Source organism: Salvia splendens, chromosome 10, assembly GCF_004379255.2.
Source record: "Salvia splendens isolate huo1 chromosome 10, SspV2, whole genome shotgun sequence".
NCBI classification, from domain to species: domain Eukaryota; kingdom Viridiplantae; phylum Streptophyta; class Magnoliopsida; order Lamiales; family Lamiaceae; genus Salvia; species Salvia splendens.
In genome coordinates this window covers 12995293-13056240 of record NC_056041.1, presented here as the reverse complement: position 1 = coordinate 13056240, position 60948 = coordinate 12995293, and the positions used below count along the sequence as shown (strand labels likewise).

General features: G+C 38.0%; 6 protein-coding genes, 1 long non-coding RNA gene and 1 pseudogene across 19 annotated transcripts; 3 read left to right on the top strand and 5 right to left on the bottom strand.

The window, feature by feature from the left end:
- The first annotated feature begins 263 nt into the window (after positions 1-263).
- On the top strand, positions 264-4306 carry LOC121751972 (ATP-dependent Clp protease proteolytic subunit 6, chloroplastic-like). Its single transcript, XM_042146816.1, has 9 exons — positions 264-448; positions 577-641; positions 874-937; positions 1732-1933; positions 2041-2106; positions 2258-2398; positions 2982-3035; positions 3729-3821; positions 4113-4306. Exons 1-9 carry the CDS (start codon positions 360-362, stop codon positions 4158-4160), a joined length of 822 nt encoding a protein of 273 aa, XP_042002750.1. The 5' UTR covers positions 264-359; the 3' UTR covers positions 4161-4306.
- Positions 4307-4366: 60 nt separating this feature from the next.
- LOC121751970 (dehydrodolichyl diphosphate synthase complex subunit NUS1-like) lies at positions 4367-8658 on the bottom strand. 8 transcript variants are annotated; one of them, XM_042146811.1, is made up of 10 exons: positions 8463-8658; positions 8263-8323; positions 7215-7280; positions 6982-7033; positions 6202-6472; positions 6025-6086; positions 5567-5750; positions 5359-5455; positions 4936-5018; positions 4367-4562 (listed from the first exon to the last, which is right to left on the bottom strand). In XM_042146811.1, exons 3-10 carry the CDS (start codon positions 7259-7261, stop codon positions 4555-4557), a joined length of 804 nt encoding a protein of 267 aa, XP_042002745.1. In that variant the 5' UTR covers positions 7262-7280; positions 8263-8323; positions 8463-8658; the 3' UTR covers positions 4367-4554. The 8 variants fall into 8 exon arrangements, with proteins under 8 accessions (XP_042002745.1, XP_042002749.1, XP_042002742.1 ...); XM_042146815.1 differs by lacking the exon at positions 8263-8323; XM_042146808.1 differs by lacking the exons at positions 8263-8323; positions 8463-8658 and adding an exon at positions 7671-8234.
- An 875-nt stretch (positions 8659-9533) lies between these two features.
- On the bottom strand, positions 9534-13123 carry LOC121753054 (mediator of RNA polymerase II transcription subunit 32-like). 5 transcript variants are annotated; one of them, XM_042148204.1, is made up of 4 exons: positions 12777-13121; positions 12141-12210; positions 10414-10858; positions 9534-9915 (listed from the first exon to the last, which is right to left on the bottom strand). In XM_042148204.1, exon 3 carries the CDS (start codon positions 10849-10851, stop codon positions 10414-10416), a length of 438 nt encoding a protein of 145 aa, XP_042004138.1. In that variant the 5' UTR covers positions 10852-10858; positions 12141-12210; positions 12777-13121; the 3' UTR covers positions 9534-9915. The 5 variants fall into 5 exon arrangements, with proteins under 5 accessions (XP_042004138.1, XP_042004140.1, XP_042004139.1 ...); XM_042148206.1 differs by lacking the exons at positions 12141-12210; positions 12777-13121 and adding exons at positions 10954-11026; positions 11107-11463; XM_042148205.1 differs by lacking the exon at positions 12141-12210 and having other exon boundaries at positions 12777-13123.
- Positions 13124-23025: 9902 nt separating this feature from the next.
- Positions 23026-36352, top strand: LOC121750266 (phosphatidylinositol 4-kinase alpha 1-like). The gene is made up of 26 exons (XM_042144776.1): positions 23026-24168; positions 24299-24640; positions 24734-24895; positions 25081-25251; positions 25369-25527; positions 25626-25753; positions 25843-26149; positions 27165-27333; positions 27467-27684; positions 28001-28159; positions 28251-28433; positions 28545-29054; positions 29142-29501; positions 29731-29945; positions 30108-30288; positions 30396-30532; positions 30635-30785; positions 31118-31384; positions 31857-31934; positions 32017-32094; positions 32595-32767; positions 32848-33043; positions 33927-34067; positions 34924-35132; positions 35567-35728; positions 35815-36352. The coding sequence occupies exons 1-26, from the start codon at positions 23308-23310 to the stop codon at positions 36071-36073; spliced, it is 5976 nt and encodes a 1991-aa protein (XP_042000710.1). The 5' UTR covers positions 23026-23307; the 3' UTR covers positions 36074-36352.
- A 207-nt stretch (positions 36353-36559) lies between these two features.
- On the top strand, positions 36560-44342 carry LOC121750500 (ABC transporter I family member 10-like). Its single transcript, XM_042145040.1, has 5 exons — positions 36560-36890; positions 37164-37250; positions 37761-37886; positions 37969-38091; positions 44045-44342. Exons 1-5 carry the CDS (start codon positions 36621-36623, stop codon positions 44252-44254), a joined length of 816 nt encoding a protein of 271 aa, XP_042000974.1. The 5' UTR covers positions 36560-36620; the 3' UTR covers positions 44255-44342.
- A 105-nt stretch (positions 44343-44447) lies between these two features.
- Positions 44448-47816, bottom strand: LOC121750208 (oxidation resistance protein 1-like). 2 transcript variants are annotated; one of them, XM_042144697.1, is made up of 8 exons: positions 47473-47816; positions 46202-46666; positions 46034-46106; positions 45870-45950; positions 45693-45756; positions 45239-45326; positions 44840-44924; positions 44448-44713 (listed from the first exon to the last, which is right to left on the bottom strand). In XM_042144697.1, exons 2-8 carry the CDS (start codon positions 46630-46632, stop codon positions 44675-44677), a joined length of 861 nt encoding a protein of 286 aa, XP_042000631.1. In that variant the 5' UTR covers positions 46633-46666; positions 47473-47816; the 3' UTR covers positions 44448-44674. The 2 variants fall into 2 exon arrangements, with proteins under 2 accessions (XP_042000631.1, XP_042000630.1); XM_042144696.1 differs by having other exon boundaries at positions 46202-46671; positions 47473-47815.
- Positions 47817-52086: 4270 nt separating this feature from the next.
- Positions 52087-52653, bottom strand: LOC121751616. The gene is made up of 3 exons (XR_006040132.1): positions 52569-52653; positions 52363-52469; positions 52087-52264 (listed from the first exon to the last, which is right to left on the bottom strand). It is a non-coding gene; the product is annotated as an uncharacterized LOC121751616 (long non-coding RNA).
- Positions 52654-53899: 1246 nt separating this feature from the next.
- On the bottom strand, positions 53900-57273 carry LOC121751301 (annotated as a pseudogene).
- Positions 57274-60948: the final 3675 nt, after the last annotated feature.

Sequence of the window (60948 nt, the reverse complement as noted above, 5' to 3'; positions counted from 1 at the left end):
ATAATCGAATTCCAAACAAGTCATGCACTTTCCCTAAATTTCACAATCAGAGCTGTGCCTATCTTTTAATTCACAATATAAATAAGCCCCAACAAAAAATATTCACACACCAAAAAAATGTACTGTCTATTTTAATATCTTAAAACCCACAAGTTATGGAATAATAAATTTCCATATTTTTAAAATGACAAAAAATACTAGTATAACGAAATAAAGAAAAACAAATAGGTTTCCTGCAGAGAGTCGACTTCTTAAAACGCGACTTTAAAAGCTGAAGAGGAGAAGAGAAGGGTCGATACCCAAACCCCCAACACAAAACAGTATCCGTTTCTTCGCCATTTTCGTTTATCATCGGAAGGATGGTAACATCAGCAATGGCGACGCCGCTTAATATGTCGATTGCTTCTCCCCGTGGAAGATTCCCAACCTCTCACTTGTTCCAGCGCAGGTAATTTTTTTCGAAACACTGCTGTTCTTCTGTAATTACTCCGTGTTTTTTTAATCTACTGCATCGAGTGAACTAAATTTTCCCCCTTTTTTGTAACTGGTACCTTTTTTCTTGTTGTTTTTGAGCAGAAACTTCATTTTGAGACCTGTAGCATCAGCTCTTTCATGCTCCTACCGCGATTCTTCATCCATCGGTATGTTCTTTGCAGCCATAGTGTCATATGATAAAATTTTAAATCTGAGTTTAGTTATGATTTTAAACTACAATTGTGATTGCTTATCTTTTTTGGTTACTATACAATAGTAGTTTGGCGGGATAATTCATTTTTTTCTTTACTTTTTACTCCTCATTTACTGGGGATTCAGGGGAGTGAGTGTGGGGGATTGGAGAATGGGATGACTAAGAATGACATTTGATATTTCCAGGATTTTCGAGTAGACAAAACAAATTGCCTTTAAAGCTTGAACAGGGTGATTATTCTAACCTGAGGTTAGTTTTTCTATCTTTGAGATATTGTACATATATGTTTTAGATGGACTTTGAGGTGTGTTTGAGGAGTATTGATGATTCTGAAAATCTGCTCGCCGTGCTTAATCTGATTTTTTGGTCAAAAGTTGTGTGTTTAATACTCTTATTAATAATAAGCATGACTGAAGAGAGCAGTCTCCACCTCTTGTACTTGCATAACATGTAGAAAAGACATAGTAGAACAACAAAATTATTGATGCATCTGAAAATGACTAAACATGCAATTGCTTACTGAATCTTGGCTTTCCTGGGTCTTTGAAGTACATGTGTAAATTGTAATCACAAAGTGACGGAGTAGCTTAGTTTATACAACCAGGTTTGTGTAAATTTATTTGTGCGGACTGTGGAGACCTGAAAGCCAGAAGATACTGCCTCAGATCATAAATGTGATATTTATTGCAATGTTCAATGCTTTGTTCTTGTGTCCATACTAGCTTCATTCTGGTATAGCAGTGTTTTGCATAATTCTTCTCAGGGTTATATACCACTCTGATGCCTGAAGAAAATTCTGCTTTGATGTAGTGGAGATGGTTATATAGCTGTCAGGGGAAATTTTAGCTGGACGTAAATTTCTTCAAAACTTTTAGGCCATCTGTTCCTAGTGATTAGCTTTACTAGATTAAAATTTAATCACGTTGTTTATGATCCATCATTTCTAATTCAGTCCTATTTGTCTGATCTTATATTCACTTTCTATTTCTTCTTTCACTTGGTCTTTTACTTGGAAATTTTCGCCTAAATATTTCCCCTGTCAGTAATTCTGTTATAGAAGCCAAAAAGGGAAATCCGCCAGTTATGCCAGCCGTCATTACTCCAGGAGGGCCTCTGGATCTATCTACAGTTTTATTCAGAAACCGCATAATCTTCATTGGGCAGCCAATCAATTCCCAAGTAGCTCAGAGAGTGATATCTCAACTAGTGACTTTGGCAACAATTGATGAAGAATCGGATATTTTGGTACATATATAACCTTTAGATCTCACGCAGAATATATCTCAAGCATAACTACTGAGGCTTATCTGAATGAGCTGGTGATGTATATTAACTTTTTCTTCCTTTATTAGATGTATCTGAACTGCCCGGGTGGGAGTACCTACTCTGTCTTGGCAATATATGACTGCATGTCCTGGGTAAGATAGCTAATTAGATTTTGCAACTGGTTTTCCTATTTCCTCTCATGTTCAATGAATGTTGGAGTTGATGCATATCTCACCGTGCATATTTTGCCGTTGCTTTGAACTTTTGTAATGATAACTTTTTTGTATCTAACTATTTGTTCAGATAAAGCCCAAGGTTGGAACAGTATGTTTTGGAGTAGCTGCAAGCCAAGGTGCTCTTCTTCTTGCTGGTGGTGAAAAAGGAATGCGATATTCCATGCCAAATGCTCGTATTATGATACATCAACCCCAAAGTGGGTGCGGGGTATGAGCTTATCCTTTCATGTGTATTTATTTTGGAGAAATTTTAGGAATAGATCATCAATTGTGAGATTTGAAATTGGAATTTGGAGAGTGAAACATGAAGAGGACTAGATAACATAATATTTCCATCCCAAAATATTTGCATATATAAGCTCAAAAATTATGGCATCATATTTTTTTTTTTGCATAGAAAAGAGAATCAATAAAATGAAGCCGTATGCCCATATTTATGTTAGTGACTTACAAAGTATTATATTTAATCCACTAGTTTGGGCTACTCGTGATCATCAAATTTTAGTTGATGTTGACTTTAGGTTGATCTTGTGCTCTAGTTGGCATTAACACTTATCAGAGCATTCTGTCCAGTAACATGCCCTCTTTTAGACCACCCCTGGCCATAAAATAGGCAGCAGTGGATGCCCTGTGAATCATCAATCATGAGAAAAATTTTGAACTTAGTAACACTAGCATGATGGAAATTTTATGATTTTATATTGAGCTGTGTTCAATCCAGATAAATTTCTTCTTGATATTTTTATTTATTAATTTGTTAATTTGAGCTGACCTGCTAGTTCTGATTGTAGGGCCATGTGGAAGATGTAAGGCGCCAAGTAAATGAAGCAGTTCAATCTCGCCATGTAAGTACACTTTTGCCTCTTTCTAACATTTTTAATACTGAGTATGTTTCTAGATTATATACTACTCCCTCCGTCTCATAGAAATAGGCCATTTAGGATGAAATGGGTTTTAATGTGTAACTGTTAAAATAAGAGAGAATGAGAAAAAGTAGTTGAAATAATGTTGTGAATGGTGCGGCCCATAAATGATAAAGTAGTGAAAGAGAAGGAGAAAATGTTTCTATAAATGGATAAGGACTATTTTTCTATAGGACGGAGGGAGTATAATTTTACTGGATGTTGTGAAATCTACTTTTGCATTTGTTTCTAATGTATCATATTGCTGTAAGATCTGGTATGGTAGATGTTGGAATCTTTCCCTAAAGTGGCTAAAATGTACTGTAAAAAGGTTTGATGATACCTCTCCACTGACATGCTTCTATAACATCAACTTTCTTTAGAACCTTACCAAAATTTATGACTTTTCATGTCCTAGATGTACCAGGATAGTATTTTCTCTAGCTAGCATCAAAATAGTGCTAGGATAATTGTATGTCTCGAGGCCATTGCGTCTTAATTTAACACTATATCTTATGAGTTGAAATAATTTACCTGGATATTAGATGAATGTACTCAACAGTACGCAAATCACTACCTTCTGATTTAGCAGGCATTATATCAGTCTAACTTTATCCTCATGACTATCGAATGCAGAAAATTGACAAAATGTATGCTGCCTTCACTGGACAATCTCTTGAGAAAGTACAACAGTACACAGAAAGAGACCGATTCTTATCTGTGTCTGAGGTGATGTTTTGCTGGCTTTTGTATGAATACTCTGTTTTCTTGAAATTTAAAAAAGGTTAGTAAGAGTTAGGTTTTAGAGGTACCAACCACAAGTTGAGAGTGGGTGGGTTTTTGTGGATTAGAAATTAGAGGTAGCATATCAAGTAGTAAAAAATGTAGCTGATTAAAAACCGATCTATTGAAGCAATAAGTGACTCCATATTCCTTATGCTCCAGCCATTTCGCAAACTTGCTTTGAATTGTCGGTTTATTGTTCACTTTGGAGCACTTACCTCTCTTGCTTATTTGCAGGCCATGGAGTTTGGTCTTATTGATGGGGTTTTGGAAACAGAGTACTGAACTTCAGGCCATGTTCGAGTCACAATTAGATCATTTCAGGTTTTACATCAATTGTACCATTGTAAAACAAATACCGGTGGAATTGTGTAGCATAATCAACATTTCTCTCATTCGATAATGTAATGCAAGAAATTATTGTTCGTCCATTTGTTATTGGATTGTTCATCCTTGCTTTAGGTCAATAATGGTTGCAGCAGAAAATAGTGTTATAGGAGAGAGAAAGATAAGATATTTGATTTATAGCAGTAATACAGTTGATTGAGTAGCATTTATAGGTATCACACAATGCCAAAATAGCATACAATTCCGAGCATTGCTGCTTACGTATATGGTGCAACAAGTATCTTATTCTTCTAAATGGCTCTGGAGAAAATGTCACTTGAGATACACCAATTCATGTACCTGAGACGAGGGATGAAAAGTCAGAGAGGGGGAAACTGAACCTTATAGGAGTATAGTTTATTCCTACCATAAATTTATGTAATTTCCAAAATATTGAAATGTTATTTCAAATGACATTTTACTTGAGATACACCAGAGCACCAGTTAAGTTGGAGTACTTTTAAAATGTCATTTTGATCTTATTAAGTGTATGCATATTGGATAACATGAAAAAAAAAATAGCGGAATTGACTTCCAACAAATTATGGCCTCAATTTCAATGATCCCTCTTCAAATGAGCTTTGAAGAGTTGAACTGCAAAGATTTTTCTATTAAGTTTTATACTTGCAGATAGAACATATATATATCATCAGAAGTTGATGGTTATACATACCGTAGTTCTGACGCACCATAGTGTACCTACGAATGGCTTTTATTAAGGCGCCATATTTCATAGACTTGAGGGGTCCCATGTGCCTGCAATAAAAAGAAATGGATGAAAAGTTTATTGTTGAATTCAAAAACAGAGATAAAAAAAAAAACTGAAACTGCTTTTCCCTTTTTGGTTGAAATGCAATTATGCAATAGGAGATACTCCTATAATGCTATTGATTGGAATCACACTTCTAATACGGTAGGGTATATAAATTAGGGTGGTATATGCAAATCTGTTCCTTTTGTTGATGCAACTGAAGTTATGATAAGTTCTTTAATATAGGAAAATGCATTGCTGAAGAAGATTTCTCATTGTAATGATTCCAAAAAAGTGATAAAATTAACTGGGTGGATTTTCAAGAAGTGGAATGCAAACACTCACACAATCTCAGTATAACGAAGTCTCCATGCTGGGAAACCCAGGTGACATCTCACAGGTCCATAAATCAACATCAAGTCAGGTTCTGGTGCCGCATACCCTGTCTCACCAAAATTATCCCATCATAACCAGGGGGCATTATATCTATGTATATACATTTGTACAGAAAAGTAATTAAATAATAAACAAACAACATTAAGAGAAAACACACCTATTTCTGCAAGAGCATCTGCCATATCAGACTCTGTCAACTCAGGAACCTCAGCATCAGCATTTAGATGATGTTTTTTTAGAAGAAAATTTGCTGCTTTTGCAACTGCATGTTTCCCATCAGTAAAAGAAATAACTTCCAAGCTCAGGTATTTCTGCTTAACAAGTGCATCCCCGTTAGCTCCCTGCACAAAAAAACATTGATTTTCGTATTAGAGGCCACCATTCATAATGCCATTTCCATTACCCGTGTAACACCCATGAAACTTAAAGTATATCACTTGCTAACAAGATATATAACATGAAATTGTAAGAGGACGACAAATTATAAGATCTTAATGGACATCGAGTTCAAGTGAACCAATTGGTCCATTTATTGATATGGGCATCTTAGTTGATGGCCAACTGCAGAATGAGTTAGCGACCTAGAATTTAGAAAACGTAGATCGAGATCAATACATTTGGCATTACTTCACTTCTCAACCATAGAGATAGGGCATCTTTGGATCTCTTCAGCACTCCTACAGCGCAAAGAAACAGTCAATCACCATTATGCCCAGAAAGATGTAAACACAAATATTTAACATGGATCACCAATTCACGATCAGGATTTTTACAGTATCTTAGCCCCTGTACCTTCTGGATCATAGAGGCACACATTTCTCAATCCCATAGCCGTGAGCCACCTCAGTAGCTCAAGAACTTTCATAGTGTCAAGAGCTTCTTCGCTGTCCAGAACAACAGCCAGGTACCTAACTTTACTGATGTCAAGATCTTTATACTGCTTCATGAAACCACTGGAGATAAGGTAGCTCTCAAGCGAGTTCACCAAATCCACAGCAAAGTACCATATGCTAACAATCAGATGCATGATAAGCCAAAGTAAGTAAAGGCCAAGGTCGCCACTCTGCAATATGTTCAGACAAAATAACACCTAAAGTTTGAGAATATATTGCCACAAAGCAAATACATGTAGATACTAAGCACAAAGGCCCAAAGCAAAGAATTTCCCAGCATCACGTGATGGCTGTTTGTTAACTTCCCCAGCCAAACCTGGGAAATGAGCAAAAGTGTCTTGTCTTTCTTTTGAAGGTTAAATTGGTTTGACAAGAACGACTGAGTGAAAACAAAATGAATCCTCTGTCAATTCTGGGAACCGTACAGCACTATGCTGACCAAATTTGTGTTTTCAAATTTTCAGTAGTTTGGCGCAATTTTATTGCTAGTAAAGAACAAACCTGTTACGGAAAATCCAAATTGAACTAAACCAGAAAGACGATTCGCTAACATAATCTCACACCTATACTCTATGACATGTGAAGTACTCTGAGTTGCATCCACATTACAATAACACGAAAATATACTAGGAGTAGTATAACTTCAACAATTAATTAGCAGAAGACTGCACTCACTTACCGACCATATCCTTTTGTAACCCTTCTGCATCCGATCCCCCAAATCCAAAGCTCTGCAAACATCCAAACTCAAAAATTAATCTACACCAAATTCCTCTAATAACAAAAGTACGAAAACAAAAACATGGAACCCTATTACTACAAGCACAAGGATCACTAAACAATAGAAACAACAATTTACAAAAATCAAACAAATTCAATTTGAGAAACTACAAAATAAAAAGAGGTGCTAACTTTGATTCGATCCTGCGAAGGAAGGTGGCCAGATGAACGAAATCCATGTCCAGCTTATTGGAACGCCTAGAATAAAATGGAGACAACAAAAGTCTACTTAATTAATAATGCATCATATTGCGAAAATTAGAGAGAAAATAGTGAAAATTGAATCAAGGAAAGCGAAAAAGTACAAAATAAGTAGAAAGAGAGAGTTAGGGTTGGGGAGAAAAAACAGGAAGAAAACAATAGGAAATGAAGTCACACGTAAATTGTGCCTGCTTCAGCAACACCTGCTCTGCATGAGTAAGATACATGGGAGAGAGATGTAGAGAGGCCTGTTTTACCTTAAATCGCAATGCCTATGTTCTTATTAAGGATTCGTTCGCTAAGACAGTTTGGGCTGGGCAGAATTAAAACAAACACAGACTTGATAAGGCCTGACCCACTTGCACTAGAGTATACACTGGTGTTCACCTTTTCAGATATGGGTTGTGTTTTGAATGTAACATTAATTCTGCATTATTTAATTGGGCGTCCATTCACCCCGAATTTCCCATATTAACCCTAAGCGCATTCTGAATTTTCAACTCCGCGCGCATTCTGAACAACACACGGTTTGCCTGTTGGGTGGATTCATTTTTTTCATAGCAATGAGTCGTCCTCCCATTCGAAATCACACACCGCACGCAGTAGACTGGAGCTTCAACTCGGGGTAATCTCTCCCCACCCCATTCGATTTTGGGTAAAATCATCACCAAAGTGCAATTGCGTGCTCCGTCGTATCGTATCACATCGAACACGTCTCACATTTGATGGGGTTCAATACATGGACTTTTTTTGCAGGTGTAATGGGTGAGGCACAACACGGTTCCGACGCTCATTGATGAAAGGCCTCCAATAGCACCGCGAGTAATGTGTATGTATCAAGCAACTCGGGCAACAATGGCGGTGTAGATATTCAAAGCACCCCACGTATTGAAGTTAGCACAGCAAAGCACGCAGATTTCATTACAAATGCAAGCTCAATTGCAAACCGAAGATGCTCACCCCGACGGGGCAGATGTACCTTTGTAAGTGATCTGTTTATTGCTAGGTCGTAGATGTAGCTATGTTGGTTTTCCAACAACCTATAAAAACCCCAAATTCCCTTGTCACTTGATAGTCCGAAAAATATCGACGGTGAATCGCGGGGTACTAGAGATTGGTACCCGAATTCAACCAAACACAGAATCAAAGCTTGGAAACGGGATAAGAGCTTCCGATTACCTTGTGTTGACGGCGTGAATAAATCTTGGAAACGGGATGAGAGATTCGACGCCACCGCTGGCTAGGGTTAGGGATTTACACAAATCTGGAATGTTCAAAAATGAGTGACGGGAAAGGGGGGAAAATTAGCTGAGAGGGGTAATTTGGGAATGGACACTTCTCATTTTTTGGTTTAATTCTTGTTCAAAAAATAGAGAACACGCCTGTTGTGTAGACTTTGGTAATGTCATTTAAGAGACATACAGTGCAGGCATCATCATTTATGTGAGGCCATACGAAAGAAACAACACACAACGAATAACATAATTGGCCAGAAATAAATCAATTTCTGGTGACTTCAGCCACACCGAACGCGTCCTAATTTTATTGCTGAATTTGGGTAACAATGCGGGCCGGGCCGGGCCGGACCCTATTACATTGATTTATTTTATTTTACTACTAGATAGTTTGATTCAATTATTTCTATAAAGTACTATTGACATTAATTTCACAACAAATTCCGTAAATTTTATTACTGTACTATTTTGTACTAATAAACATGTCGAACTCGTAATTTGCCAATTTTACATAATTACATCACCGTAGATTATCTCACTTGCAAAAGAAATTAGAAATCGAATGCTGCAACATCATCATTTTTTTTCTTCTTAAATATAGTACAATTTTGTTTTAAAATTCATCCAAAAATCAAAAGTTATTAAAACGAAATACTAGTATATTAATTCCCTGCAGAACCACAATTTGGTCAAGGACAAATATGTAACCTGTCTATTTCAAAACCTATACCATCAATTAACAATTCCAGAAGTTTCTTTGGGATTATGTATTTACAACACCATTGTATAAAATAAGCGCCACAATTTATTTCTGGATAACAAACATTCACCAGACTAGACATATTATGATACATTTATCACTTTTTATCAAGATTCAACTCAACATAAGCCTCACACGCGGCAAAAGACAACGACGGATAGCTTACCGGACGTCCCTCACCATTAGTTCCCACTTCCAACAATAATTATCAACAAAACTAAAATAGGCAACAATAAATTTGTGGAAACTGGAGCATCAGCCAAATTACTTCACATATCACACATATGGCTTCAAAAACAGTGGAGTATCAGAATCACATACATCCTCTTTTGGTAAATGGTAATGGTGTTGCTCTGTCTCAAGAAAAGTGAAACAACATTACAGTATCTAAGTTTCAATGCTTCCCCAAACAACACATAGTAAGCCACAAGTATCATTCAGACCGTGTGTTTCATTCTTCATCATTTTCAGATATCACAGTCTAGCCGTGACTGCCAATTTTGCCTAATTACACAGACTGGAGACTGGAACCTTCATCCGGATTAGATAACATCAGGGGCATAAATGCCTATCTTCCTACGCTGAATTCTTTTGAAAAGGCTAAGAAGAATAATCTTGCACCAGAGGTTGGTTTCACCTACCAAGCCATAAATATAAGTTAGTACAGCTTAATCAATCGATATACTAGGGCAATAGGGGGGGAAATAGTTCTGGAGATCTAATAAGTAAACCACGCAATATGATGCCAATAGAGGAGATAATTGAGAACAGAACTGTGGAGAAGAGCCAATTATAACTTCATTATGAACCTCTGAGCATTTCTTTGCAGGTCTACCATCATGATTACACAAAAATTTGGTCCATCATAGACCTCTTACAAATATGATATGGGATCTTAATACATAACTTACAAATATTAGTCCAATTAGACCTCTTAATTGGTATAATCATGGTTTGAGTTTTTTTGTCTAGCTACCAAGTGTCCAAGTTTTACTTTACGTTCACTTTGATATCACAATAATGATAGGCATTTCACTTAGAATTGAGAGTAAAAACTCTTTCTAGTAGGACAAGATACAACTATTATTCAGAAACAGTTCTGAAATCAGAACAATAATCAAATGACTGAAAGTACCTATTGTGCAGGATCTTCGGTAAATCTAGCATCAAAAGGAGCGGCAGAGTTAGGATGCGACGTGCCACCTCCAGCCCCAGACCCTTGTTGCAGTTCAATCACCAGCAATCTAACAGCTTTACTCATTTGCTCCAAGCGAACAGCACTGATCGGTGGAAGACCACTTGGAGCAGGCTGGCCAGGTTTAGGAGCAACAGAGCCAGTAGCCTCGTCCACAAGACACTCGGACCCAATTCTTTGCTTAACAGATTCCACAAATTCTTCAGCTTGATCACAAGCAACTCGGAAAAGCTCCCATCTTTGCTTGAAATTCTCTAATGCAGTATCAGTGGCAGGAGTTTTTTGACCACCTGAGTTCTCCTTTGCTTCCAATGTACTAGCTGCTGCAGAAATGAACTCTTGATGGGCAGTAGTCAAGGAATCCACTATATTGTCCATCTGAAGTCTGCAGAGGGAAGCCACATCAACAACTGCCTTCAATAATGGAGCATGCAATCTATCTTTTACATATACAAAAAGGAGAGTTTTCTGAGAATTCACAAAAAATGCCATCCTCAACGATTTTGGCGGGAAACATCAAGAAATACTTTAGAGAATACATCATACTTATCTCCTGCATATTATAAAAATTTATGTTAAACTTTTATATTATAAACTGACAAAAGCACGTTTATCATGAGCATTGTGCTCTACATTGTAGCTGCAAAAGCATGTCTGTATTGAAGCCTTGAACTCTACAGAGATATTCAGCACTGACGGGTCTTGTGCCTTGAGCTCTGCAAAGACTTTTAGCTTATCAAAGAAGTTTTGGCCTACACAGGAAGTTTTAAACCTCTATAAATACCAACTCTATTCATTGATTGAAAATCATTTTTGTAAACTTATTTTCTGCCTACCATTGTTCTCTCTCAACTTCATGTTTATAGCTATGTTCTTCATTTTTCTTTCTTATATTGGTATCACCATTTTAGTTTGTTATCTTTTAATTTTTCAAATTTTGTTATAGTTTGTGGGTTACATGTGTTAATAAAAAATATACAAAGAAGCTAAGCGTACTTTTCTGATAGACTGCACTAATCCGATGGCTGCATTCCAGAAATGGCTAGAGATTATAATGACTGCAAAGGAGAGAGCATACTACTCTAGAACACAAGGTAGCAGATAAAATCCATCTTGCTCATTCTAATTCGGTTTAGCAATAAAGATGAAGATTTTGTCAAAAAATGAAAGAATAAGCTGCAGTCAATCCAGTACAAGAATAAAAATGCAGAGTCGTTCTATTTCTCAAAAACAAAGCCAGCTATACATGTGTAAAAACTAGCAATAACAGGACCTGAAAAATACTGGAGTCAGCAATACAGCAAAGAGATAAAGCAATATCCTACTGAAAAGAAATCTGCACAAGAATAGGAAATTTAAGAATAATCTATCTACAAAAGGAGATGGGAGATGGAAGATGGAAGAACTCTATTGTTCCTGGAGCAAAGAAAATGAGCCAATGCTCTCAACCTTAGAACTTCAAATGAGACAAGAAATAGGAAACAGCCTCAGGAGCCGATCAGGTCAGCATTCAACAAATAAGATCAACATAGAATAAAACACACAGTGGCATTTCAAAATAAGTGTGAACTGACTATATCAAAATATGTTTTTATACTTACTTTATGCTTGCGACAGATAAGTGTTTACATAAATGCTTATTCATAACAGTAAGGCTTATTGGGTACCTCTGTGTTTTTCAAAGAAACTAGATCCACACAAGCTATCAAGCTCTATATAACAGGGAATCACAGCTAACTGCAATTTAACAAATAAGAAACAACTCATAAGACAAATAAAACCTAACTCAAAAGGTCAAAATACCATAAACTAAAGAATACGAGTAAGAAGAATGTGAAATAACTTATTAGTAGATATAAGAATAAACCCAGCCCAAGGAAAATGTCAATTAGCCATATATGCTTAACTCCAGGCAAACTATCTATAACCTATATACACCAACTTGAAAATGAGAGAAAATGTTTAATTGAAGGCAATACTAAAAATTGTTCTTTCTATTGCAGATGAGATAGCAAACGAGAAGAAAAACAAGCATATGTAAATATAATCTCTGAGATCTATATGCCAAACTGCAACATAAGCTTACAAATTTATTTGTTTTTTCCGTTCAAGTAACAACGTTTTAATAATATTTGGTTTAGCTCACATGCCAAGATCGATTGATGAAGTACTATTTCACAAACGCGAGAGACAACCACACACACAAATAAACATAAATACAACCAAAACCAAAAAGAAACATGCAATTCAATCATGATCTGAAAAGTGCGTAATCGAGCAAAACAAGAAAACTACACAAGGACCTTAACCCGTCGGGACTGGGGCGGTACGGATGGTGGAGGTGTGAGGTGTGCAGAGGGAAGCTGGAGGAATGAGAGGTGACTGACTGTGGCCGGCGACGACCGATTTATTGCGGCGGTAACAAACGGCAGTTTGACAGTGAAGAGAGAGATGGATAGAGAGATTATAAGGAATTGAAAACTGTGTGAGTTTGCGGCCGAGTGAGATTTCGACGGAGGAGGGAAGGTGGAATCTGGAGATAGAGATAGAGATAGAGATACGAGTTTCCTAGGGTTTCAATTATTTTTTCAATTCTACTGTAAATATTACAGGCCAAATTGAGAAGATGGTATCAATATCATACATTCCAAAAATATTAAATACATAAAAAAGATTTTTCAAAATCATAGTAGTATGCACTATATGTTAGTGCAAATTAAATAAAAAAATACCAATAGATATGTAATGATAGTATGGGGCGGCTCGTTTGCAATATTATATTTTGAGATTAAATATGAATTGTGTTTGGTTAATGAGATTGAATTTCTCAACTTGATTCTACATAAATAATCATGTCATGATTAATCCCTTCGAACTAAAATAATTTATAACTTAATTCTATATTTTAATAATATTTTATCTAGCAAGTCAAACAAGAGTATTAATTTTCATAGACATGATTTTCGGTCCATCAATAAGGTTCAAGTCATTCAATACCTTTCATTTTTTAACATGTGTTTATAATTAGAGTGAATCACATCTTCGGTTAATCATGTGTTTATAATTGTGTGAATCACTTCTTCTGTTAATAGTAACATGTGTTTATAACTGTGTGTTCTTAATTATAGTGAGTACTAGTATAAGTTTTGGTTCATTGCTAAAATAATATTGTTGAAAAAATAATATTTGTATATTTATAGTAATTTTAATACAAGCCTAATGTTTATTGTAACAATGGTTGATAAAATTTGACAATTATTTTATGTAGCATTAACCTTTTTTTGTGGGTCTTACTATGTATGCCAAGTGAATTTAGTAATTGTTCGAGTTCTTCTAATGTTGTTTATCACAATTGTAAATCATTTTTAGCTAAATTTTCAAGATATTATTCTTACATTTTTTTCATCATTGCCGAGTTCCACACATATTTAAGAATTATTCCACTAATAGTTTTGATATTTGGGGACTCAAACAAGGGTGCATTAATAATTTTGGGGTACAATGTAGGAGTAATAGAAGGAAAATATTTAGAATAAGAGCGACATACACCAAAGATATTTATAAAGAAAGCAATGTCAATATTAAACGAGTCGGCATTCGGCAATGTAGGTGAAGTGTCAGCGTGTCATTATCGCTATTAATAAATCTTTTATATGAATAATTATTTGGTGATTATAAAACTTATTTTTTTCCAATAAACAAAAATAAAGTGAATTGTCGTGAATAATAAACAATACTAAAATTACATAAATTAATAGGGATTGTGGAAAATAATATTATGAATGATAGATCTTATGAATAATATAATTACGGAGTATAACTCTAAGAATACAATCAATTGGTAAAATATTTACATTTTAAAAAATAATCAAACATAACTAATGTAATGTGGATAATAAGTAATATTGGAAACAAATAAATTATATTGTTGAAAAAATATTTTGAAAATTAGTAAAACAAGCTTTGTTAAAGTTCAAATGTTTTTCTTATTTTTGAATATTTAATTAGTTTCAAATAAAAAACATAAATTACAATAATTCAAATACAAAATTAAAAATACCTACTTTTTGGGAAAGATTGAATAGAAATTTGGATAATCAGATCATATATATTATCATCATTCTCCACACTGAGCAACAGGTGATACTAAAATTTATATCAAAGAATATTAATTATATGAGGAGAAAAAAATGAGATTTCGTTTGTGTGCAAGACTAAACAAAATGTGATATCTATTTACAAAGGATAAAAAACTAATAATTTTTTAATACAATTTATATATTTTTTAAAATAAATATATATCAATTAATGAGATTGTATAATTTGACACAGCCACACTGGTTGCTAGAAGAGACAGTGATGGAGTGTGAAGGTGGAAGTAAATGAGACCACATGAGAAAGAGAAGTTCAATTTTATTTTTTTAAATATATAAATGACATGGTGGTCGACCTACAAATATCGATAAACATGGTATTAGGGAGAATTCATTCTCAGTGCCAACATAGAACATACCTTCGTTGGCAATAATAAACATATTAATCTGTAGCTAATTAATCGTTTTATTATTAGGTAAGTTACTGATAAGGCTCGTTTCACGCATGTTTCCTACCTTAAAACTGCATCGAATTTTGTAAACTAGCGTCCAATTTTGAGCCAGGTGTGTGTGTAAGTCCACCATGTTCAGAAACTGAGTTAATCAACTGGGCGGATGAACGGATCAGGAGAAGGAGCCAAATTGCTGCACAAATGGATCAAGTTGAAGCAAATGACACGCAGCGGAACAACCAATGAGAAGACTAATGCGTCGCACAAGAAAAATCCTCAAAGGCAAATGGTAAAGACGAGCTTTCAAATAACAAATGCCCTAAGTATCCAGACCTCACTCCTTCGTATAAATAGACATAGAGAAGGAGGAAGGAGGGGAGCTTCGATCGGTGTCACTCATTAGTTTTCGGCTCTCTTCTAGAGTTGGAATTGGGAGCTCCAAACACTTCATCTTTCTGTTTTCATCACACACACACCTGGTCTTGTTCTAGTTTAGTTTAGTTTAGTTTAGTTGGCGTTTTGGTGTTGGTATTTAGTTTTAATCTTTCGGTTCTGTTATTCCACTCCGATAAGGGGTGATGAAACAATTTCATGCTTTTGTAGTTCATTAATGGATGTTATCTACTTTTGATGTTTGATTTAGTAGATTTGAAGTTATGTTCTCATTTCCAGTTTATGTGTTCTATTTTCGTGCGTGTTGTTTCCGATCTGTCTTGATTTATGTTTTATGTTGCACATCTCGACTCTAGTGTTTTATTTCATGTTGGTTTGGTCAGATCTAAGTTTTCAATTCACGTTTCTGTTTATATCTGGTAGTTACTGTTTTATTTCTGCATGATTATGGGGTAGTTTCTTGTTTACGTAGTCGTAGTTTAGATTTTAGGAGTAGATTTAATTTTATGAGTTGTTTTGATGTTTCGTCCTCCGTACCTTCTCAGATCTGTTTTCTTCTACTCTGTTTTCCATGTTGATTTTGTAAAGAAGATGAAGCTGTTAAAAATGTTTTACATTATCGTACACTTTGCACGGGACTGACAATCCCCCGTTTAATCTATTTGTCCATTTATGGAAAGTTCAATTAAGTTGATCAAGTAGACTGTTTAGCTTTCATGAGTTGATCAGTTGAGTAGTTTCAATTCCTCAAGTCCCGTAGTTAACTTAACCCACCCCTAGAAAGCGTGGCAGCAGTCATTCCCATTTCGTGTCTCGCAAGCAAATGTCAAACACATTATCTCAGTGGGATCGATCCTTACTTCCATATACTAGTTAATAGTATTGTGGGTTAAAGTTTTGAAAGCGCGCTTTCGAGTCTTTTTTCATCTCACTCGAGAAGGAGTAGGTTGAGTTGATCAGGCCAAATATCCATTGGATCACTAACTTGTCCTCATAGGTAGAAGGGCACACAATTGGCTAGCCGGATCAGTTCGACAATCCAACTTGAGCAAGCCACAACGATAATAAAAGAGAGAAGAGATGCGAGAGGGTTGGTACAACTTTCTGTTACGAACAACATCCATCATTATTATAATAATAAATCATTAATAAGTTCTTGTTAAAAGTTATAAACAACGTCTATCATTATTATAATGGTAAATCTAGGGCATGTAATTCGCTCGGTTCGGTTAGAACCGAACCGATGACACGGTTAGCCGAGCATAAAAGTAACCGAGATTGAATCACCGAAACCGAATTGGCCTCGGTTCGGTTCCTAACCGAATAGGGTCGGTTCGGTAACCCGAACCGGGACCGAATGACCGAATAAAAAAAATTATGCAGTTCACAGGTATCGATCCTTGGACATTGCATACGAAAAATTCCCATCCTGGCCACCACTTGCGCTGCATTGCATTTTTTGTATTTAAATTTGTAGAAAAAATTATGTAGGTACTTTGTATTAGAAAGGAATTAATAAAAGAAAAGAATTAATATTTAATAAAAACAAATATTTAAATGAGTAATTCAGTTCTAACCGGTTCTAACCGATTGAACCAAACCGAACCGAACCAATAACCGGGTAGACGCCTTACTTTTGGAACCGAACCGAAAAATGTGATATTCGGTTATCGGTTAACCGAGAAATGTGATATTCGGTTCGGTCATCGGTTAACCGACTAACCGATGACCGAAATACTTGCCCTAGGTAATGTTAGGGTTTTGTATACTATAAATCACCTTTCGAGTGATTGAATACTGTAAACTCTATATATTCGTTTCCAATGAATGCAATAGATTATTTTTGTCATAATGTTGTTATGGTTTACATTTAATGGATGTTTATTGCATATTTAAATGTATAAGCGAACGTAACAAAGTCTAAGTCTTTGTTTTAGTAGACCGGTTGTGGGTGTCGTCCATATTAAGGTAACACGGTCAGTTCTGAACAAATAAATATAAGAATTTCACAACCTAAATAGGCCTAGACTACCTATCGTGAAAGGTTGCAATGTCAGTCCGATTATTTCTAAGCCTTATTGAAATTAGATGGCGTTGGTGTGGTATAGCACTGAATTGGATCTAAAACAGCAAGACGGGTCTTTATGCTATCTACTGAAAGACGAGGTCTTGATAATTAATTTCTTAATCAATGTACGTTAGCACTGAGCATACGATATTGATTATCTACTACTTTGACTTACCAATAGGTGCGGGTTTTCGTAACCCAACGATCCTGGTATCTTGGGTAGTGGCGATTAATATCTAGCGGTGCTATGATTGCTATTATATTGAATCGTGCGCAAGGTGAGTCTTGTTTGATAACATCCACAAGAGGAGCTCGAAACAAGTTTTTATTATTCGGAACCTAGCTAGTTGGAGTTTGATTACTCTATGAATAATAAATAAGCGTTTCTTGCTAAGTCCACTCTTGGAGTTTATAATATGTTAATTAATTAAGTCTATAGCAGACATTGATTAATTAATGGATGTTTATATCTTAAACGCGGGAAATAAATGACAAACAAATGGAAACCCGGAATACTTGTAATTTCGGATTTGGATGGGCAGTGCAATATTACTTCTTTAGTGGCTGACTGTAATATTCCAATATAAGCTCATATTAAATTATTGGTTCAATTTAATTAGTAAAAAGCTAATTGGGGGAGGTCATATCCAAATTCTTCCTTAGATCCCTGGCTGGGCCCAATATGTGAGTTAATATAAATAGGAGAATAAAAGAGACAGAAAATACACTTGTTTTATTTGACAATTTTCATCCCCCTATTCCAAGGAGATGAACGATTTTTGCTCTCCTTCTGTGAGCAGAATTTTGTCTTCTTTATTCAAGTCCTAGTATTTTGATGAGATTTGCTCACACAAATATCAGATTACAGTCAGGGATACCAGTCAGAAGATCCGAGGTCGAGTACTTAAAATCTTCACGTGGAGAAGACGCAAACCATCTTCGATTCTTAAGTGAATCAACGAGGTAAATTGGCTAACTCCGTAGCATGCATGTTTTAGGGATTATTTGTGCCAAAGCATGTTTAAATTCAAGTTGTGAGCATGATGCATGTGGGAATTATGGGAATAGAGTTTATTTAAATAATCTGCTAAATAGACCAAGTTTTATGTAATCCGTTAGAACGCACGCTTCTGAGCACACCCCTTCAGGTAAATCATTATTCCAACCATACGAATGTTATCTACTGTGCTAGATAGATTCATTAGTAGAAAGATACATATGATAAAAATACACATAATGATTGAATCATTCCACCATGCTAAGAACTTAGTAACATACACAAATATAATTGCTGGGAGTGAATCAAAATTAAATTGAAAACCAAAATTCAGACCACTTAAAATATGATACAGTAGAAAATATAAACTTTAAAATTTATAAAAAACAAATTTTCATCAATATTCATAATATCTTGAACCATATAAAATTTAGAGTAAAGGCCAAAATTGGTCCTGAACATATAGTCATTTTACGATTTTGGTCCTAAACATTATCTTTTGGATTTTTTGGTCCTGCACATATGGACATTTGATCATTTTGGTCCTCCGTCAATATTTCCGTTAAAAACTAACGGTCAACATTATCTTTTGGATTTTTTGGTCCTGCACATATGGACATTTGATCATTTTGGTCCTGCACATATGGAATTTTGATCATTTTGGTCATCCGTCAATATTTTCGTTAAAAACTAACGGTCAACGGCCGATTTTTGACTAAAACAATGGGTTGGGTCGGGTCGTGTTTGGGTCGGGTTTGGGTTACACGTTAAGAAAAAAAATAATATTTTCTTAAAATCTAAGCATAATATTTTCGTTAAAATCTAAGCATAATATTCTTAAAAAATTAATTAATATTTTTTAATTAATAAAATTAAAGTATAGTAATTTTTAATTAATTTTTTCATGAATTTGAAGAAAATATTATGCTTAGATTTTATTAAAAATAATTTTTTAATTATTTAATTTTATTATATAGATTTAATATTAGTATACTTTAATTTTATTGTTTTGATTAAAAAATGATTATTTTAATTTGGTAATTTTTTATTTTATCGTGTAATATCATGTTTAAATCGTATAATAACATCATGTTTTAGTCGTTATAATATTTTTAATCAACAAAAATAACTAAAAATTAAAGTTTTATAATTTTTTAATTAATAAAAAATAATTATTTTTTTTCTTAACGTGTAACCCAAACCACACCCGACCCAACCCATTGTTTTAGTCAAAAATCGGCCGTTGACCGTTAGTTTTTAACGAAAATGTTGACGGAGGACCAAAATGATCAAAATTCCATATGTGCAGGACCAAAATGATCAAATATTCATATGTGCAGGACCAAAAAATCCAAAAGATAATGTTGACCGTTAGTTTTTAACGAAAATGTTGACGGAGGACCAAAATGATCAAATTTCCATATGTGCAGGACCAAAATGATCAAATGTCCATATGTGCAAGACCAAAAAATTCAAAAGATAATGTTTAGGACCAAAATCGTAAAATGGTTATATGTTCAGGACCAATTTTGGCCTTTACTCTAAAATTTATATTTTCACAACCGATGTTTTAAGAACATCCTTAACCCCGGCCCGGATTCAGGCCCCAAGTCCCCTCCACATCATCATTCCCGTAAATTTGAGTCCCAGACCACAACTGCTCTAACCCTGCAGGCCCCCAACCCGGGCCACAACTAATAAATGTCACTATTCACAACTTTAATCTATTTTACTCGTAAAATAAAAAACGCCGGAAATTTAAAACACAAAAAAGTTGTTCTTCGATCGAAAATTGAAAATTACAACATAGAAATTTAAAAATACAAAAAAAAATATTAAAACATAACGCCAATGCTGGAAAACGTTGGTGCGTGTCCAAATCTCTTCAATTAGACCGGCTTGGAGGGAGTGTGTAGTTCGTCTTGGCGCATCGCAGCTGAACGGGCTATGACATTGCGAATGTCGGGAGGAAGGTCATGCACAGGCGGGGCGGGTGTGTTGGGTTACAAACCCATCCCACATCGGATGAGGGGGGAAGTTGAAGGTGTATATAATTCCCGTCCAACCCCAATTAGTTTGAGGCCTTTTGGGAGTGACCCAAAAACAAATCCGTGCGGGCTTGACCCAAAGCGGACAATATCAAACTAATGTTGCAGTCGACGATCCTAACAAGTGGTATCAGAGCCCAGGTGGCTATGGGTTGTGCCTGGATGAACCCCGGTTAGGGTCGGGTCCAGGATGAACCAGAGGCCAGGGCTGGAACGACCCATGTTCGTGGGTTGTGCCTGGATGAGCCCCGGTTAGGGTTGGGCTCTGAAGGACTCAGGTTAGAGTCGGGCCCAGGATGACCCAGGGGACAGGGCTGGAACGACCCATGTTCGTGTCGACTGCGTTCCCGATGTGGTCTCGGTTTGAGGGGAGGTTTGTTGGGGTACAAACCCATCCCACATCGGATGAGTAGGGGAAGTTGGAAGGTGTATATAATTCATGTCCAACCCCAATTAGTTTGAGGCCTTTTGGGAGTGACCCAAAAATAAATCCGTGCGGGCTTGACCCAAAGCGGACAATATCAAACTAATGTTGCAGTCGACGATCTTAACAGGGTGACAGTGTAGTCACTCCCGGTGCTGGAGAGCGGATCGTCGCTCCACAAAGTAACATTTTATTCCTCGTCCTCAACGATCATGTTATGCATTATGATACATGCATGCATGATGTCGGCGATTAGTGGACGCTGCCAATCACGGGCTGCTCCCTTCACAATAGCCCATCGTGCTTGGAGGACTCCGAATGCACACTCCACATCTTTCCGAGCCGCCTCTTGCTTTTCGGCAAACAATGCCCTCCGATCCGTTGTCGGACATGTGATAGTCTTCACAAACACGAGCCATCAAGGGTAGATCCCATCTGCCAGATAGTACCCCATACTATACCGACGGTGGTTGGCCGTGAACTCTACGTTCGGCGCTCGCCCGGCACACAAGTCATTGAACAATGGAGACTCGTTCAACACATTGAGGTCGTTGTTCGACCCCGCGACACCAAAGTAGGCATGCCAGATCCACAATCGTTGGTCGGCAATGGCCTCCAACACAATCGTGGGATGTGTGCCCTTGTGCCCGCTAGTGTATTATTGTCCTCTCCAAGCCTTTGGACAATTCTTCCACTACCAGTGCTTACAGTCGATGCTGCCAAGCATCCCCGGGAAGCCGTGGGTCCGCTCGTGCAAGTTCACCAACTTTCTAACGTCGTCGGTCGTTGGCTTTCTCATGTATGTATCCTTGAATGCTTCGATGACTGCCCGACAGAATTTAGCTAGGCAATCCCGTCCAGCGAGTTGACGCATGGCAGACGTGCATTTCTGCAAAGTCGATATACTTTGCCGGCCCACAGCATCTGTGGTTTGGCAGAAATACGAGTCACGAGCTACAACTGCGTTGACAATGCGCAAGAACAAAGGCCTCCGCATCCGGAACCGGCGACGGAACATCTGATCACTCCATCGCGGATCGCTAGAGAAATAATATGTGAAAAGCCGCAAAGCAGCTTGTTCACGGTCTCGGTGAATACACATCCGGGTACGTGGTACCCGGACTTGTTGTTCGTTCCAAGCTTGAATAGCAGCTTGGTAGCGTTCGACTTCGTTGTTGATTTCTTCTTGGATTGTCGGTACCGCCTCTTCTAACATTCGGGACATTTGAGCATCGAATAATCTTTGACGAAGAGACATTTTTTCGAATTTTAGGAAGAGAAATGAAGTTGAATGGATATGAAAATGGATAGAGTGGCATTTATAAATAAATTTTCGAATTAAAAAAAGAGTTGCGGCCCGACCCGACCCGAACACGAATTAACGCTGGGTCGGACCGCGTTGCGGCCCGTTCCGAACCAATTAACCCTAGGCCGGGCCGGACCCCGGGAGCGTCCTCAGTCCGCAACTGCGGCCCCGGGACCGGCACCGGCCGCATCTTCCTCTCCTCCAACGCAACGCCCGGGCTAGGACTCGCTCATTGCGGCCCGGCCCAAAGCGTTAAGGATGCTCTAATCGATCGAATTACGCCCGCAACTAATGAAATAAGACGGCCGGCTGCCGCCAATCAAATTCATTTTGTTGCAGAAAAATAAAATTAAAATCATAATAAACCGTTGGTAAATTTGACATAGGAATAATTTTGTACTCTCTCCGTCTCTATGAATATGCATTTTAGATTCGACCCAAATTTTAATGTAAAATAAAAAAGTAAGAAAGAGGTAGAGAAAATAAGTAATTAGAATATTTAGGGGAGATTGAGCTCCATCTCATTAGAGGTATAGTATAATTTAGTTCATCCATCTCATTAGAGGTATAGTATAATTTAGTTCATCAACTTAGTTGATTTAAATTACTAGTAGTAATTTTAAGAGAATATACAAAATTACGAGAACAAGCCGTACCATCCCTTTTTCCTAGTTTTTTGGAGTTATACAAAAAAGGGAAAAAATAGAATTTGATACACAAAATAAAAAAAAATTATAAAACAAAAAAAGAAAAAGGCAGGCACAGACAAACACAAAAAGATCTGAAAAAACGGAGGCGCGGTAATGTGTGCCCTCAACGCTGCACAACTCGGGGCGAAGACGAAGAGCGAAAGTCTCCATACGGCGCCGTTTCATCCCCGGCATCTGTTCCCCATCTCCGCCGCTGTTCATAAACCCTAATTTTGCTGGATTCCGTTCCGAAACTCACCGCATTCAGTTGTTGTAATTCTCGGCGGCACCTGCTGCTTTTGATCAATGAGAATTGAATTGGAATTTTGAGAATCTACACGAATCGGAGTTAGATTTCGAGCAATGGAGTCGTTGGTGGAGCTCTGCGATTTAATCGCGCAGAATCCTGCGCAATTTGGTAATAAGATAGCGTGGATTTGCAGCCGCTGCCCGCCGGCGGAGTCGCTGGTGACGGGATCGCCGACTGTTTCCAGGTCTCAACTCCATGCGATACTCGCGGTCGCGCGATTCCTTTCGAAATGCCCGAATTCGGAACACGAAACCCCCAAGTCGCTGATTCTCGCGTTTTACCGCTCAATTCCTTTGACCTTTAATCCCAAATTCTGGCCGCAGGCGTTTTATCCCGCGGATGTTTCTTCGTTTTTCACCGATTTCATGAGTTACATTTCGAATGCGGCCGAACTATCTCCTAATTTTTCTAGTGATGTTGCGGGATTCACGGGGGAAATTGTACTTCAGACGATAGCAAATGCTGATTCAAGCATATCTAGGGTGTTCTTGAATGCTCTGTGTTCGAATTTCCCTCCGATTCTTCCCGCCGATGCCAATAAATTGATACGCGTTCTTCTTGATCGCTTTGATGTTGGGATTCCTACTTCTCCAAAGGAAGGAATTTTGACCCCTGATGTAGGTTCGGCGCAGGGCTCTCCGTTGAGTGGGAACTATAATCAGTCCCCTAATGTTTCTGCAGATTCATCAAGCAGCTCTGGTATTGTGGCGAATGGGGACTTATCTGCTCCTGCAGCTTATAAGAAGAACTTAAAATTCTTTGAGGAGGAGCCGGTGGAGGGTCTTGAAAAACAAGAAATTGTTTTCAAGTTGATTGGACATGTATGCAGCAAGGTGGCTATTGATCCCCGCCTCACAGAGCAAGTGCGAGGAATAGCAAAGAGTCAACTTAGCTCAATGGCTGATTTCTTGAAGGTAATGACTAACTCTAGTAAACTTGCACAATTCCGTGTCAAGGTGGTTGCCATTAAATTTGGTACTGCTAAATATATATTGAAATTAACGCATAAACAATTACCGTTGAAATTGTTTGTGGCATTGACAGATACGGAAGCGCGATTGGTCGGAGCAGGGGCAGTTGCTGAAAGTCAGGATAAACAGAAAGCTGTCAGTGTATCAAGCGGCTGCGTTGCTGCAAATTAAGACTCTCGCATCTCTTGACACAGAAGGAAAGTCTTCAAAAAAATTGTTGCATGGAGCTCTTGGATTGTTAATTGAGGCGGCAGAGGCATGCTTGTTCTCCGTGTGGCGTAAATTGAGAGCTTGTGAAGATCTTTTTGACTGTTTGATTTCTGGCATCTCTCAAGCTGCTGTTATTCGTGGAGGTCAGCTCCTCCGGGTTCTGCTAATTCGTTTTAAACCCCTTGTGCTGGCTACTTGCGCTCAGGTATACTCAGTCTTTGGCTGGATTTGCTCCATATGATTGTTAATATCATAAAACAATCTTTTTTTTTTCTTCCTTGTGATCTTCTGTGAACAGGCCGATACTTCAGCTAGCAGTCAAGGATCTATGTTCAATAGTGTCTTGAAAACATGTTGTGAGTTAATTGAATTCGGTTGGTCCAGGGATCGGGCTCCCTTGGATACCTTTATCATGGGACTGGCAACTAGTATTCGTGAACGAAACGATTACGACGAAGAGGTTAGTATCTGTTAACACTATTCCAGGCTGGCAACTGTTTCTTTTATGTTAACAATAAGATGCAAAACATTTTATTGAATTATTGATTAAAACAGTGGACAAACTAAATTTCAGTGAGGCCAATTTGACCAAGACACCCACACATTCTTCTGTTTTTGGCTTGACATTCTTATGTGCTTTATCAGGATGGAAAAGAGAAGCCAGCAACCCCACCTATACAGCTGAACATCATACATTTGTTGGCTGAGCTCAACGTTTCCGTTAGGAAGCATGAAGTTGTAGATATGATACTACCCCTTTTTATTGAAAGCTTAGAAGAAGGTGATGCTTCGACTCCTGGATTATTGAGGCTTCGCGTAAGTTCCAATCTCTTTAACATAAAATCCTTATACTTTCTCTTGAGCTTATTTGCCTTTTCTTATAAATTTTATCTTGCATTATTTTCTCAACCTGCTTTTGTTGAGTTACTGCAGCTTCTTGATGCTGTTTCTCGCATGGCGAGTTTAGGTTTTGAGAAGTCTTACCGTGAAGCAGTGGTTTTAATGTCTCGAAGCTACATGGGCAAACTCTCAGAAGTTGGCTCTGCTGAAAGTAAAACCCAGGCACCTGAGGCGACAACGGAACGCATTGAGGTATGTTTCGACATTGCATCTGAATATTGGTAGGATACTCCATGAGGGGTAGAATTCTGCTGTAGCAAATAGTTGCTCACTGATTCAATCACCTCTAGACGTTACCTGCAGGATTTTTGTTGATTGCAAGTGGTATTACATGTAATAAGTTGCGGTCTGATTACCGTCACCGTTTACTATCACTTTGCTCAGATGTCGGCCTGGCGGCAGAGTCCAAAAGTGGAAGGTAAAGTTTAGCAATTGTTGTTTGTAAAAATTCAGTTTTTGGATACTAATTCGTGAGTGACTTACTAACTAGTTAAATCAATATTTCAGGAGTGGAGCAGATTTTCTTGGTCCTCTTCTTCCTGCTGTGGCTGAAATATGTTCTGATTTTGATCCTTGTGTAGATATAGAACCTTCACTCTTAAAGCTATTTCGTAACTTGTGGTTCTATATTGCGCTCTTTGGCTTAGCACCTCCGATACAGAAAACTGCAGCTACGTCAAAGTCAGTTTCAACTTCACTTAATAGTGCAGGCAGTGTGGGTACCACTGCTCTCCAAGCTGTGGGTGGACCATACATGTGGAATTCATTATGGTCTGCTGCTGTTCAGCGTATTTCTCAAGGGACCCCACCTCTCGTAAGTTAACCTAGTAGTTATTAAATAAGCACTTAGTTATCTTCGCTCTTGGCCACCTTTTTTTATGGGGGAAACTTTATTGATTTGAAAATAAAAAAGAAATAATTGGATTTTCCTACATACTCAAATATAGTCGTGCAAGCTTGTTCTGGTGGAACCATGGTGATTTTAACTTTATTTTGCATTCACTTTTATTTCCTACATCTTGCAGATATAGTAAAATATATACTCCACTTAATAAAGTCCATTTGTCCCTATCAACAAATAAAATTGGAGTTTACCTGGCTTTGAACTTTTGAATCCTAAACAGTATGATTAAAATGCCGTTTAATTGTTAAACCATGAATTGTTTTGTGTCCGGATCTCTCTTTTCTCTGTAGATTAATTGCTTGAATATTACAAATGATGCCATATATGTCCAGTCCTTTTTCTCGGCTCAAGGATCTGAATTGGAAAGAAAGATGGTAGTAAGAAACTAAGAATGCTTGATGTATTTCCTTTTCATGCTATCAGGAATTTAGAATTCACTGTGAAAAATAGGAAAAAAAGAGAATGATAGCATGCACTGCATGTTCAGGTAAAGCAACTAAGACATTGGGCATACTCTTATTTCAGAGGGTATTTTTGTTCATTTATCTTAAGTTTATGCTTAGCATGTACTGTAGAGTGATACTCTTGAACTTCAAGAATCAATATTAGAGTCCTTTGACCTTTTGTTGAACAACTTCTTTGTTCACTTCACTATGGAGATGTACAATGATGATTAAAAACTCTTTTTTTAATTAGTTTCTAAAATGAAATCAAAGTTGATAAGGTGGAGTATAACTGTATAAGGTCCCTTTAACAGGTCAAATCATTCCTTGAATGTCTGTTACGTCAAGTTTATGGTATTGTTTGGATATTCTTGTTGTTTGATTTTATATGCGTTACTTGGGGCCATTATTGATGTTTTAGTTACGTGTACCAAGTACTTTGTTAAAACTAATTTTTCTGATGGCAAAAATTGTGTGTTCAGGTTGTGAGCTCTGTGAAATGGCTTGAAGATGAGTTGGAACTCAATGCTCTGCACAACCCAGGTAGTCGTCGAGGAAGTGGGAATGAGAAAGCTGCTGTAACTCAAAGAAGTGCTCTTGCTGCTGCTTTGGGAGGGCGGGTGGAGGTTTCTGCAATGAGTACAATCTCAGGTCTTTGAATAGCATATTTTATTTAGGCAAATCAGACTCCTATATTTGGATGTATTGAAATCAGTCAACGTTCTATTAATTAAGTGATTGGCTCCAATCCTAAAAATTTGGATACCATATTTGACTTCTGCAGGTGTGAAAGCAACCTATCTTTTAGCAGTAGCATATCTAGAGATAATACGATTTAGCAGCAATGGAGGTATTCTGAATGGAAACCCAAATGCAACTGGCTCTCGGAGTGCCTTCAGCTGCGCCTTTGAATACCTAAGAAGTCCTAATCTTATGCCTGCTGTATCTCAGTGTTTGACTGCTATTGTTCATCGAGCATTTGAAACAGCAATAACTTGGCTGGTATTCTCCTTCTCATCCTCTCTTCTGTTTTGTCTTGTTTGTGGATCTGCACAAGTTTGGCTTATTCTTTTGGACATTATATTGACAATTTTGTGGTCTTATTGGGATATTTCGTTTTTTTTCCATAACTTCTGGCATAACTTGTACTTAATTCTGGTGACCTTTATAAGAATAGTTTTGCAATTTAATTTATATAATGTGCTCTAAGCTTGTAAGTTATTTGTTATTCTGTTTGTTTCTTTCTCAATATGCTTTTCTTTATTCTATTATCGAGATTCCTTCCCTAAATGTCATGGTCTATATCAACCTTCTGTAGGAGGATAGAGCATCTGAGACAGGGCCTGAAGCTGAGATTAGGGAGTCTACTCTCTCGGTTCATGCCTGTTTTCTAATAAAAAACTTGTCCCAAAGGGATGAGCATGTACGAGATATATCTAATACTTTGTTAACTCAACTCAGAGAGAGATTACCTCAGGTAAAATGCCATATGGTTGTGTCATCATCTCACACTTCATTTTCTAGCTCACATTCTAAGAATACCTGCGTATGGTTTACATGTCTTGCAGATATTGTGGAATTCATCTTGTTTGGATGCTCTTCTGCTTTCAATGCATAATGATCCACCTTCTGCTGTTGTGAGTGATCCTGCCTACGTTACCAGTGTCCGCACTTTGTACCAAAAGGTTGTCCGTGAGTGGATTGTTGTGTCGCTTTCACATGCTCCGTGCACTAGTCAGGGTCTTCTTCAGGTTTGTAACTTTCTTTACTGGAAGGCATCTATATCATTGCATTTTCTTATTTTTTTCCCTCAATCTTTCTAAATGGAATCTCAGCTCTTCTTGTACCCTTTCTATATTCAGGAAAACCTTTGCAAGGCTAATACTTGGCAGAGAACACAGCCAGCAGCTGATGTTGTTTCTCTATTGTCTGAGATACGGATAGGCACTGGTAAAAATGATTGTTGGAACGGTCCAAAAACTGCAAATATTCCAGCAGTTATGGCCGCCGCCGCCGCCGCGTCGGGTGGAAACCTGAAGTTGATGGATGGATTCAATTTGGAGGTTCTTGGTACTGGTATGGTCAGTGCGACAGCTAAGTGTAACCATGCAGGAGAAATTGCTGGAATGAGAAGATTATATGAGAGCATTGGTGGTCTTGATCAATCTACTGGTAGTCTAAATCAAGATAATCCAGATGGGTCGGCACAGCCACCACATACCAAAAAAGAATCCTTCAATGAGGTATTGCTTTCCAAATTCGTAAAGCTGCTTCAGAAGTTTGTAACTGTTGCAGAGAAAGGGGAAGAAGTAGATAAATCATCTTTCCGTGAAACTTGTTCTCAAGCCACTGCTTTGCTTCTTTCCAATCTGGTAATAACTTTTTCTAAACTTCTCCTTATATTAGTTACGACTTCAATTTTCTGTCTTTTTAAAACATGATTTAACATATTTTATCAGGATTCAGATTCAAAATCAAATCCTGAGAGTTTTTCTCAACTTCTGCGCCTTCTTTGCTGGTGTCCAGCTTACATAACCACACTTGACGCTGTGGAGACTGGCGTGTTCATCTGGACATGGCTGGTTTCTGCTGCTCCTCAGTTGGGTTCTGTAGTTCTTGCTGAGCTGGTAGATGCATGGCTATGGACAATAGACACTAAGCGAGGCCTATTTGCTTCGGATGTAAGGTGTTCTGGACCTTCTGCGAAATTGAGGCCCCAACTTGTAGCTGGTGAGCCCCAGTTGAGGCCAGAGAAGGACCCGGTTGAACAAATAATGGCGCATAGACTGTGGCTTGGATTTTTTATTGATCGGTTTGAAGTAAGATTCTGCTATCTACTCTCATAGGTCTTATTCAAAGCCTCTGTCATCTGTATCAAATTTTAATTCTGATCCCAAATGTTACGCTTTAATTCTATACTAAATAAGCTGCCAAAGATGACAAGTTAGAAATGTTGCATGACAAAAATATTTTTGTCGTGGGATCCTTAAGCTGTAACGCACTTATGAATGCACGCTAACTTGTTGCTTTGAAATATTGTCTTTTCAGGTAGTTCGGCATGACAGTGTTGAACAGCTTTTGCTACTTGGCCGGATGTTACAAGGGACAACAAAACTCCCCTGGAATTTTACTCGACATCCAGTTGCCGTAGGAACTTTCTTCACTCTTATGCTTTTCGGCGTGAAATTTTGTTCGTGTCATACACAGGGAAACCTTCAGAACTTCAGATCAGGGCTTCAGTTGCTGGAAGATAGAATATATAGGTATAGCATTTTGTCATGTTCATAAATCTATTTTTGACATCTTAACTGAGTGTATCTTTACACTGAGCTGACTTGAACATTTTTTTCAATTGTTTGATTACTTTGACTCAGTGTAGACCTCTGATTCTATTCCTTTTTTATCATTTTTTTCTGTTTCAAAAGAGCTGCCTTAGGGTGGTTTGCTCACCAGCCAGAGTGGTATGATTCGAGAAACAAATATTTTGCCCAGAGTGAAGCTCAATCCGTTTTAGTGTTTGTCCATCATCTTTCTGAGCGGGTTGACCCAACACACCATGAAACGAAAGCTCGGGGAGTTGAAAATGGCAGCTCCACAAATGACTCTGTAAGTAATTATAAAAATCCTGAAGTGCACGCACCTACACCATAAAACATTTGATATTCTTTATGCACGGGTTTTACGAAGCTGGGGAAAATTCTTATGTTCTGCAGAAGGATCACTATCATCCTATCTGGGGTCAGATGGATAACTATGCTGTTGGGCGAGAGAAGCGGAGACAGTTACTTCTTATGTTATGCCAACACGAAGCAGACAGACTTGAGGTTTGGGCTCATCCTGTTGGATCAAAGTAATGATCGTTGACCTTCTCAAACTATTTCATTGAATTTTCTTTTAGTTTAGTTAGTTGTGGTGATATATATGATATCTCCAATACTAAACTCGTGTACAGGGAAAGCTCTTCCCGGCTTAAAATTAGCTCCGACAAATGGGCTGAGTGTGCAAGGATTGCTTTTACCGTCGATCCTCGGATTGCTATGTCATTAGGTGCACGATTTCCAGCAAATTCTTCTCTGAAGACTGAAATCACGCAGCTAGTCCATGTACACTTATGAACTTTCCTGAGACTAAATAACTTTACATGCTAGCATAACATATTAGTTCAGGAGTGAGTCAATTCACACACACAAAAATTCAATAAGAGTCTATAATTAAAGCAAGAAAGCCTTACAACAAGCAACTCCTTTCTGAGCCTATTAGTATGTTCTTAATACAGTTTCAGAGTTCCCATCTCGAGTAAGACTATAATGTATAAGCTGAAAGATGTAGATGAGACTTTTCATGTCAAAACACATCGCATATTGGTTGTATTTTCCATCTTTATTAATTTGTTTTGACATGGTTTTAACCTGTGCATTGTTTTTCTTCTTCTTAGTCACATATAGCGGAGATTCGCAGTATTCCAGAAGCTTTGCCTTATTTCATAACCCCCAAAGCGGTAGACGACAATTCAACACTTCTGCAACAATTACCACACTGGGCAGCTTGTTCAATTACGCAAGCTTTAGAGTTCCTTACCCCAGCATATAAAGGCCACCCTCGAGTCATGGCTTATGTTCTCAGGGTGTTGGAATCTTATCCTCCTGATAGAGTGACATTCTTTATGCCTCAGTTGGTGCAGGCACTAAGACATGATGAAGGGGTATGATGGCTTGCTTTCTTGTGATTGCATTTTGGTGGCATATAGCAGAGTGATATTGTGAAGTAAAGAAGTCTACATATTAAAACTGCAAGCTAGGTGGTATTATTAGTTTGGTGCCATGTGTCCATGTCTTTTGAGTCGCCCTTGATATGTACTCCCTCCGTCCCACTCAAGATGTCCACATTCTTGAGTGGCACAAAGTTTTAGGTGGAGTAATTTTTTGTGACAAAGTAGAGTGGAAAAGGTGATTGAATATTTTAATGAGAGAGGAGAGAGAGAGATTTATTTCCAAATATAGAAAGTGGACATCTTGAGTGGGACGGAGGGAGTATAATAGAAACTACTAGTATTTGCATGTTTAAGAAAATGATCTTACTTGAAATCATCACTCAAATAAGAAAATTTTTTAGCGTTCTCACTTTACCTTGAATATTATATCAGAAATGTACTTTACATGTTAGCAATTATGCAGAAGTTGGTCGAGGGTTACCTTCTTAGAGCTGCTCAACGAAGTGATATCTTTGCCCATATTCTGATATGGCACTTACAGGTGAAAATATTACTGATGGTATACAGCATATTATGCAATTTATCTATTGTTCGAGTTATTTATGACAGGATTTTCCTTACAGGGTGAAGAAGCCTGTGTTCCTGAGGCAGGGGCCGGGGCAGGAGCAGGGGCAAAAGATGCACCTTTGCCATCTCCCACGGTATACTTCTTCTGATGCAGAAAAGAACAAAATACATTTTTTTATTACACATTCGTCATTATAATCGTTGGTGTGTATTTTTCTAAATCCATGATAATTATGTTAATAGTCATAGAGCATAGATGTTTCTGCATGTTATATTGATCCTCTGCAGAATTCCAAGCACTTCTTTATATGATTGTCATATATAGTCACATATATGAAGATTGATTTTGTTTGTTGATTGATCATAGATGGCTTGCAATATATCCATTCTATAACAGTCCTCAAGTATGATAGTTTCCCTTGGAAATACTTTAGTAATCAGTTTCTGTTTCACAATTTCTATCTTAGTTTAGTTCTGAAGCTGTGGTCTTTTTTATACTTGTTAGTATGCCTTGAATCTGTATAGATTATGTTTCCTAATTGGGATAGGATTATGTTTCCGAATTGGGACAGGATCTCACCTATTTATATGGGAGTAGGGCACATAATTAATTGTTTCCTCTCTTTTTCTCCAGACTGTCGCCTTTCAAGCTTTGCTTCCAGTAGTAAGAGAAAAAATAATTGATGGTTTCAGTCCCAAAGCGCGTGCTATTTTTCAAAGAGAATTTGATTTCTTTGACAAGGTTACATCTATATCCGGTGTCCTCTTTCCAATTCCAAAAGAGGATAGGCGAGCTGGCATAAGAAAGTAGGAATTACACTTCAAATTTTGCTTGTTGTTTCTCCTATTTAATGTTAATGGCAAGATATTTATTTTAATATTGATAGAGAATTGGAGAAAATCCAAGTTGATGGAGATGACCTCTACCTACCTACAGCTCCCGGCAAACTTGTAAGGGGTATACAGGTTGATAGTGGAATACCTTTACAATCAGCAGCAAAAGTCCCTATAATGATAACATTCAATGTCGTGGACCGGGATGGGGATCATAATGATATAAAGCCTCAAGCTTGTATTTTCAAGGTATGTGACATTCTGAATGGATTGGGTGCTTAGCATAGTTCATCTCAAGGTATTAACTCCATGAACTGCTGATCCGTTGGACCAGTGAGCTTGTATGTATTTGAATGCTATCATAGTTCAATTCAAGTTTGGATCAAAACTAATGGCTACTGGAGTTTGTCTAGGCACACAATACCTGTTTATAGTTTATAAGGACAGAACAATAGTGGTTGATGAAGATAAGATCAAAAAGTGGTTGATGTATTAGCAACAACAGGAAGATCTTATGACAGAACAATAGCTAAGTAAAGAAGACACATCAAAGTTATGAAGTAAAGGCAGTTGTGTATTTGACCTGAGGCTATCTGTTGCAAAGTTTGTGCAGACTTTAAATATATATACATGTGGGGCCCTTGAACCTAAATCTTTATTTTGTGATTTACTAATGTGGGACCATGTAGGCAGCTTTTTAGCCATACATCCTGGCTCAGCTATACCCATATCTTTTGGTGCACTTCTTAATGATCTCATACTCTGATTTTATATCCTTCCTAATTGGACTATGTGCTTTACTATCTGCTATGTGGAAATGCTGGTTATCTTGCAACCTAGCACGTAATGAACCAAGACCTCACTAGAAAACTGTTTAAGAGGCATTCTAGGCAGTAAGTGATTTGAAATAAGGATGCAACTTCTTTTGTGTGTGTCTGCTGTCTGATTTGTTCTCTCCTTCTAAGATTATGCATGCGTTAATCTTCTTTATGTGGTTTGCAGCATGGCTTAGTACTGCATGCAATTAAGAAAGTATCTGTGTTAATTTGTTTCCTAGTTGTAGCAAAGAGAAGTAGATAAGCATATCTGAAAATACATGGTTCGTATCCTGATGCAACTGGTTTGCTTGTAGGTTGGAGATGACTGCCGACAAGATGTACTTGCTTTGCAAGTTATTTCACTTTTGAAGGACATCTTTGAAGCTGTTGATCTTAGTCTCTATGTGTTTCCTTATGGAGTACTCCCAACTGGCCCAGAGAGAGGAATTATTGAGGTGTGTCAACGTCATCTATTACATTATACTTCTATGAACAATTTTTTGGCATGTCCCTGAATTTTTACCAGATGATTTCTTCACAATCTAATGCTCATCATGCATCTATTGCCTTTTATCTTTCTTTCTAATTTGCTTTTCTTGAATATTATGAATAATATATTAATGTGCACCTCGCCACTTGGTGAATTAGTTAACAAAATAAGAGATTTGTCGACTATACTGTTTTATTTCATATGGCAGAACACATTTTATTTGTGCAAGCACCAAAACTAAACTGTTCTAGGCGTGAAACTCAGAATGATGATTAGCGACACAAGCACGATTGTCTATTGGACTCTTAGAAAAATGGGACTCTCATTCTAATGGATCAAACATGATTGTGAGGCCATAAAGAGAATATTAAATAACTGGTTCACTTGCACATGGCTGTTCACAAAGACAAAGTATGAGGCACACTAATATTAAGTAGAAACTCTCAGGATGTATTCAGGATTACTCCATTGTACCAATCAGCATTATTACTTAAGTTATTGCTCATTTTGAAAAGTGTCATGAGGCAATCTATTTTAAAAAATTAACCAAATGCCATTCTAATAAAGATGCTTGACATGTATTGTTGGTGTCCTATCTGGTTGAAAAAATGTAAAGGCTTGTGTGTTGTCGAGAAGGAAATTTAACTTACATTACTTATTGTTTTGAAGAAGCTGGTACTCTATGCTGTATCTGCACTGCATCTTCTTGAATAAGCTATGGATGCCGAGCTCTGAAGCAATTCCCTTAAATAGCTTGACATGTTCTCATATCCGCTTCCTATCATTGTTTGCCCTAAATTTCCTACTTATATGCTTGACAGGTTGTGCCTAATTCTCGAAGTAGGAGTCAGATGGGCGAGACCACTGATGGTGGTCTATATGAGATATTTCAACAGGACTTTGGGCCAGTTGGATCACCCAGCTTTGAAACTGCTAGGGAGAATTTTCTCATTAGCAGTGCTGGATATGCAGTTGCTAGCCTCTTGCTTCAACCAAAAGATAGGCATAATGGGAATCTTTTGTTTGACAGGTAAGTGCATATGCGCATCAATGCTTAAAATACAATAACCCAAAGCTTTACTTGGTCATTTTAAATCCATAGATGGATTCTGTGGTTCACAATTCCATCCTTTTAGTCTCCAAAGTTCAGTATTTAGATTGCCATTATTTTTTGGCATGAATCATCTTGTGCTTTATTTTCTTACATTCTACAAATATTTTGATCTATCCTAAGGAGATGGGAATTATTTTTTTGTTGAAGGATTAGACACACCATGTTATCAGGATGCATTAGAGATTTACAGTCTCTGATGATTCAGAGTGAAAAAAATGTGATTGATGATTAAAATCCATTGACAGTCAACTTATATAGCATGAAAATCTATGTTGGTTCAGTTGTGCAGTTAGTTTTAATATATACCTTTTACATTATACTAAGCCTGTTGCGATTCTTTGCGAATGCAGTGTAGGTAGGCTCGTTCATATTGATTTTGGTTTTATCTTGGAAACTTCTCCTGGTGGAAACATGAGGTTTGAAAGTGCTCACTTCAAACTGAGTCATGAGATGACTCAACTACTCGACCCATCAGGGGTGATGAAAAGTGATACGTGGTACCAGTTCGTAAGGTAATGTGTTAGTAATATCTTGGTCTGTCTCTCTTTTCAAGAATTATGCTTGATGCTAGCTAACGTTGTCATCTTTCCTTGCACAGCTTGTGTGTAAAGGGTTACCTTGCTGCACGACGCTACATGGATGGGATCCTAAGTACAGTGGCCATGATGCTCGACAGCGGGTTGCCTTGCTTCAGCAGAGGAGATCCTATTGGAAATCTTCGAAAGAGGTTCCATCCAGAGATGAGCGAGCGCGAAGCAGCCAATTTTATGATTCGCATATGCACCGATGCCTACAATAAGTGGACGACGGCTGGATACGATTTGATTCAATATCTCCAGCAAGGCATTGAGAAATGAGGAAGTTGTATAATCTTGGTCTCGTTATGGTTTTTGACGCTTGTATCTTGTAGCTGGGAAATGAGGAGAAAACCACGAAAATATAGGTGCTATTTATTTTGATGGGGATCGATGCTCCTGTTAATTTATTTAATTTATATTTTTTGTGGTTTCGTTTAAACCTTTTCAGATAGAACTGAGAAACAGAGTTGCAATGTGTGGTGTGATCCATCAACTTGTAAAAATGTAGCTCGATTTTATTTCGTTCCACTTATATTTGATGTTATGATTTCATACTAATCCATCCTACTTGTTTCTAAACTAGTGAAATACTTAAAATATGTCATGTTAATTTCGAAGTCAGAATATAAACACCTTATTAATATTTTCTGTTGGGAATTATTAATTGCTTTGGTAATAAAGAGATAAAAGTATGCTAAATTTGAAATAAGCAAAAATCGTAGACAAACAATGCAGAGTGGGAGTATATTTTATCTTAAAAATCATCGCAGCATATGAGTCAAATAAATATATAACCTTCTTATTATTATAACAAATATTTATCGTAATGAATGCCACCGCCGTGGTTCGCGCCACAGCGGCGGTGCAATTTCCGGTTCCCCGTGCTCACTCTACCGGAGAAAATTACGCCGCAGCTTCCGTCTCCACCGCAGTTGCTAACAGCACAGCAATAGAATGTCGGAATCTAAGCTACTCCGTCAGGACTCGGCAGGGAAATTTTGTCCCTATTATCAACGATTGCTCTCTCACCATCCCCTCCGGCCAGTTCTGGATGCTTCTGGGTCCCAATGGCTGCGGGAAATCTACACTTCTAAAGGTATATAACGATTTTGATTTTTGACGCATGTAATGTGTGTATATTGTTGTCAATTGTTTGTTGAAATTCTAGACAACTTATTTCCTGGATATTTGGGGAGATACCTATATTGGAATTAGCATTAATTTGTTTTATTTGCGTGCTGTTTCACCTCTGTGCATGATGTATTATGATGCAAACATGTATGGGGAAGTGTGAGGTTGCGATATTGGGGAATTGATTTCTCTAATCTCATGAACCCTAATTTCTTAATTTAAACACAACACATTGCAGATTTTGGGTGGTTTATTGAATCCAGGTGGTGGGTATTTGCATGTGAAGAAGCCCAGGAGTTTTGTATTCCAGAATCCTGATCATCAGGTAACGATCAAGTACATGTCACGTTTGTAACTCTGTAAATTATTTCTCTGGTGTAGTCAGATTGCCATAAATCCCTTTTTGTTTGTCTTTTTCATAAGTTAAAATGTTTTGATATAAGCCACCAGCACTTTAGAACACTAAGCTAATATATTTAGGAAAACTTTACAAAGGTGTTGTGCAGTTCGTTGTGACTCTTGTGATTTATGTTGGTTGGAATAAATTATGGGACATGCCATCATTCTTCAACAAGTAATATGTAGGAGCTACATGATAAACACTTATTTAACTTCTTCTCCTCTTGTATATGGTTAATATTAGAGAAACGGAGGCATTGTCGTGGATCTAATTAGGTAATGCACAGGATACGTCAGAAAACTTAAACTTTTGAAGGGCTTCTACCATTTCAGTTTTTGTCATCAGAAATGGCCATGTGTAGCTACATGTCAAATCTGTGTTAAGTCAGAAATTATTTTTATAAGCCATTTTGTAGTCTCCCCATTCTTTTGGCAGGTAGTTATGCCCACTGTGGAGGCGGATGTGGCTTTTGGCCTTGGCAAATTCAATATAGACAATGATGAGATTACATCTAGAGTGGCTGAAGCTTTGGATGCTGTAGGCATGTATGAATATTTGAAAGTATGTCAAAATAAGATAAATTATTTTAATGTTTATGAGCTAAATATTTCTGCAAATCTGACTGTTGTTTTCAAACATCTAGAGACCCGTTCAGACCCTTAGTGGTGGTCAGAAGCAAAGGGTTGCTGTAGCTGGCGCTCTGGCGGAAGCATGCAAAGTATTGTTACTAGATGAACTTACATCATTCTTGGATGAAGATGATCAGGTATGGCTAATGGCCTAGTTTCTTTTTTCAGTTGTTTGTGGAATGACAGGGATAAGAATTTAATGGTCTCTCACAACTTGTGCTATCTGAAGTAAAGTATTACTGGACTACGGGTGAAATCCTAAAATAAATAACCAAAGCCACTCTCTGAAATCCTGAAAATGCATAGAAGAGTCACAAGTTTAAAACATTTCACAGAAAAGTAAAATTGAGATATCCAAATTTTTTACCAAAAATAAGAAAGGTGAGGTATCCACACCTATCCTACAGATGTTGGACTCACTTCTACTGGTAATGATCCTACGGAAAACACATCCTCACACTTTCACTTTGCTTGTATTGGTATGTTGTGCTATATGGCTGGTAAGATATATGCACGGCTGCATGTGCATTGGTCTTTACATATTATTAAGTTCAGGATATTCATTTAGGTTGCTGCCTGGAATCAAAATATAGTGGTTAGAACGATCTAAGTATATTCAGCATTAGATATGTTGGGATTTACGCACACAAGGCTTTCACACACTCAAGAAGATCACACACACACTCACTGTTGTATGAGATCACACACTGCAGAAACACACACACTCACACTTTGAGTATTGAAGATGATAATCTTGGAGAGAAACTGGAAAACTCTTTATTGATAAAACTACTCTAAACTACATACACGGATTTGAGCTATTTAAAGCTCTACAAACAAGTAGCAACTGCTACTAACTAACTACAACAAGAATCAAGAAAACAAGAAGAATAACCGCTACATCTCGGCTAACTAACTGCTTCTTCCTTCTCGGCTCAGACCGAACTGGTTGCTTCTTCCTTCTCGGCTCAATACCGAACTCCCTTCTCGGCTCAAGACCGAACTCTCTTCTCGGCTCATTCCAGCTCAAAGCCGAGCTTCCTTACCGAGCTTCCTTACCGAGCTTCCTTACCGAGCTCCCTTCTAGCTGAGCTTACCGAACTCCTTTCTAGCCGAGCTTACCGAACTCCTTTCTAGCCGAGCTTACCGACTTCTGCCTTCTTCTTCCAACTGAAATGAGCACTCCATTATTACAATTCTCCACCTGAGGGCTCATCTCAGTTCTTGCACAAACATTGATCAACTTCTTGCAATGATCAAACTTGTCTCTACCTAGAGACTTTGTTAGCATGTCAGCCGGATTGTGCAAGGTGTTAATCTTAATCACCTTCACTCTCCCCTTTTCGATCTCATCTCGAATAAAATGCAACTTTATGTCTATGTGCTTGCTCCTTTCATGAAAACCCGGATGTTTAGCCAAGCACATAGCTGAGCTGCTGTCACAATGAATCACCATTGTCTTTTGGTCAAAACCAAAGTCAGAAATCACTCCCTGAATCCAAAAGCTCTCCTGTACAGCTGCAGTGAGAGCTATATACTCTGATTCTGTTGTTGAGAGAGCAACAACACTTTGCAACCCTGATTTCCAGCTGATTACAGTTCTAAACATGGTGAAAAGATAACCTGTTTGGGACTTCCTGTTGTCCAGGTTTGCAGCATAGTCTGCATCACAATAGCCCTGCACAACCTCCTCAGATTCACCTTCCCAGCCATTGAAGACAATCCCCCAGTCCTTAGTTGACTTCATGTACCTCAATATCCACTTAAGAGCATTCCAATGCTCCTTCCCCGGGTCTGCCATGTATCTGCTAGTCACTGAGATAGCATGGGCAAGATCTGGTCTTGTACAAATCATAGTATACATAACACTTCCAACCACACTAGCATAAGGGATAGCCTCCATCTCATCAGCCTCTTGCTTAGTTTTAGGGGCCTGCTCCTTTGAAAGCTTAAAACTCTGGGACAGAGGAGTTGATGCAGCTTTTGCATTTTCCATTTTGAATCTCTGCAAAACTTTCTCAATATAGTCAGTTTGCAGCATCCACAGCTTCTTGCAGCCTCTATCTCTCTGAATATGTATGCCTAGGATCTTCCTTGACTCTCCTAGATCCTTCATTTCAAAGCTTGACTTCAGATCTTGTTTAACTTTCTGAATTTCTGTCATAGAAGGCCCTGCAAGTAGCATATCATCCACATAGAGTAATAGGTAGGCAATGGGAGTCTTGCCTGCCTTATTGATGTAAATGCAATCATCATATTCTGACTTGGAGAAGCCAATCTTCTTCATCTGTGCATCAAACTTCTTATTCCACTGTCTAGGACTTTGCTTAAGTCCATAAAGACTTTTCTGTAACAGGCACACCTTGCCTTCTTCTCCAATCTTCACATAGCCCTCTGGCTGTTCCATGAAGATAGTTTCCTCTAGATCTCTATTTAGGAAGACTGTCTTCACATCAAGCTGTTGTAGCTCCCAGTCAAGCTGATTCACCACAGCCAATAGGATCCTAATTGAAGTGTGCTTCACAACAGGTGCAAACACTTCATTGAAATCGATTCCCTCCTGCTGTGTAAAGCCTCTAGCCACCAGCCTTGCCTTGAACCTGACTCTATCCTTATCAGTGGTCTCAATCTTTCTTTTAAACAACCACTTACAGCTTACTAGCCTCCTTTCCTTACCATCTGTACTCAGCTTGGATTTGTCCACCAAAATCCATGTTTTGTTCTTGAGTAAAGACTCTATTTCCTCATTCATGGCTTCAATCCATCTTTCTCTATCTTTACTCTGCATAGCTTCTTTATATGTGAGTGGATCTGCGCCATCAATACTTTCAGCTGCACACAGAGCATAATACACAACATCAGAGAACTTTGTTGGTGGCCTTGTTTCTCTTCTAACTCTGTCCCTTGCAAGCTGATAGTCTCTGATAGAGTCTGATATAGACTCACCAGCCTGGTTGCCCTGAGTTGGAGCCTCTTCTTTATCTGAATCAGACTCACTCCCTGAGTCAATAACTCCACCTGCTCCTAGACCAACCCCCACAGACTCCACCTTGAAGAAATCACCCTCATCTTCACTGGAGTCCAGCTTATCTTTCAGGTATGGCATCTGATCCTCCAAGAACACCACATCCCTACTCACCAAGACCTTCTGCTTACCGGGCTCAATACACCAGAGCCTATACCCCTTAACACCCCTCTGATACCCCAACATAATACATTTCAGAGCCCTAGCTTCAAGCTTGCTTTGCCTAGCATGAGCATAGGCCACACACCCAAACACCTTGTACTTTGAGTAGTCACTATGAGCTCCATACCACATGTAATCAGGAGTTTCAGATTTCAGGGCAGTAGATGGGCATTTATTGATGAGATCGGCTGCTGTATACACAGCCTCACCCCAGAACCTGCTGCTCAAACCAGAACCAAGAAGTAGGCACCTCACCCTCTCTAGGATTGTCCTATTCATCCTCTCCACAACACCATTTTGCTGAGGATTACCAGGAACAGTCCTATGCCTCTTCATACCCTTCTCTTTACAAAACAGATCAAACTCCGCAGACAAGAATTCTAGGCCATTGTCTGTTCTTAAGCATTTAACACTTCTACCCTTCTCTAGCTCAACCTCCTTACACCATATCTTGAACTTTGTGAGTGTTTCAGATTTTTCTTTAAGAATATATACCCACAACTTCCTTGTATAGTCATCAATGATAGCTAGATAATACTTTCCTCCACCAATTGAACACACCGGTGAAGGCCCCCAAAGATCACTATGTATGTAGTCTAAAGGGGCTGTAGAAGAGTGAATACCTGTAGGATAGGGTGCCTTCTTAGCCTTTCCAAGTATACACTGCTCACAGGGGTTCATCTTGTTGAAATCTCCAGAGATCAGACCCTTCTTGATGAGTTCTTTCAAGCTTCCTTCAGCTGGGTAGCCCAATCTCTTGTGCCATAGCATTATGGAATCATCTGACACTGCATTGCTTTCTCCATCAACAGCCTTAGCCTTCAGATAATAGAGAATATGCTCTCTGTCAGCCTCCATCATCACTGCATCTTCAGATTTAACAAACAATTTTCCTTGACTCATCAATATGGTGAACCCTTTCTGCTCCAGCATTCCCAATGAGATGAGATTCCTCTTCACTTCTGGAATATACCTCACCCCAGTTAGGATCTTTATAGAGCCATCTTGTAGGCTTAGCTTTACCTTCCCTATTCCTCTGATCTGACAAATATGATTGTTTCCAAGAACAACCGTACCCGATGCTTCTTGAAGATCATGAAACCAGCTTCTATTGGGGCACATATGGAAGCTGCACCCCGAGTCCATTATCCACCTGTGACTGACCCCACTGTCACTAATATTCATAAGTTGAGCCGGGGGATCAGCACTCTCCACACAATCAGATTGGTTGTGTCCCTCAGAGGCTATCTTTCTCTTCCATGCATGACAATCTTTCTTCAAATGTCCAGGTTTCTTGCACCAATAGCAAGCTCTGGTTTCCTTCTGAGCATCAGAACTTGAGGGTTTAGAGCCCTCAAACTTCTTCTTGAAGTTCTGCTTCTTGAAACTTCTTCACATTCAAGGCCTCTGCAGCTTGAACATTGGAGCTTGCAGAGCCTCTGTTGGCTGTCTTCTGGAGTTCTTTGGCCATCAAGGCTGAATAGACTTCTGCATAGGTGATAGGTTTATCTCTTCCATAGATAATTGCATCACTTAGCTGGTCATACGAGCTAGGCAAGGCATTCAATGTGAGAATGGCCTTATCCTCATCTGAAATCTTGACATCAACAGATCCCAGGTCATCAATGATCTTGTTGAACTCCTCTAGCTGCTCAATGATGGACCTATCTCCAGAAAAACTATAGGCATACAGCCTCTTCTTGAGATACAGCCGGTTAGCCAAGGATTTGGCCAAGTAAACTTCATCTAACTTGTCCAAGATCTCCACCGCAGTCTTGGCTTCTTGAACTTCCCTCAAGACCTTATCTCCAAGGCACAGAATCACTGCAGAATGTGCCTTGAGCTGCATCTCCTCCATCTTTGCCTGAGCTTTATCATCAAGCACTGGAGCCTTTCCTTTCTCCTCTGGTTTTGCAAGAACTGCGGCCAAGCCTTGTTGAATCAAAACCGCCTTCATCTTCATCTTCCACAGGCTATAATCATTCTTGCCTGTGAATTTTTCTGCATCAAGCCTTGCTGCCATCTCTGAAACCGTTTGATCCTCTGCAAATCAGCTTCAATATCCCTTTCCCACAGACGGCGCCACTTGTTGGGATTTACGCACACAAGGCTTTCACACACTCAAGAAGATCACACACACACTCACTGTTGTATGAGATCACACACTGCAGAAACACACACACTCACACTTTGAGTATTGAAGATGATAATCTTGGAGAGAAACTGGAAAACTCTTTATTGATAAAACTACTCTAACTACATACACGGATTTGAGCTATTTAAAGCTCTACAAACAAGTAGCAACTGCTACTAACTAACTACAACAAGAATCAAGAAAACAAGAAGAATAACCGCTACACCTCGGCTAACTAACTGCTTCTTCCTTCTCGGCTCAGACCGAACTGGTTGCTTCTTCCTTCTCGGCTCAATACCGAACTCCCTTCTCGGCTCAAGACCGAACTCTCTTCTCGGCTCATTCCAGCTCAAAGCCGAGCTTCCTTACCGAGCTTCCTTACCGAGCTTCCTTACCGAGCTCCCTTCTAGCTGAGCTTACCGAACTCCTTTCTAGCCGAGCTTACCGAACTCCTTTCTAGCCGAGCTTACCGACTTCTGCCTTCTTCTTCCAACTGAAATGAGCACTCCATTATTACAAGATATATGTATATTCTTAAGATGTCAAATAAGTTAGTTTTGTTGTGATCTACATTCTTGCTTAATTTGAGGTCATGGCTTCATATAATTGTTGATTAACATGATATGATGTCGCAATTAACCTAGTATTGCTGCATACCCAAGTGTATTTGAACATGGACTCTAGCTTATATCAGTATATGTATCAGCCTACTATGTTGAGGATGCATCATTCAAAATGTGAACAAAGATTATTTGCTACTTTTTGATAGGCTGGGGTTGTAAAAGCAGTTAAAAGCTCTGTGGCTAGTTCCAAAGGAACTACAGCATTGTGGGTTACTCATCGTTTAGAAGAACTCGAGTATGCAGATGGTGCCGTCTACATGGAAGATGGAAGGGTTGTTTTACAAGGCAATGCCTCAACCATAAAGAATTTTGTTGAGTCTAAGCAAGCTTCTTACATTAAGCAAATCAATTCTTGAAAATTTAGCATTGCCATGTATCTTTTCACTGGATTCTTGCATAAGCTGTAGTTATACATCTATATCTACTCTCACATTTCTTCAATAATACATCAAATTATCAAACCTGTAATCGATTTTTTCAGTGTAGCTAATGATGATATAGCGTCGAAGCTTTTGGATATTATAAAATTATAAATTTGAAAGGAATAAATATATAAATTTGGATATTATAAGACCTGTCAAACTAGTAAGGAATTGTTGCTCATTACAACACAAGATAAATATCGAGTTTAATTTCTACCAACCAATGGGGCTACACATGTAATGGCCCTACTTGTACATGTTCGGAGAAAAAATAGATTAATTAAAATGAAAGAATTGGTCTTCCATAGTATAAAGTTGCAACACAATAACAAACTGTGGTCTTTTGCTTTGCTTTCATGTAAGGTATTGAGATGCATGTGTAAAACCCCACAGCTGCAAGAGGAATAACAACAAGATCAGCAAAAACCAGTATATTTGTTAGTACAAGTATTTCAATTCTAATTGAGACGCATTAAGTTAAAATACAAGTTATGAAGGGTAAATAGCTAGAATGAGTACCTCTACATCCTTCAATACAAACTCTTGATCATGAGCTAAACATGAGTTCCCAAATGTTTCACAAGGTCCACTGGTTCCAGATAATCTACGATGGAGGAGCAAAAAATAAGTCTGAGACTAGCTTATAAACTCTTCTTGAAAGTATGTAAGAGGGCTCTTCATTTCTTCATTGGAAAGAGAATTATTGTCTAGGAAAACCACTTTTATTTCTAGTAGTTGTAATTGCACCTTTACTATTACTAACATGGTGTTAAGCTCAATCAAGGATTCAAGATCCAACAGCATATTTTACAAAAAGGCCTAAAATCTTATAAATAAGATATAGGAGTTGGCATGCTTTATCAAATAAACTTAGCCAAACACCCCATAAGTGCGTAGCCATGTGGTAAAAGAACTTACAGATCTTCGTTCAAGCGCAGAGCAAAGCTGGCACCTCCTCCAAAAGCAATCAAATCATTCAAGCACAAATAGAAGTATCTATTCGCACCTATACAAACAAACGGATAAAGGTAGTCAGTTCTGAGATTATAATAGTGACTAGCGATACAACATGTTTCAAGTGAACTCCTATTGATGTTTAAGCATAGCAATCAGGCAATACTATAAATATATGTTTATGAAAAATTATTCATTTCAACAATGCAATCTAGCACGCATCCTCTAAATATGAATCACAATCTTTTGTTCATTTTAGTTACCCTCAGAGACAGTTAGCATCTACGTAAGTAAAACCTAACCGTAGTCCACATATGATAAAAATATCTATGAATCCAAAGAATTAATCGTGTGAACCGGGTAACATCCTGCTAAGATAAAGCACACTCTTAATATGGTTACAATGGGATGTGCTTACCAGTTGCTCTGAATAGCCTTGATTCACCATATATTGTCGTGAAAACAAAACTTTGACTTGTTCCCTGTCAAGTAGAGGGCAATAGGTAATAACGGCGTAAGAAGGTCAAATGTACTGGAATTCGAAAACAGTAATTCAGAACATGATTTCCATAGCTGAGAGAAGCATATGACATACTTGATATTTTCTTTTTGAAGTAGCCTTTAAAGGGCAATCAAATAAGCCACCAAATACAGCACCCTTCTTGTCTCCGGAGATCTGAAGACAAAGTATGGATCAGTTTTAAATGATTAGAAGTTTCAAATAAATCTGTAAGCAGGTAGATATACAGGTCAACATACCAATAAACTTGGACCGTTCAGATCAGCACTCTTTCGGATAAGTGTGTTTAGTGATATGCCATGTCTTGCCGTACTGCCCTTCATTCAGTAAATTATAGAGCGTACATCAAGCCCTGATTGTGAATTACATAACTGAATGCAGTATCAACAAATATAAATCGATTTTACCTGTACAGTAGAGCCCATTGGCAACCTTTCACTATGTTAGGGAGTGATGCCTCGAGGAACTCATATAAATCTGGAGAGATGAACACAGATTCATCGACAAAGCTGGGCAAGGACTTCTCAAAACTATGTGGCGTAAAGACATCTTCAAATGTATCAGAGCTAGAGCCACTACTAGTGCTTCTCTCAGCATCAGGTACTGAATTTTCTAATTGGCTGCCAAATGAATCAAGATTCTGGCTCCTCACTGAGCCATGTCCACTATTTTCTTTTTGAAAATCATCATAGCTTTCTGTCCTATCCAAGGGTTTATCTTTCAGAGAAAAACTTTTACTTCTCCATTGAAACGACTGTGAACCAGTAGACGTAACTCCGTTAGCTTGCTCATTTGGTCGGTTCCAGCTGAAACTGGCTGAGGGGAGAAAGGAAAGCATAGAAGACGGCGACTTTCCATTCTTAGCATGCAACCTGGCCTACACATATAGAACCTAGTATTATAAAAAAATATCTGCACAGTGTAGATAATTGTCGAGAATCTAGAAACAATGAATATCAACTACAGAATCACTTACGATGCTTAAGCCTTCAGATATTATAACACACGAGAATATAACAAAGTAACAAACAACATGTAATATAATCAGCACTTTTCAAATTTCAAGAAAGAATAATCAAGCACATTATCCCAGCTAGAGAGCTACTCTTGTTTATCCAACGCCACATTAATTCTCCATTTACATTCAAGAATTCCAATAACATCAAAGTTTTTATCTAATTACAATTCCAGTTGAACCAAACGAGACAGCTTTTCAAGTCCAACTCACATTCTTGTCCAGGTACATTCATCACTAAAGAATTAGGTATTAAGCTGAATTTATCCTTCAAGGTCATTTAACCAAAAAATAGATGAATTTATGAAAAAAAGGAAGCTGATTGACATTGCCTTTTCCCACCAGATCACAATTCTAATTTCGACATTTCAGGTGTTTCAGCTCGATCAAACCTATTATAAGCCCTAACAGAATCAGGATCAATTGAGCAATATTCCTGCATCATAACCTAAAAAGTTCCCAATAGAGCATATCTAATTACCAAAACAAATCTCAAAACACACCACATTGCAGTATTGCACCAAAAAAATCTAAATTCAAAGCCTTAACACATGGATCATATGATTTTTTTGCCAAAATCATCAAATCGCTCAAAATCAATTCCAATCAAACTCACGTTCATATATTCAAAAATATATTTAGGAAAAAGCCTATGAAAGGTACCTCAGGTTCTTGATCTACCACCTCATTGGATGTCTGCGAATCGGAAAAGAAACTCGATAATTTATCGTAAACCTTGTCTCTAATGACATGCATTCTTCCCTTTCCCTTTCAATACCTTTCTTCCCCCCTTTTGTAGAGAATTCCGTGCAGGTTATTGTTTATTAGGGGGGAAAGAAATTGAAAAGATTGGAATTTTAAGAAGCCCAGATCCAGAATTGGGTAAAAGTGATGTGGAAGATTAATAAAGTAGCTATTTTTGAGGGAAGAAAGAATGTTGAGAAGGAATGATGATGCAGTCACCGACTGTTCTCGATCCGTGTCAAATGTCAATTGAAGCGGAAAATTGGTGTCAATTTTTCACTCGCCCCTGTTTGAAATTAATTCCTTTAATCCTTGTTTCCAAAGAAAGGAATAAACATTAAAAATTCATACAACGTTAAATATACAACTATATCCGTACGTCTTTATTCTCGTTTTAAGCAAATAATTAAATCAATATTCGACTGAGTTAAATATGGAACTTTAATTTTGAATTATTAGATTTTAATGATAACTGATGAATAAAAATTGAACAAGATATAAGTTTGTAATTAATAAATAATAGTACTAGTAGAGGTAATTATTTTTTGTAACTTTTAATTAAAATAACCCTCTCTAGTTAATGTTCTTCGGTCGTTAAGGTTTTCAGACTTTATCTTAGCGACTAGAGTAATCCCAATTCACAGACAAATACTTTCAGTTGAATAATTATAATTGCTGTTTATATATTTATTATTTTCAATTAGTTTAAGTTATCAACGTAAAGGATTTATGTGTTGAATAACAATTATTCGAGTCACAAATAAAAAGATAAATTATAATCTTTTCAGTAGTAATAGTAGTATTTTTCATTAAAATTTTCTCCTTAAACTATAAATCGAAGATATACCAGTTTGTGGCAATTTAAAGGTACTCTATCGATGAAAACAAACTGAAATAGTATCATTAATCAACAAAATGATTAGTTTTAAAAAGTGTTGTTTGAGGACACATTTATTTGGGGACAATTATTTTATAAAAACGAAAGCTCTCAAAATTACATCCACAAATTATTCAAAATGGTTTTTAATAGGAAACATTTATAAAAGTTGGATATGAAACGTCTGTGGCCCTCTTTCACAGGAAATAAAGTAGCATTTCATAATTGGAAATAAAGTTTCATCTCTATGAATTTGAAAAATACATAAAGGTGATTTAAGACTTATCATATCGAGTCTAATATAGGGGAGCATTATGGGCTGGAGTGAGTGAGCCTCTAGTCTTTGGCATTATTTCTCTATTATGGGTTGGAGTGAGTGAGCGTCTAGTCTTTGGCATTATTTCTCTGTTTACTCGCTGGTGTGGAAAAATTGGTGAATGAAATATAAATATGTGTATTATTTGATTGAGGTTGTACATTATGTATCAAGTAGTTGTCATTATTTGCAATATAGTATGCATTATGAGAATTATTGGGTATATGAGTGAATTGCTGCTTTGTCATTATCAGTCGTGTGGTTTTACCTTTTTAAGTGCTCTTATACATGGGAGACTAACTCAATGAAGTATCAATGTGCGCATTAGTTGAATAAAAATTTACATTATTTATGTTCTGTGATGCATTATTTGTCAAGTATTTTGCATTATGTATCTGCTTACTGGCTGGTGTGGGAAAATTGGTGAATGGAATATAAATATGTGCATTATTTGACGGAGGTTGTGCATTATGTATCAAGTAGTTGTCATTATTTGCAATGTAGTATGCATTATGAAAATTATTGTGTATATGGGTGAATTGCTGCTTACCATAACTCAAAAGTTTGCATGTACATTATTTGTTTGAAATTGTACATTATTTATTTGGTACTGTGCATTATTTATTTGGTACATTATATATCAAATATTATGCATTATTATGTTCGTTATAATAATGTTCTGATGTTGTATGTTGACGATCCCACAGCAGAGAAGCAGCTGCGACTGGACATAGACGATGTTGTCGATGACATAATACCCGTGGCACTAGCCACGAAATTGATGGAAAGATTGGCCGAGGCAGGGCCAAGTACAGCGCCTGAAGAGTGGGTCGACCATTATGGGTTGGAGTGAGTGAGCGTGTAGGCTGGGGTGAGTGAGGTTATGGCTGTTGAGTGGATATTTATTAGCTGGAGTGGTTCTTTAAACTGTCGGGTTTTTTATAGAACTCGTGTTGGAAAGTGGACACAGCCGAATTATGGCTTGGTATCTTTTGAACCATTTGTTATGTGCTTTTTGCAAGCAGAAACAATTATTTGGTGATAGTGTTTGATGACATTAACTCGGCACATTTAATTGTTCAACTTTAAAGAATATTGAAACATCGCTCCATAGAAACGTAAAATAGGAATACAATGTAGATAGAGTTAACTTTATTTTAATAATAATGACCAATAGAATGAAAGTAATGGATATAAATAACCCAATAATGATAGTATTGGTCGTAGCAGTAGTATATTCATAATGTACAATCCATTAAGTGTGTGCATAATAATGTAAAACTTAAAGGTCAACAATGTACATTATCGGTTTCGTAATGCAATGTATAATGTACATAATGTGTCTAATAATGAACTGTAATGGAATAACTATATTGGGTCCAGTGCACTCCGATATTATAAAACTTCTTTACCAATAATGACCGACAACCGATTACAAATGCAAACATAATGTGTACAACACATTAAGTGCGTTTTAATGTAGATAAAGCAACGTATAATATAGATAATGTGGCTAATAATGAACTGCAATGGAACATCTATGTAGATTAACTGAAGTGCTAGAATCCAATAATGAAGAACTTCTTTAACGATAATGGACGAAAACAGATTAATAATGCAATAATAAAATGTATAAAATGTTCACAGTGTGATTACTAATAAAACTAAGACCACCAATTGAATCACACGACTAATCCGACTAAAAAACTAAAAAGACATCAAGCTGGCATCTTGCTCTTCCGCGTCTCTTTCTCCATCGCCATCTCTTTAAGCATTGGACAATTTCTTGAGTCGTTATGGCCCATCTCATCGCACGCTTTACACCGTCTAAGAGGCATAGTAGCATCTCTTGGAAATCAGACGGCTGGCTGAGCTGCTAGCGTGACCCTTGGTTTTTGTACAACCACCACTATACAAAAAGCGAGAAAAAAATGGCTCAGCAAACATATATATTACAGCTCATGTCTCCTCCATTACTGATACTAAAACAACCATTATTTAGTATAATATATACATTATGTGAATCAGAAACAACTACTCCCTAGCCGAGATGATATCTAAACCCTCGTTGAATGACTGAAACTAGTGGTGTTTAGTAATGATTTTATTACTTAGTACACACTACACCCTAGCCACAATGATTGCTAAACCCTTTGGGAAAACAAGAAACGTGCGCCGAAAAAGCAAACCAGGCCAAAATTAAAGTAAACTGGTCAGAAAAAATATACATTATAGATCACAAATCGTGCATTACAGACCCTAAAACAATAATTATATAATATAATATGTATATTATGTGTATCAGTTAAAAACTGCTACCCAGCCGATATGATTTCTACCCCCTAGATGAATGACTGAAACTCGTGTACTTTGACGACGGTTTTAAGAATTAGTACATACTACACCCTAGCCCCAATAATTGATAAATCCTTTGGGAAAACAAGAAACGTGCGCCGAACAATCAAACACAACCAAACTTAAATTAAATTGGTGAGTTAAAAAGTACATTATATATAAAAAAACATGCATTACACAACCTAAAACAACCATTATATACTATAATATGTACATTATGTATATCAGTTAAAAACTACTACCTAGCGGATATGATTCCTAAACCTTAGATGAATGACTGAAACTCGTGGACTCAATGCGTACTACACCCTAGCCCCAAGGATTGCTAAACCCTGGGGAAAATAATAAACGTGCACCGAACAATCAATCTCGGTCGGGTAAATTACACTGGTCAACAAACATTTACATTACAGCTCACAAATCGTCCATTATTTCACATAAAACAACCATTACACAATCACATATGTACATTATGCGCATCCGTTAAAAAATACTCCCTCCGTCCCCTAATAGGAGTCGTTGTTTGACCGGGCACGAGTTTTAAGAAATGTAAAGAAAAGTTGGTTGAAAAAGTTAGTGGAATGTAGGACCCGCTTTTTTATATTGGTTTTATAATAAAATGTTAGTGGAGTGAGTTAGTGGAATGTGGGACCTACTAACATTTATGGTAAAAATGAAGACCGACTCTTAATGGGGGACGGCCCAAAAAAGAAATTAGCGACTCTTATTCGGGGACGGAGGGAGTACAATCTTACTGCTTTAATTTCTACACCCTAGATGAATAAACTCCAATGATTGGTAAACACTTGGGTAAAAACAAGAAACGTGGACTGATATTTTACTCACTAATTTGTGTAACAAAACAAAACATAACACAATGAATTACTCAAGCAACTGGAAATTTCTGTAAACAACTAGCCTTGAAAATCATTGCAGGAAAAAAAAATACATAAGACTTCAGAACTCTCAACTGATTAAAATCAAATTAGAAAGGGAGAACATATTACATTAATTTACCAACAGGGATACATCAAACCCAAATTTTGTTTTAGTGAACATATATATGGAGTATTATCAATCCCACAAAATTAATACAAAGCGAGTGGACAATAGGCATGAAATCCATCATCGAATTTAATAATCGTATCCTCTGAATCTCCTCTCTGCAAAGTTATTATACATATAGATGTTGAAGCAAATTAAATTGGAAAATAAATAAACTTCATTATTTTTGGATTTGGATATTGTGAAATGAACTTACTTTATGAAACGGTTGTATGCCGATGGAACACGTTGCCTCTTCTCCGATGCTGTAAAATGCAAGCAGGTATTCTTCAAATGATGGAACACGTTGCCTCTTCTCCGATGCTGTAAAATGCAAGCAGGTATTCTTCAAATCGGTATTGTTAGAGAATTAATAATCAAACGGTTTTCTTCCATTATGAAAAACAGAAACGATTTTGGAACCTTCATGTGTTGAATGGAGTCATTGACAGAAACTGCTAAGATTTTGGAAGAGAAAATCAAGGAAATTACCATAACAAACACTTTTGTGTATACCAAATGTAGCCTTTTCAATTTTTTAATGATTAAATTTAAATTCATGAGGCATTATTTTGGGCTATCAAATCTTGAAATTGAATGGACGAGATTAAAAAGAACAATAGAACAAAATAGGTAAAAAGGATATGAATATATATATATATATAGAGGGATGTATTCATTTCCTTTTTATATCTTTTGTTCTATTTTATATATAAATATATATATGATGCTAATCTTTTTTATTTCGAAAATACTTTTGAATATTCTTGGATCAACAAAATGTATACTGTATATTTTGTCACTACCTCACTTTTTACACATTAAGAAGATGATTATTAGGCCATCCACAACGCTGTCTCTATACCGTCTCTTAAACCGTCTCTTAACTACTATTTGAGCACTATTTGAGGGCCCCACTGTCCTTTTTTCCTCCATCTCTTAACTAAGAGACGGAACCTGCAACGCTCCGTCTCTTAACCGTCTCTATACCGTCTCTTAATTACTATTCATTCAATTTAATATATAATTTTTTTTAAAACCCAATTCAATTTAAACAAACACACTTTATTAAAATTAAAACAATATTACAACTTAACATTAAAAAAAACGAAGACATAATTAAAATTCTAAAAAAATAAAAATGACATAATTTAATCTTCTCCGCCAAAGTTTTCCCAAATGTGCTCAATTAGATCCTCTTGGAGTTGGGTGTGGGTGGTGCGGCTTCCTCCGCCTCTCGTCGTCGATCTTCTTCGAGTGATTGTTCCATTAATTGGCGCATTTGCTCAAAAGGATCCATTTGTTGAGTTGATTGAAGATGGAAATTGGAGTGATAGAGAGGATTTGAGAGGAATAGATGTGTGTTTGTGTTTGAAATGAGTATGGAATAGAATTATTTATAGAGTAAAAAAATTAAAAATTTAAAAATGAAAATAAATATTTAACGGTAATATTACCGTTTGAAAAAAAAATATTTTTTATTAAAAATCGATTTTTTTTTAAAAAAATGAATTATTGCGTCATCAGTGACGACGCCCACTCGCGGGCCAGCGAGTGGGCGTCACGCACGCATGGGGACGTGCCACGTGTCCCTGGCGCGTGGCGAGACATCTCGTCTCGTGTCTCGCCGAGACGAGCTACGCGACGAGACGGGCGCGAGCTGGAGACGAGATGGGCGCTGCAATGCGTCTCGCGGGGGTCTCGTCTCTCCGAGACGAGACGCGAGCCCGGCGCGAGACGCGTTGTGGATGGTCTTAGTACTATGATATTCATGTATAGCTGCATAAAGCAAACACAAGGGCTAAAAGCCCTACACGAAATAAGAAGGCAAAAACAACACACTCAAGTGAAATGACAAATTTGCCCTCGCCAGAGCCCTATATTTACACGCCACCACTTTTAATTCCTCCGCATTTGGATATGCCCCTCGTTTTCGGTCTTCTTCTCGTCAAACTCCTTAAGCGTAGTCCTCCATTTAAAAAACGTCCCAAACAAGCCCTCCATCTCCTCGAGCGTCTTCCCCTGCGTCTCAGGGTACAAAGTGTAAAATACCAAAAATGCCACGACCGCAACCCCACCGTAGAGGAAAACGCCCCTCCATATGTAATGGCGTCACGCAGGGATATAAACGTCATCGAAATCACCCCGCTGGTGACGCGATTCACTGCCACAGCTATGCTTGCACCCTGCGCCCGCAGCCTCAGAGGGAATATCTCGGAGGTGTAGACCCACGTGATGGGCCCCATCCCGATGGAGAAGAACGCCACGTAGGATAAAACCGTTGTTATGGAGAGCGCTAGGGCCCACCCCACCCTCCGTTCCGAGTGGTCAATAACGGTCAGCCCTGCCCCGAGCGCCATGCTGGACACGATCATCCCTGCCACGCTGGACAGGAGCAGCGGCCGCCTCCCGACCTTATCCAAATAGAAGGTGGCCACCAAGATGAAGATCGTCTTGGTGAATCCGACGGCCATGGTGGCTAGCAGTTGGTCGGTGTCGGACTCGAGCCCGGCCTTTTTGAAGATGTCCGGGCCGTAGAGGACGACGGAGTCGATGCCGCTGGCCTGCTGGAAGAAGTGGATGCCAGCGCCGCAGATGAGGATGTGGCGGACGGCGGGGGTCGGGTGGAGGAGGAGCTCGCGCCACACGCCGCTGCCGTGGCTCTTTTTGGAGACGGCCACGATGTCGTCGGTGCAGTGCTCGGGGATGCCGGCGGCTTCCTTGATCTCGACGAGGCGCTGCTTGGACTCCGCGGGGGAGTCGGAGGTTTTGTCGAGGACGCGCTTGGCGTCGCCGAGGCGGCCCTGCATCACGAGCCAGCGAGGGGACTCCGGCATTGCGAGGACGCCGATGGCAATGAAGACGGCCGGGATGGCGCCGATTCCGAGCATGAGTCGCCATCCTATGTCGGCGGGGAGCTTCGAGAAGCCGTAGTTTGAAACATAGCCGAGTAATATGCCTGTGATTAAAAACAAATATTACTACTACTAATAAAAACAACAATATACTTATACTTACTGATTCGTTACACAATGGTGACTAAGTGACTTGTTATTTAATGATGTAAATAGTTTGGGACTGTAAGACACAAGGAGGGTATAAAAATAAGATCTATTTATATTGTTATTTAATGATGTAAATAGTTTGGGACGGTAAGACACAAGGAGGGTATAAAAATAAGATCTATTTATATTGTTATTTAATGATGTAAATAGTTTGGGACGGTAAGACACAAGGAGTGTATAAAAATAAGAACCATTTATATCAAATTAAAGTGAGACTTTAAATCATAAAAGTAAATAATAATATTATTACTTATCTCCCCTTTTTTAAAAGGCAAGTGAATATACTTATTTCTTCCTTAATTCTAGTTATAAACTCAAATTCAAGATTTTTGTCTGCAACAACTCACACATGGTATGTTTATACTGAATTTTCTTCTACTTAACTTTTTTTTTTCTCTTATTATTGACTCTCGAGGTGTCCATGGAGATGTGCACGCGTGTCTTTGCAAGATGTGGGTGGACGATTAATTGGACCCATGAAATGCAGAATTTTCTTCTACTTAAAATATGAGGCTAGAAAATATGCCTCCTTTTCCGGAATTAGATAAATTAAATTGACTCAAAATTGGAATCTTTGTGATATTATTTTCGACAATGAATCATTTTTAGTGTATTTAATGCATTGAGAAACATGCAATCTTTGTCATCTAGTTTAGTCATCGACAGGCTGAATAAATAAAGTTTACAAAATCTCTCTAACAGTTCAAAACAATTGGAGAAAATCAAACAAATCGTTTCCTACATTGATTCGTTGAATATTCTTCCGTGAAATAACCGGAACGGAACTAAAATAAAATAATCTCAACTAACTGAAACTTGTCATACACATAAATATACACGTATGATTGTTCCTAAAATTGTAGTATAAATATAAACAAAAATATATGTATTGCATAGTACTCATAGACAAGATATAGAAACTATTTTAAACATATAGTAGTATAAATTGAATCCACAATTAATAAATTGTGCTTCGGCAACTATTTTTTTATAAATACTGTTTAACATTGTCTTTACTCACAACAAAACCACTACGTATATTTAGAAATTGAATATTGAATATTTTCTAAAAAAAAGAAATTTAACGTTCATATTTAGAAACCAATATGAAATAAACTAATCTTTAGTTCCGTAACCTTTCCAAATTCGTTTGTGTGGAGTAGTATTTTTCTGAAATGACTAATGGATATTTTTTCCGTTAGAAGTAATTCAAAAATCTTTTTAAGCTCATATTTAGTAAAAGAGTTGTATACTTTTTTCTCAATTAGCACATAATTCAAATAAATAGACAAACCCAAATCCTTATTTACTTTGTCACGTTGAAAATTTCGCTAGTGTACTCAAACCCCAAAATAATACTAATAAAACAATTAGCAAAAAAAGTAAATTAAAGAGTTACCAAAATTGATGAAGACCTCCGGGAAGGAAGAGAGGAAGCCGCGGGCGGAGGCCGGGGCGACCTCCGCCGTGTAGACGGGCGCTATCATGAGCGCATAGCCGACGCCTATGCCGGCAACGAAGCGGCCGACCATGAGGAAGGCGTAGTTGGTGGCGAATCCCATGAGCAGTGCGCCCACGAAGAAAATAGCTCCGGCGAAGACGATTGTGTAGCGGCGGCCCAGCCAGTCGGAGGTCCGGCCGGCGGCGGCGGAGCCGAGTAGCGAGTAGACATTGAGAATTCCCATTATCACCTCTTTTTGTACGTCTGTCATTTTAATTTCCCTCTTTATGTAGATTATGGCTCCACTCATTACTCCTATATCTGCATGTACCAAAATATTTTAATTACTTTTTTTGTGAAAAAAGGAAAAAAAATACTAGTAAATGTTGAAACTAATTAGTAAAGAGAATTTTTATAAGGGAAATTGATGTACCATATCCAAGTAAGATGGAGGTCATGGAAGCCAAGAAAGCACAAGCCAAAGCATATTTGTTTCTCTTTGGTTTTATGGGTGTGGGTAGTTGGGATTCGATGGCGGTGGCGGTGGCGGCACCGTTATTCTCCGGTCTCTTTTCAGCCATGAGAGTGGCGGTGTTTGAAATTGGAATTTTGGTGGTTAGGATAAGAGGCTTTGCTGTGAGTGGTGCATGTGGGATGGATTTATATAGAAGAGAGAGAGTGGGAATGTGAACAAAATAGTACTCCCTCCGTCCCAAGGAAGATGACCCCTTCCTTGGGCGGCACACGAGAATTTATACAACTTTATTTTGAGTGTGAAGTGAAGAGAGTAAAGTAAGAGAGAGAATAAAGTAGAGAGAAAGGTGTTTCCATTTTTAGTAATGGGTCATCTTAGTTGGGATAAACCAAAAAGGAAAGTGAGTCATCTTCAATGGGACGGAGAGAGTACTGGTAACAATTAATTAAATAAAACTTTTAACTATTTGAGCTCAGTTATAGCCAATTGTTCACGTCATCTATCAATGACTAATGAGATTTAGATGAGACCCTTTCTTGGACTTGTTAGACATGTTTTTTTTTTATTATTATTAATTTGGTGTCGATTGCGTACATTAATATATTGACTTCGACCCCAATAAATTTATAATTGTGTAGTATTATTATGAGTGGGTAGATCTATCTACTTTTAGAACTTGATGATCACTTGTTCATATTTACTATTGTAAAAGTGATTATCATTTAGAACGTTTATGTTAACATTTTCCGAAAATATATCTTTTACAAAAAAAGATTTGGACATATCTGGAAGCGTAATATTCTCTTTGTTTCATCGTAATTGACTTCAAGCTTTGGCATAGATGTTAATAAACATGTACTAATTCATTAGTAGTATATAATGGAAGGAAGAATTTCATTTTTGTTGCTGATATATTTATCCAAAAAGTTAAAGATGATTCATAAAGTTTGGGAGGAGAGAGCCAAAATAAGTGGGGTTATAATTGTGAAAGTGTGTCCGTGCAAACTACTGATTTGATCGAGTGTTGGAACCGAGCTGCAGCTCAAAGAAGAGATCAAGAAATGAAGCTCGGTTTTGAGCTAGTTCGGCTAGAAAGGAGTTCGGCTAGAAAGGAGTTCGGCTAGAAAGGAGTTCGGCTAGAAAAGAGTTCGGTGAAAGGAGTTCGGTAAGCTCGGCTTACCGAGCTGGAACTAGCCTGGAACTAGCCGAGAAGAAGAAGGCAGAAGAAGGAAGCTCGGCTTTGAGCTGGAACTAGCCGAGAAGGAAGAGTTCGGTTTTGAGCCGAGTAGCGGTTATAACTAACTTTAGGAAATAGAGTTAGTTGGATTTTATTTCTTGATTGCATCTTGTATAAATAGCTCGATAGAGCTCAGTAGTGAAGTAGCAGAATTACACCATATACACACACACTCAGAGAGATTAATTCTCAAGATAGCGAGCGGTTGTGAGCGGTAGAGTGTGAGTGTGAGTTCGTTGTAATTGTAAAGAGTTCATCAATAAGATTCCGGTCATCTTCTCCGTGGACGTAGGTGGTTTATCACCGAACCACGTTATATCGTTTGCGTGCTTTATTTTCTCGATTACGTGTGTGAGATCAGCGGCAACGCAACCCAACAGGTGGCGCCGTCTGTGGGAATTTCCCAAAGGAGTTCTTGATTGCTTTCTGGGATAGTTAGGGTCCAAGAATTCCGGTACTTGAGCTGATCTTGGCGATTGCCCACCGTCTGTTTGAGAAATGTCTACAGCTAAGTTTGAGGTGGAGAAGTTCACCGGGAAAAATGACTTTGGGCTGTGGAGGTTGAAGATAAAGGCCATCTTGATGCAGCAGGGCCTATGGAATATCTTGAAGAATGAAGTCGATGCCGAGAAAGAAGCGGAGGTCGATGAAAAGAGAAAGGGAAGCTTCAGGATATGCAGTATATAGAGCCTACAGCACCCTAATCTTGAATTTGTCAGATAGGGTTCTGAGGGAAGTCTCCAAAGAGGAGACAGCTGCGGGAGTATGGACAAAACTTGAGTCATTGTACATGACCAAGTCCATTACAAATCGTTTACACCTGAAGCAGAAGCTCCTTGCATTCAGATTCTCAGATGCGAGAGGAATTACAGAGCAACTTGAAGAATTTGGTAAGTGTGTAGATGATTTGGAAAATATCGATGAAATGATCAAGGATGAAGATAAAGCCTTGATGCTGCTGAATTCGCTTCCTAAGAGTTTTGAACACTTCAAGGATGCGGTGTTACTTGGAAGAGAGTCCAAGGTTACATATGAAGAAATTCATTCTGCTCTGAAAATGAAGGAATCGCATAAGAATGATTATTCCACTTCTACTAGACAAAATGATCCAGTGGCTGAGAGTCTTTTCTTGAAGAAGGGTCAGAACAAGAAAGTTTTCAACAAGAAGAAACAAAACAAAGATAAGGCTGAGGGAGAGAGGGAGATTAGAAGCTGCTACTATTGCAGAAAGCCGGGTCACTTGAAGAAGGCATGTTTTGCTTGGAAAAGGAAGCAAGAACAAGCGATCAATGCAGGTTCAAATACTGCAGATCTTGCTCAGGAAGTGGAGGCCAATGAGGCCTTGAATATACTCTCAGGGGCAAGAATTGAAGAATGTTGGATCATGGACTCGGGTTGCTCCTTTCATATATGCTCCCACAGATCCTGGTTTCAAAAGTTGACAGCACACACAGGATCAGTAATGTTGGGGAATGATCAGACATGTGATGTTAGAGGGATTGGAGAAATCAAGCTGAAGGTGAGTGATGGTAGTGTAAAAACTCTCACAGAAGTGAGGTTCATACCTCAGATCAAGAGAAACTTGATTTCTTTAGGGCTGCTGGAGTCCAAGGGCTACAAGTTTGAGTCCAGTAACGGAGTACTCAGGGTGACAAAGGGTCCCAGAATAGTCATGGAGGCCAAAAGAAAGAATAGCCTGTATTACTTGGTGGGTGAAACCGTGATTAATGCAGCAAATGTTACTCAGTCAGAGAGCCTGGATCTGTGGCATGCTAGACTTGGGCATGTGGGGGAAAAAGGCATCAAGGAGCTTGCTAGGCTGGGTGCGATGAGGCTGGGGACATCAGAGAGGCTCAACAAATGTGAGTCTTGTATTCTTGGAAAGGCAAAAAGGCTACCATTCTCTGGTGGAAAGCACACTACAACAGCTCCCTTTGTATATGCTCACAGTGACTTATGGGGGCCTTCTCCAGCAGAATCCATAGGTGGAGGTAAGTATTTCATATCTATTATAGATGACTATTCAAGAAAGGTATGGGTTTACATCCTCAAAGAGAAGTCTCAAGCATTTGAGAGGTTTAGAGAATGGCATACTAGATATGAAAATGAGAAAGGGTCGGTGCTGAAGTACTTAAGAACTGATAATGGGATGGAGTTCTTATCTACTGAGTTTGATAGCTTCTGTAAAATGAAAGGGATAAGAAGGCATAGGACCGTGCCAAGGAACCCTCAACAGAACGGGCTGGCAGAGAGGATGAACAGGACGTTGCTAGAAAGAGTGAGATGCATGTTGTTCTACTCTGGAATGCCAAAGAAATTTTGGGCAGAGGCTGTTTCTACTGCAGCTGATCTGATTAACAAATGCCCCTCTTCATCAATTTCTAATGAGACTCCTGATCAGAGATGGTATGGAACTTTGGGAGACTACTCAGGCTTGAAGATTTTTGGGTGTGCGGCTTATGCACATATCAAGCAGAATAAGTTGGAACCAAGAGCAAGAAATGTGTGATGTTGGGATACCAAGATGGAGTGAAGGGATATAGGTTATGGAATATGGATGAAGGGGGTCAGAATATCATTGTGAG

Excerpts from the sequence above, each read along its gene's own strand:
- LOC121751972 (XM_042146816.1), top strand. The coding sequence starts at position 360 with ATGGTAACATCAGCAATGGCGACGCCGCTTAATATGTCGATTGCTTCT. Across the intron at positions 449-576 it reads TCTCACTTGTTCCAGCGCAG|AAACTTCATTTTGAGACCTG; the intron begins GTAATTTTTTTC and ends GTTTTTGAGCAG. Across the intron at positions 938-1,731 it reads GGTGATTATTCTAACCTGAG|TAATTCTGTTATAGAAGCCA; the intron begins GTTAGTTTTTCT and ends TTCCCCTGTCAG.
- LOC121751970 (XM_042146808.1), bottom strand. The coding sequence starts at position 7,735 with ATGGACGCCCAATTAAATAATGCAGAATTAATGTTACATTCAAAACAC. Across the intron at positions 7,034-7,214 it reads CTTCGCAGGATCGAATCAAA|AGCTTTGGATTTGGGGGATC; the intron begins GTTAGCACCTCT and ends GGATGTTTGCAG. Across the intron at positions 6,087-6,201 it reads GTGCCTCTATGATCCAGAAG|GAGTGCTGAAGAGATCCAAA; the intron begins GTACAGGGGCTA and ends TTTGCGCTGTAG.
- LOC121753054 (XM_042148205.1), bottom strand. The coding sequence starts at position 10,851 with ATGGACAATATAGTGGATTCCTTGACTACTGCCCATCAAGAGTTCATT.
- LOC121750266 (XM_042144776.1), top strand. The coding sequence starts at position 23,308 with ATGGAGTCGTTGGTGGAGCTCTGCGATTTAATCGCGCAGAATCCTGCG. Across the intron at positions 26,150-27,164 it reads CTCAAGGGACCCCACCTCTC|GTTGTGAGCTCTGTGAAATG; the intron begins GTAAGTTAACCT and ends TTGTGTGTTCAG. Across the intron at positions 28,160-28,250 it reads TCAGAGAGAGATTACCTCAG|ATATTGTGGAATTCATCTTG; the intron begins GTAAAATGCCAT and ends CATGTCTTGCAG.
- LOC121750500 (XM_042145040.1), top strand. The coding sequence starts at position 36,621 with ATGAATGCCACCGCCGTGGTTCGCGCCACAGCGGCGGTGCAATTTCCG. Across the intron at positions 37,251-37,760 it reads TCCAGAATCCTGATCATCAG|GTAGTTATGCCCACTGTGGA; the intron begins GTAACGATCAAG and ends TTCTTTTGGCAG. Across the intron at positions 38,092-44,044 it reads TCTTGGATGAAGATGATCAG|GCTGGGGTTGTAAAAGCAGT; the intron begins GTATGGCTAATG and ends ACTTTTTGATAG.
- LOC121750208 (XM_042144696.1), bottom strand. The coding sequence starts at position 47,565 with ATGCATGTCATTAGAGACAAGGTTTACGATAAATTATCGAGTTTCTTT. Across the intron at positions 46,107-46,201 it reads CAATGGGCTCTACTGTACAG|TACGGCAAGACATGGCATAT; the intron begins GTAAAATCGATT and ends AATGAAGGGCAG. Across the intron at positions 45,757-45,869 it reads CTTCAAAAAGAAAATATCAA|GGAACAAGTCAAAGTTTTGT; the intron begins GTATGTCATATG and ends TCTACTTGACAG.